Below are 72089 nucleotides of genomic sequence, written 5' to 3' on the forward strand. Positions count from 1 at the left end.
TGGTAAATTTATTTATCATGGAAGAAACAATTTGGGAAACGTAATTAGCTAACGCCATAATCTCTCTGACCCAAAATGCAAGGAAGTGACATCAGAAGTGAGTTTTGAATGCTTTCAAGCTTTAAACCTCATTCTAGTTTAGGAATCATTGTGCAGAGTATCATTATGTTAAGTCTTTTCCAATAAAAACAGTCTTGTGAGCTCTTAAATAGCTTATTGTCACCTTTGTGAATCAGTCTACTTGATCATGGTAAGACTTCTGATATCTAATAGAGTGGACAGTGTTCCATAGAGGCTTATGCAATAATATGTTGGTTAATTTTACGTTGTTTTTACAGTAGAGGACACAGTCATTATCGAAATGAACAAGTTGAGGCCACATACATCTGCAGTCTCCACTATAAAATTTGGCCATATGTAAAACCTCCCCATGTCTTGCCACTCTGTGGAAGTTGTTTCATATCCCTTGCATGCTCTTCCTATCATTTTTTTCAGCATCAGTTGCTGAGTTATAAGAGTGATTCATCTTTGGAATTTCTCTGGATTGTCACCCTCCTCTTTCACCTTAATGAACTGGTTTAAAAAAATCTTTAGAGGTCAGGGTTCACAGACTGTCTGGCTGGTCACTACTGATACGATTAATCTCTGTAGCTCTTGGGATGCCAGCAGAGTGTTCTGCACAGCTCCCTCAAATACTCTGAATTATTCATAAAGTAATAAATGTTTTTGCAGCTTTGCTGTCATAGTATTGCATGGAGTATAAAAAATAAGTACACGAGTTTAATTTGGATAGTGCCTTTATGTTGTTATCCTCCAAACTGTCTCTCATTTTCACATCATGGATGACATATACATTTTACAGCCTTGCACTATGCTTGCATTCTTATACCCCATACATATGACCGACGATGGACTTTGCTAAATCTTCCATATTTCTGATCTCTTTCTTTACCTATTAATTCTCTTGCAAAACGCAAAACAATGTACATTATTTATAATTAGAAGGACACTCCCCTGTAATGTGTGCTAAATATTTCAGGTTAGATGGGCCTCAGAATAACATGATGAATACTAATACTGCTATAGCTTGTTGAAAAGGCTAGAGTTAACTTAGCTTACATTATATATGAGATTGAGCCACAAATCACAATCCAAACTTTATGAATTAGAATAACTAAAGTTGAGCAAATCTGTCAATTTTAGTTTCTCTCAGTTTCTCATTTTTATAAATTGTCAAGTGACTATTCAAACTTCAGTTTAGTGCATAAAATACACACTGCACACACACATTCACAGCTGTCAATGTACATTTTTGCAAACATATTCTATGCGTGTTTGCAATTTTTTTCAATGTGCAAATAATTTCACTAATACAATGATTTTGTATATTATTTTCATAAATATGTGTATATTTATAGGGGTTTTTTCCTAACATGCTTCTTTATTGCCAGCAAACTTGCAGTGTTGAATTTAATGTATTGTGAATGATACATTTTTGATTGTGTATTGGATGAAACATGTAGAATGTTCACATTCAAATGCAAAGTAAATAATTTTTCCCTCTTCCTCTTTAATTTCTAGTTCTCACAAGACAGTAAACTAAATCAAAATCACACCATGCATCTATAATTTAGGGCAGGGGTAGGCAACCTCGGCTCTTTTATGATTCATGGACTTCAACTCCCAGAATTCCTGAGTCAGCATAGCTGACTCAGGAATTCTGGGAGTTGAAGTCCATGAGTCATAAAAGAGCCGAGATTGCCTACCCCTGATTTAGGGGTTTCTTTTTTTAATTATTAAATTTATATGGATGCCCAACTCAGATATAGGTGATTCTGGGCAGCTTACAACATTAAATCCATGACATAAAATTTATAATCTCCACCCCTGTGGCAGGAGCAACACAATCAAACCAACCACTGATACCTCCATCTCCCTTAGGGGCCTCCAAGCCAGCTGACAAAACCATGTCTTCAGGGGGGGTCTTTCAGAAAAGCAAAAAGATGGAGACCAATTGCACTTCCAGGGGAATAACATTCCAAGAAGGGTCTTTTTTTACAGTTGAGGCTAATGTGTTATCTATACAATAGTAGACTGGCTAAATTTCTGCATTTGAAAAAGAGAGAGAAATGACTATACATTTTCATATTTCATTGGAAATTGAACTAAGAAAAATGGAGGATATATTAAAATAATATTCAATAAATAATATTTAGTCCTCTCTCTCTCTCTCTCTCTCTCTCTCTCTCTCTCTCTCTCTCTCTCTCTCTCTCTCTCTCTCTCTCTCTCTCTCGTTCAAAATAGGCACCATACATCTCAACAATGCTTGGATTTGGGAAAAGTTGCTTTTCGTTTTAGGGAGCATGAGGTCTCTTTGCTTTTTAAACTATGGTAAGCTTATTTTTATGGATTATATCAAAGTCAAAGTTTTCTTATTGTAGGAAATCAAATGATAGGTCTTCTGCAGTGGCCCTAAGGGCCACAAAATTTTTTATTTAAGTTCACGTATCATCCAGGGGCCATTGGCTATCCAACCCTATTACAGTAGAGTAAGCATAGGATGGCTCAGATTAAGAACACTATATGAAAGGTAGGAAATTTAATTCTCCCTTCCAGATGCAGAAGGAAATTAATTATCTGAACGTGCTTGGATTTATTCTTTAAGACCTCAGGGGCACTAATGGATTAAAATGTAGAGGGGAGAAAAAGGTAGAGATAAATTTTCTGAAAAAGAAAATAAAGAGACCTAAAAAGGATTAAACTAAAGGATTTCTCCAAGTGCACTAGTCCTGACAAGAACCAGAACTTTGTACATTTATTCTAATAATAAAGGACATGCAAGTATGATGTACCTTTAGTATCACTTCTGCTGTCAAAATGTGTCTTAAAACCCAACAGTTGCAATACAGCTTAACTGAGTTATTGTAAGTTAAATACATAGTTAGCATAGCAATCATACTTATGTGTTACTAGACAAAGTATATATGAATATGGGTGGAAAATAAGGATAAATCCATTCTTTTCAAAATTATGGTTTGTGAGTTTTGCCTATTCTCGGTTCCCCTCCCCCCATAAAAACTGGGTTTTCTTGACCAGACCAGAAAGCTAACATTTAAATTTCCCACAATGTCCTAGTTTAATGCGTTGGTGGCACATACTGGAACATTATGGGAGGTTTAAATGCTACATTCCTTAGCCATGAAAAGTTCAAACCAGGCTGAATAAATCTGATCACTTATCCTGCAGAATATATAGCTTTTTAATTGTTGAATTATTCTATGACACTTATTATTTTCAGTTTTGATACTAAAATATTCTCCACCTTGATACTCTTTCAATGGACTCTGAAGACATGGTTTGCCAGTGGGCCTGGGGCCCCAGGATGATACAGAGCCCATCAAGTGGGTTTGTTAGATTGTTGTTGCCTGAAGGGTGGGGTTTTATTGGGTTTTGTTTTATTTCTTTAAACCTCCTGATTAAAAAAAGGACTCCCTGTGGATTTTACTAAGCTAGTTGTTGCTGTCTAGCGGTGCTCATCTCCATTTTGAGGCCATTGAGCCAGCAGTGTCCAAAGACATTTCCACAGTCAGGTGGCCAGCATGACATTAGAGTACTGTTATTTTCCCACCAAAATGGTACCTATTTATCTACTTGCACATGCATGCTTTCGAATTGCTGGTTGGCAGGAGCTGGGGCATGGACAGCAGCTCACCTCATCATGTGGCACTTGGTTCTCGAACCTGGGCTGCCAGTTTTCCAGCAAACAAGCCCAGCATTTTAACCGTTGAGCCACTGCACTGCCCCAGGTCTCCTAAGCAGCCATATAAATTTGCTTAATAAACCAAGCTATATGAATTGGCAATAACTGGTGAAAGGCAGGCAAATGTAAGTTTCCATTTTCTACTAAGAAAATGGAAGACTTTTAGGCTTTAGGCTTTGTTACTCCACCTCCATTAGATTTTCAATGAGAGATTGGGGTGGGGGGGAGAGAGATGAAAAAAATGTGTTCTTGTGATTTCATCTCTCTCCTGAAGAATGTGTTCAAGCAGTCTCACTGTAGCCAGTTTGGCTAAATATGCTGAGCCTCCTATGTTGGATGTTGTAAATCAGTGAAGACAATAATTCATCCACACACGAGAGTTATTTACAGTGCATATGGGTCTTTTGTACAGGTGAAAGTAAACATTCTTGATGGACGGGAATTCTTCCTGGATCAAAAGTGCAGAGCTCACCCAGTTTAGAAGACATAATTTCTATCCTAACCTCCCAAATGATTTCACATTAAGGCTTCCTGACATGTTCTAATGAAACTTTGCCAAGATTATCTGTGCTTCCAAACTGTGCTTTGCAAATCTCAAAGCATGCTTTTGGTTCATAACTATCAACATGACAATATATCCACATATATTCATCTGAATGCTGTTGCCAACTCTGATGACAGAAGACTGAGAAATAGAATCAAGGAAGGGAAAAGATAGAACTAATCAGCTTGGGGAATATCCCTGTACTTCCAAACGTAATTTATGGAGTTGGATTTCTGCCATGAAGTCGAACTAATCATGCTAGGAAAGAAGCTTCTCTTAAGTGTTGTGCCTGACTCCTTGTACACCACTTATGCTGAACTGGAGTAACATTGTATCAAAAAAAGGTAAACAAAACAAGTTCAAACCCTAAATTTGTCTGTGCTTCTTTACAGATATTTTCTTCTCCGAATCACAACAGTTTAATTAGTCACTGTTCAAAGTTACAACAGCACTGAAAAAAGTGACTTATGATAGTTTTTCACACTTATGACCAATTGCAGCATCCCAAGGGTACATGATCAAAACTCAGACGTTTGGCAACTGACTTATATTTATGACGGTTGCGACCAACTGACAAACGATTGCAGTTGTGGTAAATATATATAAATATATATAGTTTGAAAAGGCAATAGAATGACAAGTCCTCTGCCCAAGTCATTTTTAGAACCTAAACATAACGAACTTATATTAATAAGCTCACTTTGGGCCACAGGCTTTTAATAAGCACTATTTTATGAAAGAAGAAGGAAGAACAATACAGAATATTTTATGTTTTTAAAGGTAATTGTTTATTAGCTATAAGAATTGAAAACTAAGAAAAAGTTGCGCTGACAAGCAGCATCAGTTCCACTCTCTTCAAATGCCCATTTCAACTCAAGAATTGACTTTGCCTGTCCCATCATCTGCAACTCTTAAATTGTTATTTGGACAACCCTAAGCAGTCATCTGCCCTCACTTCCAGACCAACTGTAATTGCATCACTTTGCCCCACTAAAGAAATCAGCAATGTAAATGTGGTTTATCAAGGCAAAAAATTCTTTCCTTGGATTTAACATAGAATAAAAAAAGTTGGAAGGCACCTTGGAGATCATCTAGTAGTCCAATCCCTTGCTCAAGAAGGAGACCCTATACCAGACATGTCAAACACAAGGCCCGGGGGCCAGATCCGGCCCGCGAAGTGGTTTCCCGTGGCCCGCGAAGCCATCCTGGAAACAGTGAGGGAACGGCCCCCACTGCCTTGGCCCTGGCCCAGAGACCCTCCTGCCAGCGACCCTCAGATCTGTCCCACTCCTGCCCAGGCCCCCATAGGCACCCTTGATGCGAACGATGTAGAGTGGGCCATGCCCACCCAGTAGGCCATACACACTCTAGCCACACCCACCCAGTAGGCCACACCCACCCAGGCCACACCCACCCGGCCCCCTGAGGGCAACCGCAATGCTTATGCAGCCCTCAATGAAATTGAGTTTTACACCCCTGCCCTATACCATTTCAGATAAGTGGGTGTCCAGTTTTCCTCAGTTCTAGGTTGCTTCTCTGCTTGATTAGTTTCTATCCATTGTTTCTTGTCTTGCCTTCTGATGCTTTGGGAAATAAGTTGACCACCTCTTCTTTATGGCATCCCCTTAAATATTGGAACACTCCTATCGTGTCTCCCCCTAATCCTTCTTTCACTAGATTAGATATACCCAATTCCTGCAACCATTCTTCATAAATTTATTTATGAACTTAATTTATAATATATAATTTATAAATATGTACATTTGTAAATATAAATTTATTCCTGATTGAAATCATTTATCATTTATCCATTTCCTTCCCAGGAAATCCTTTACCTATGCTTCCTCTCCACTTGTTTCCTGGGATTATTCTAGTTCTTAATTTTATCATCACTCTCTGCCTTGTGCACTGTAGCTTGTATCCCTGATATTATCTGGCAGAAAGTTCTCAGGACTGCTCAGCTCTTGTTCCATGAGATAAATTTAAAACCACACTGTTTAGTTTAAAGTGGTTAAGGATCTTGGAATTTTGGAACAAGCATTTCCCCACTGATGTCACAAAAAGACTAATTAATCTGCTAACTTAAAAAGGAACACGGACCCTTTTGACGTCACAGAAAAATAGGCCAATCTTACTAAAAAAAGGATGGGAAAACTAGGAGAACATAAGACAATTCTGAAACAAAGTGAAGGGGATTGGAAAGCTAGCAAGGGAGATGTGACATTCACCAAATAACTAATTTAAGATATTTTTCTTAATTTTCACTGATATTTCAATGAAAAAGTATCAATTACTTGTTTACTGAAGGAGTTAAGTGGTGAAGGCACAGTTTTGAATCTTACTGGTCTTATTCTGCACCACCTACTTGGATTCCTTAAGAATCATGTGTTCTGGTCACTAAAAATAATGTTATGTAAATCAAAACATTTTTGCATAATATTGTTTTGTTCAAGAAGAGCAAAACATTGTGCAATTCAAGGAAAAGTTTCATAGATCCATAAATTTTCTCCTAACTGAATTCGTTTTATTTGCCAGTTTTTAAAGACAGAATGAGCTGGATTTTCTTTTGGCTTTCATTGGTACAAGCCCCATAATTCTAATGATAGTGTTTTTATATGTTGTCCCTTGCAGCATAGTAATGTGCTGAGATAATGTTTCCATCACTTCGGTAACATCGTGAGATGGCTCCCAACAGAGCAATTTTTGCAGGTCTTCGTCTTCGGAAACACAAGAGTATTATTAAAGGGTATATAGTCAACATTCTAAAAAAGGATAAGCTGCTTTATCTATTTTCTACATAATCCCATCTTTTAATTATTTGATTATAAATGTATATGTAGTAATTACTACCAATAATGAAAAAAGAGCATTGTGGATTAACAATCCTTTATCTATAAAGGCATCTACTGTATTCAAATACCCTTTTAAGCCAGTGACATCTCTTTTAGTAATCATATTGCGTAGAATTGTAGGTGTTTGTAAAGAAGGTGAATCTGTCACTGGCTGCTGTCATTTTTTGTATCATTCCTTTTTCTGAATTACAGTAATCTGGGAATTACAGTAATCTAAGGTTATTCTCAAATACACATTTAAACAACAAACAAAGTCAATGGGGGAAGCTGGATCCATTTTACAGCCATTTGAGTCACTTAACAACCGTAGCAGAAAAAGATAGTAAAACTGACAGTGACTCACTTAACAATTGATTTAGATTTAGATAACCTTTATTGTCATTTTTTTCCCTGTGGGCACAATGGCACACATTAAAAATGAAATTTAGTTGCTTGTTCTCAAGTGTACATATACATAACACACATTTAATACATATTATATACAACATATGTATAGACCTACACCCTTACATATAAGTAACATATTACGTAAGTAAGTAAATAAATGAATGAATGAATGAAATTGCCTTGATTCAGAGCAGAAATTGTGGTCCCAATTGTGGTTTAAGTTGAGGACTACCTGTAGTCATATTAATTAACTATCTGGGTGGCCAAATGTAGCCGTATGGGCAATCCAGTGACAGAGAAGCCAGAAGACCACAAACTCACTGTTATCTCTTCCTCCTGGCCTATCCAACAACGTAAGGCAGTGCCTGATGATTTCCCCTGGCTGAACTTGGAATGTTAAGCAACTATAGGCAAGCTGCCATCAATCACTACAAAAAAGATGAGCCAAGGTTCTGCTTGGAGTTTTCTTTTTTCTTAATCCACCCTCCCTCCCCCTCCCACACACACATACACACAAAACACATGTTCCCTACCCGCCACCCCAGATTGAGTTATTGACCCGATGATCACTAGAGGGCAGAAGAGATTGTCTCTTTTGATAATAATAGTATCAAGCATTTATTTTGTTCTTAGGACTTGATGTATGAGAAAGATATGTTACATTTTGGGGTACTCCAATAAATCCACATATCTTTTCCAGAATAAACCTGTCTAGAGTGCAACCTGTCAATCAATCTACTGCCATTTTTTGGTATCTACAGGGTTGCCATGTAGTAATTGCCAGATTCATGTAGCCCCAATTCATGGCTAGATATATATTGTGGAAGAGCTGGAGTTTGAAAAAGGGGTTGTACTGTGCATACGTAGAAGGACAGCATGATATAGTCTTAGTACATTTTATCTTTAACAATCCCCCCTCCCCCCACCCCTACCTATCCCTCCCTACTCCTACCCCCCATTTCCCCCTTCCCCCCCCCGACTTCCCAGAGCTAAGTACAAGGTATAAAAACAAAAAACAATCATAAACATCCATATGCTAACAACAATAAACTCTTAAATCTATCGCTCTCTAGCTCATATATGATAACTACAAGCAATATTAATATTACATATGAAAAGAAAAAAAAGAAAGAAAAAAAGAAAGGAAGACTTATTCAAATGCTAAATGAAACTTTTTAGTCCCGTACTTGTTCTGGATATAATCAATCCATTTTTTCCACTCCATAATATAACGTTCTTGTGAATGATCTTTCAAGTAAGCCGAGATCTTTGCCATTTTCGCCAGGTCAGAAACCTTTAGAGTCCATTCTTCTATAGTCGGCAGTTCCTCCTTCTTCCAATATTGACCTATTAAAAGTCTTGCTGCTGTAATTAAATTCAACATTAACTTAGTGTCCACAACAGTAGCATCTGTAATTATGCCCAACAAAAACAATTGCGGACAAAACTTTATCCTTTGCTTGAAGATCTTCTGCATATTCCACCAAATTTTTATCCAAAAAGCCTTAACCTTTTTGCAGGTCCACCATATGTGGAAATATGTTGCATCTTCACCACCACACCTCCAACATTTTGGCTGATAGTTCGGATACATACTCGCAAGCTTTTTGGGATCTAAATGCCACCTATAAAACATTTTATAAAAGTTCTCTCTTAAGTTTTGAGCTTGTGTAAATTTAACGTTCCTCACCCAGATCTTTTCCCACGTGTCCATTGTAATAACTTCTTGGATATTCTGGGCCCATTTTATCATACAATCTTTAACAAGTTCTGTTTCTGAGTCAATTTCTATCAATGCAAGATATATCCGTTTGATATGTGCTGGACCCTGATTTCTAATTTGCTTTATCAAATTTTCGTCAGTCATTGCAAAACCAATTTTCTGATCTTCTTTCCACCTGGCCCGTAACTGAGTATATTGAAACCAAGTTTGAACAATCTTCTCATCTCGCAAGAGGTTGTACGGCTTTAAACACCAGACATTTCTTTCCAAGCTTAAAATCTCCTTATACGTAGTCACATCATGTTTGAAACCAACATTTATGTTTTCTATTGCGTGTTTTGGAATTGCCCACAACGGCATCTTGTAATCTAACTTATGTCTATACTTCTTCCATGATATAGTCTTTAATTGCAATGAATTAACATCACTGCAGGAGCGGTGCCTCCATCGTGGAAAACTGCTTTTATTTCGTTGATCCCGAAGGAAGATCAGGATGCCACCCAAGCTAAAAACTACAGACCAATATCGCTTTTAAATACTGATTATAAGATATTTGCAAAAATCTTAGCTAACAGATTAATGAAGGTAATGCAACAAGTGATTCATAGTGATCAAACTGGATTTATAAGTGGTAGACAAATGAAGAATAATGTGAGACACATTGTAGATCTATTGGAATTTTTGGAAAGAAATAATCAGATCCCTGCAGCACTGATCTTTTTGGATGCTGAAAAAGCCTTTGATCAATTGGATTGGCAATTTTTGATGAAAGTATTAGAGAAAATGGAATTTGGGGAAAAAATTTTACAACCTATTAGGGCAATATATCAAAAGCAAACAGCCCGTACAATAGTAAATAACAGTTTGACAGAACCATGTAATATTGAAAAGGGTACAAGGCAGGGGTGTCCGCTGTCACCTTTATTATTTGTTTTAACATTGGAAATATTACTGATTAAAATACGAGATTTGAATAAAATCAAGGGAATCCAAATAAGAGATCAGGATTATAGACTGAGGGCCTTTGCGGACGACCTGGTTATTACAGTAACTCAGCCGGATTATTCAGTTGTAGAATTGATGGAGATAATAATGTTATATGGGAAAGTTTCTGGATTTAAGATAAACATACAAAAAACCAAAATATTGTCTAAGAATATGACTGTATCACAAAAGGCTGTTTTAGAAGAGCTAACAGGATTTGAAATAGTTAAAAAGGTTAAATATTTGGGGATATATCTGTCAGCCTCAAATGTGAAGTTATATAAAAATAATTATGAAATGTTATGGGGAAAAATACAAAAAGAATTAGATAGTTGGAAAAAATTAGAATTACGGTATCTTTATTGGGAAGAATTGCAGCAGTGAAAATGAATGTTTTGCCAAAATTTTTATTTTTATTTCAAATGATACCTATACTTAAAAAGGATTTAAATTTGGAGGAATGGCAAAAAGGAATTAATAAATTTGTTTGGGCAGGGAAAAAGCCACGAGTTAAATTTAAGATAATGCAAGATATGCGTGAAAGAGGTGGTCTTAAAATGCCTAATTTTAAATTATATTATGAGGCTGCTGCTTTGTCATCGATAAGTGACTGGTTTAATTTAACACAAGGGAGATTATTATATCTTGAGGGTCATGATTTGTTATTTGGTTGGCATGCATATTTATTGTATAATAAGAAGGTGGATAATGTGTTTAAGATACATATTTTAAGGTATGCTCTGTTGCGAGTTTGGAAAAAGTATAGACATAAGTTAAATTACAAGATACCAATTTGGGCAATACCTAAACATGCAATAGAAAATATAAATGTGGGATTTAAACATGATGAGACTACATATAAGGAAATCTTAAGTTTAGAAAGGAATGTATGGCAATTAAAGCCATATAATATTTTAAAAGAAGAAAAGATTGTACAAACTTGGTTCCAGTATGGGCAATTACAGGCAAGATGGAAAGAGGACCAGAAAGTTGGTTTCTCGATGATTGATGAAAATTTGGTAAAACAAATTAGAGATCAAGGTCAAGCACATATAAAAAGGATATATTACATTGATAGAAATTGATTCAGAAATGGAACTTGTTAAAGATTGTATGATAAAGTGGGCCCAGAATTTTCAAGAAGTTATAACAATGGACACGTGGGAAAAGATTTGGGTTAGAAATGTAAAATTTACACAGGCCCAAAATTTAAGAGAGAATTTTTATAAAATGTTTTATAGGTGGCACTTAGATCCTAAAAAATTAGCAAGTATGTATCCGAACTGCCAGCCCAAATGTTGGAGGTGTGGCTTTGAGGATGCAATGTATTTTCATATATGGTGGACTCAGGGCTTTTTTTCTCATAGAATGCTCAGAATGGAGTTCCGGCACCTTTTTTGGATGGAACCCTGTAGGGTAGGCAAGGTGGGTTGTATGACATGTGTGAGTTCCGGCACCTTTTTCTTTTACAAAAAAAGCACTGGGTGGACTTGTAAAAAGGTTAAAGCTTTTTGGATTAAAATTTGGTGGAATATGCAAAAGATATTTAAGAAAAGGATAAAGTTTTCTCCGCAATTGTTTTTATTGGGTATTATTACAGATACTACTGTTATAGATACAAAGTTGATGTTGAATTTAATTACGGCAGCGAGACTTTTAGTAGCACAATATTGGAAGAAGGAAGAACTGCCGACTATAGAAGAGTGGACTTTGAAAGTTTCTAACTTGGCGGAAATGGCAAAGATTTCAGCATATTTGAAAGATCAATCGCAACAGAGATACATTGTGGAATGGAGAAGATGGATTGAATATATTCAGAATAAATATGGGACTAAAAAGTATCATTTAGCATTTTAATAAGTAGCGGATTTTTATGACGTATAATTAGTTAGTAGTTATTTTATTAATATTTTGACTATGGAGAGTTAAAGTGTGATAGAATTTGATGTTTTATTATTGTTGTTAGCATATTTTAGATTATGCTTGTTTGTATTATTATACCCTGTATTCAGCTCTGGGAAGTTGGGGAGGGGGGGAGGGGAGGGGAGGGGGGGTTGGGGAGAGGGGAGGGGGAGGAGGTTTTTTTCCTTTTTTTTTGTATTCAAAATGTATTGCAAAACTTTTCAATAAAAAAAAATCACTCCTGAAGCCAGGGTTCTCATCTGCCTCACCATCAGCACAATGGTAACTTTAGAGAAAAATTGTCCAGATACTATCTATCTCCCTTAAATCCTCCTGAACTGCTGATGTCATAGCACGGTACAATGGAGCTAGTATTCAAAGAAAGGAACCAGTTCAGCACTATGCTGTGATTCAATGTTAGCACTCCAGTTATGGGAAGCCTACCTGGAGTGTTAAACTAACTGTACCAGTTGCAATGAACAGCAAACAAGAAAAATTGTTTCCTGTACTAGTGCTCGTGTGATCCTTCTGCTGTTCCTCATATTGCTTATCTGATGCTGATGTTGTCATGGGAACTGGGACGTTCTCCTAATGGGTGGGCTGGGCAGATGCTCAGCATGTCCATTAAAAATAAGAATTCCTTGAATATTCCATATAGATGTCCTGGAGTTGAACAGAAATCCCCTAGCACTATTTTCTGGAGACAGTGATCCAGGTCTAAATGGAACTGATTAAATCACCTTAACTTAGAAAACTTCAAAAGAAGGAATGGTAGTGAGAGATCCAAGAGAATCAAAGCACTGCACTCCCATTGTCTCTTTCCCAGCTGGGTGAGCAAGGCATAGCCAAAATCAGATCAGAACCCTGAAATAAATGGATGTAGAATACAACTTTCATCCTTGAGTTTCTAGATCACAAACGCAAGCACCTTGTCCTGGAAAAGGATATCAACCTCCAGGATCCATTAAGGATCCACCTGCTTTTTTCCACCTTCATCATCGCTATAAAGCAAATTGATTAATAAATGCTTATTAAAATTCTATCAGATTCAATATGAGTTTTCCTCATCTGCATTCTAGCTGTTGTCCGTGGCTTCCACTCACTGCAAATTTTGTAGGCACTGTACAGATATAGATGCAAGTCGACCACTAGCCAATGAGGCGATTTCTTTACACGACAGGTTTTGATTACCATTAAATGCTAGCAACTTAGCAATTATTTAGTATTTTAACCATTTATTTTTATTGCCACAATGTGAAAAGAACTTGTAGATTTTCTGCTTCATGTATCAAATATGGGACTAAATGTCTGGCTGGATTTGAATGCCCTGTACAAAAAGTGCTAATAAATTAAGGAATTAAATCAGGTGCCAATGGACTGGTGCTGGCCTTGATATTTTCATTTTTACTTATCACAAGGATGAAAACATAGAAGGAATGTTTGTCAAATCTACAGTTTGCACAACACTGAGAGGAATAGTTAATATCTCAGAATAAAATCATCAAACTTTAGTGAAATCAACTAAAAATAAAACTGACAATTAACAGGAACAATGCAACTTCTTCATTTAGGAAAACAAATGCACAGCAAGAGGAGGAAGTTTTCTGCGTACTTTCTATTTCTATTCTATTCTATTCTATTTCCATTCTATGACATCTTAAATCATTTGCATACATTACAGCCTTTAACATGAATTCTTGGCCTTGCTAAACCATGTCCTTGTGAGCTATGTATTGCAGTACTTGACAACCTTGATTTAAATATTTATGCCATATAATTACTAGCAGTGAGAATAAAACTATGTGTAAACATCCTGCTTCTACTGTTCTACTTAGTAACAAAAGAATGTTTCTTAAACACTAACTTAAGATAGGATCAGGATAGCATGATGGATAGTCTGGGTCCAGCAGCAGAGTTGCTCATAAACCAATTGTGGGAAATTAGCCAGTGACCATAGTAGCATGTGCTGTAGTTTACTCGTATCATGTATCCAAAAATAATACATCAGAGATGAACAAACTAATCTGGACTCTCCCCAAATAAGGTTACCAGATATCTGAACAGGCAAAGGAGGACATGGACAGTTGGAATGGGAGACAAATAAGGTGAAAGGAGCACACATTAACTGCTTAACTTTCTTCGCATCTGCAACCTATATTACAGCAAAAAACAAAAAAAATGCCAGAAAACATACTTAGTAAATTACGGTAGGTCAATTTTGATGGGCAAGTGCTACACTTAACATTCTCAGGGAGAAGGCAAAGACGGAGGAATAATCCAAGATACTCAAGTTGGAAGACCAGGTTAAGAATAGATTATGGAGAAAATCTATCTAAGAGTTAACAACAACTTGGTGGCACGTAATCAATTTTTTTTAAAAAGATACATGTTTACAATCAAGATTCTCTCTTTTTAAAAAAATATTTAATTATTTTTTTAAAAAAGAAGCATGGCCACACAGAATAACTAAGTTGGAAGAGACCTTCAAGAATCACATAGAATAGGGATTGGTAATATGACGCTTCTCATTCCCATGTAGCCTTAAGCTTGATTTAGACTTGTCTACACCTGCACATAGGCACTAAAGCATACCTATGCTGTGAAGGAGTTAATAAGTATGTGTAGGTTGCAGATGGCTGCGGACAGGCCAATGTGCACACCTCCCAAATCTGAATTATGTGCTGCGTTGAGATGTGCATCCTGCATACTGATCAGTTGATCCAATTCTGTGTTTTGTTCGAGTGCCCCCTAGCCAGAAGGTTAACATTCACAGATGTACAAATGCAACAGCTATGCAACCATCTCCAATGCATATGCTCCACCACGTGCAATGATAAAAGTGTAATCTTAGCTTTAGACTGTCCTTCCCTACTGTACAGGATTCTTGAAAATGTTTCTATACTTTGAGCCGCCATTTAAAGAAACCTGAAAGTCAATTCTCATATCAGGCTCAGACAGATTTGCCTGTCATCACAATCCAAATCTATTATGTTGAGTAGGAAGCAAGCCCAAATGTGTCTAATGAAACTTTACTGATGTTTGTTGTTGTTGTTAGTTGTGAAGTCGTGTCCGACCCATCGCGACCCTATGGAAAACGTTCCTCCAGGCCTTCCTGTCCTCTACCATCTTCTGGAGTCCATTTAAACTCACGCCTACTGCTTCAGTGACTCCATCCAGCCACCTCATTCTCTGTCGTCCCCTTCTTCTATTGCCCTCAACCTTTCCCAGCATTAGGCTCTTCTCCAGTGAGTCCTTCCTTCTCATTAGGTGGCCAAAGTATTTTACTGATAGGAAACTACAAATTAAATTGCAGGTATGCTGGTCAGTTCTATCAAATCCATATATTATATAATACTTGTATATAGGATGAAGCTTTTAAATGATACATGTTTTATACATCATAATTATCGTTTACTCAGAAGTGTCTAAATCATTTGCAGTATTTTTATGGGTTCAGAAGACCTTACTGATCTCTCTTATGATGGAATGCTGACACCTTCTGGATGCAAAAGAAAATGCTGAAAGGCTTCTATTTCATTTAAGAGTGGGAAAATTGGATATTTTTTCGCCATAGCAATCATTACATTTAAGTAGCAAAACTAAAAAGGATAGCGCTTTTAAAAACACCAGGACCAATTAAATGATTAGAAAAAGCTATTAATTAAAGATTAAATTATTAGATTTAGCTGAAAATGCTTGATGCAACCTTAGGAAAAAAGAAAAATACAAATATTTATTAATTATTCATTATTTATCAATTCAATTTGTATACCGCCCTATTCCCAAAGGACTCAGGGCGGTTTACAGGGCAAAATTTCAAAACAATACAAATATGGAAGAATGAATATATAAAATCATATATACTTTGGTGATACCAAAACTGGATTACAGTCCCTATTATTTTTCTGTTTCACAAGCATAAAACAAAGATTCTATGGCTACTTCACGGTCAATCCAAGGAAAATTTTAAAGTCTTCATTTTATTCAAGAATGCTAGGATTATTTTTCTGGAGGAGCCAGAAATCCAATGGCACTAAGAATACTCACAAACTCCTAATTATAGTTCCTCCTGTACATAGGTTCAGCTTAAAAATTGTGTAAGTAAACTTACAACAAAGGATGTGATTCTATATTAGTACTAGCCTGACTATTCTCACCTATTCAGAAACATGACATGAGCATTGTCTACATAAAAAATACAGACTGTTTCATACAATATTTCATATGTATTGCACGTCTTTTTCCTGTTTAAACATTTGCAATCTGGAGCCCTATCATTGTATCTGATGTCTCCTATAATCTCTGGGGAATTATGGGAGCTGAAAATATATCTGGAGCAAACTAAATTATAGAAGTATGTTGACCAAAATCCCTGGCATAAATGGAAAGGAACGTTTTATCTATTGTCAGACCCTGCAAAGACAGAGTACAGGAGATTAGAGAAAATGTTTGTTTCCAGCTGAAATGACCTCTGGCAACTTTGGAAAATTAAAGACATAATTGCACATAATAAGAACATAATAGAACAGAATAGAACAGAATAGAATAGAATAGAATAGAATAGAATAGAATAGAATAGAATAGAATAGAATAGAATAGAATAGAATAGAATAGAATAACAGAGATGGCATGGGCCCGGATTATCTAAGGGAGCACCTGCTGCCAGCGTCAATTTCCCATCGTCCTGTGCGCTCCCATAGGGAGGGCCTCCTCAGGGTACCACCGGTCAAGGATTGCCAACGAGCGATCCTCAGGGGGAGGGCGTTCTCTGTGGGTGCACCTGCCCTATGGAATCAACTGCCAATGAACTCCAGACTGCCCCCGACCTCCGTTCATTTCGCCGGGACCTAAAAACCTGGCTCTTTGAGCTATCTGGTCTGGACTGAGGGGTTTAATGTTTCTAAATTGTGATTTTAATTTTTATGCGGCTAGACTTAATTTAATTTAATTTTAATTTTATATTGTATTGTTTTTAAATTTTGCCTTGTAAACCGCCCTGAGTCCTTTGGGAGTAGGGCGGTATATAAACCGAATAAATAAATAAATAAATAAATAAATAAATAAATAAATAAATAAATAAATAAATAAATAAATAAATAAAATCTGTCTTTTTATTGTTCAGGGTCCTTCTTTTTCCTCAGTGTTGTGCTCCTTTCTTTAGCAAAAATCTTGTGACATTCTGTTCTCATATCTTCTAGGGAGGGAGGGAGGGAGGGAGGGAGGGGAGAGAGAAAGGGAAAGAGAGAAAGAAAGAGAGAAAGAGAGAGAGAGAAACTATTATATGGAAAAATGATTTTTTATACTATCTAATTTTGGTTCTACTGCAGACATGTTTTTTTTCTTAAAAGAAATTTGATTATCCAAAATTGTGATTCATTTATAAACTGTAAGCCAACCAGAGTCACCTTATAGAGAAGATGGATAAGCATATCAATTTGATAAATAAAAAATCAAATCAAATAAGAATTATTCTGTTCCAATTCAGGTTCTACATCTCAACAGGAAATTCCAGTTTCTATAAGGGAGGTAAAGGTGTGCCTGTCAAGTGTCCTTGTGTAAACCCGACCTGCCCTTTCCATAAGAAAACATTCCTTCATACTTTTAGCTGAGTACAGTTCTACAACTGGGAACCCAGAAGGATGCCTCTATCTGAAAACAGCCAGAAGACAGGGAAGTTTGCTCAATTTTATTTATTTATTAAATTTGTATGGCCACCCATCTCAAATGCAGATGCTGGGTGGCTAATAATTAAAAACAAAATAAATTATTTTGAAAGCAAAATAAAACTGTAAGCAAAACTGTAACAACATAAAATAGCACAAAAGCAACAACACAAAACAGTGATCTCCAATGATTACAGCAAGAAACATTACTAGAGTTAATCCACAGGTGTCTATTCAAAGTTTTTCACCTTAATTATCTTATGGAAGCCACATATGAAGATGCCACAACAGAAAAGGTTGTCTTCCTGAGTCCTGCCAGATGGAACTCTCTTGTGGATGGGACCTGGGGCGTGCTTCTCTCTCAGATTTAACAGAATGGGTAAACACCAGTGGAGAGAAACAGTTCCATAAGTTACCTGACCCCAAGCCACTAGTACTTGATTTGTGCCTAAGAGCATACTGATAGCCAATGCAGCTTGCAAAACGTTAAGTGTCACGTCTGCTGTAACATTTGAGGGTGCTTCTCCTAGATAAAACTAGAGAGAGATGTTTAGTGGTGTCTCTGTAAAGTTTTATATATTGTAATTAATTTAAATGAGCTTTTCTAGGATATATGCTTTCCCAAGGTGTCTTTCAAGTAACACCAACAATCAGGAATAAAATCGTAATACAAAACACACACAAAAAAGATAATGACTTGCCAGGATCCTTCTTATGGAGCAGATGGTGACAGATGGTTATTTACAAGGAAGGGGAGCTCTCTGGCTGAAGCAGGTTCTGAAGTGATGTTCACCCCCTGACACACACACCCTCCTCCCCCCATCTCCTTTCCTTTTCTGAGATGCTTCCCACAGGGCAGATGGAAAAGAGAAAGCGATACTCTCAAGTGGGACAGAAAACTTTTATCGACGTCTCAAAAGACTGAATCACATTTCTTTGTCTGGTCAAAGTCACCTCTTTAACTGAGAGAGCCTGTCTCTGATGTTTCTTTTAAGTACAATATTCCGTCTGTATACGGGATTCTATAACACTGATTACTGTTTTTAAAAAGGTGTTGTATAGAAAAGGCAAGTATGCCAATATATGAGGGGCACACCACCACCCCTATTTAGTTCAAGTTCTCCAAGCCTCTTCATGTGATAATAAAAAGCAAGGGACAGGGAAGAAGGAATAAAAGTTTAAAAACTAAGCCAAATGTTACAGTTGTGAAATCAGCTGCCTAAAGGCAATCTTAGATGGCAGCTGGAGACTGCGCAAAGTTGTTGGAAGCATCTGCAATTGATGGCAATCGGGCATTCAAGGACACATCAAACAGTCTCCACCTCTGTCTTTAAAAAACAGAAAGGCTATTAGTCCCTAGTCCGTTTCTTACCACAGATTCTTGTGGGATGTACAAGAATGGGAACAATGAAGCATGATTGTATTAATATTCTGGGAAACCAGAAAGCACTAGATAAACAGGCTAAATTGTGCTCTGTTACCTAATAGGTCGGTCAACCAGTATTTATTTTATTTATTTATTTTATTTTATTGGATTTGTATACCGCCCTATTCCCGTAGGACTCAGGGCGGTTTACAGGGCAGTTAAAACCATGAATACAAAAAATTAAAAACAATTAAAACAATTAAATTAAATTCAAGCCCCAAGAGTAAATCTAAAACCCAGTTAAATTAACAACCCCACAGTCTGGACCAAACAGATCGAAGAGCCAAATTTTCAGGTCCCGGTGAAATGAGCGAAGGTCGGGGGCAGTCCTAAGTTCTGTGGGTAGTTGGTTCCACAGGGCAGGAGAACCCACAGAGAACGCCCTTCCCCTGGGAATAACCCGCCGGCATTCATTAACCGGCGGTACCCTGAGAAGGCCCTCCCTGTGGGGGCACACAGGACGATGGGAACTTGATGCCGGCAGCAGGTGTTCCCTCAGATAGTCCGGACCCAAGCCATTTAGGGCTTTATAGGTCATTACCAGCACCTTGAATCTCACCCGGAGGGCAACCGGAAGCCAATGTAGCTCACAGAGAAGAGGTGTTACACGGGAGTATCGGGAAGCTCCCATCAAAACTCACGTGGCTGAATTCTGCACCAGTTGAAGCCTTCGGATGGTCCTCAAGGGCAGCCCCATGTAGAGGGCATTGCAGTAGTCTAACCGGGAGGTCACGAGCGCATGAGTGACTGTACGTAGAGCATCTCGGTCCATATAGGGACACAACTGGCGCACCAGGCGAATCTGGGCAAAAGCCCCCCTGGTCACGGCTCCTATATGATCTTCCAAACTGAGCCGTGAATCCAGGAGGATGCCCAAGTTGCAAGCCCTATCAACGGGGGGTAATACCTCATCCCCTATTGTTAATGATGGAGAAGGCTGGTCAGCCCGAGATGCCGGTATGAACAGCCACTCAGTCTTGTCAGGATTGAGACAAAGCCTGTTTCTCCCCATCCAAACCCGGACCGCCTCCAGGCAACGGGACATCACGGTGAGGGCATCACTGGGTTGGGTCGGGGTGGAAAGAAAAAGTTGGGTATCATCAGCGTACTGGTGATACCCCACCCCAAAACCACGAATGAGCTCACCCAGCGGCTTCATGTAGATGTTGAACAGGAGGGGAGAGAGGACCGACCACTGAGGGACTCCACAAACGAGAGATCTCGGGATGGACCTCTGTCCTCCCGTCAACACCGACTGTGAGCGGCCCAGGAGGTAGGAGGAGAACCACTGTAAAACAGTGCCTCCCACTCCCAGCCCCCTGAGACGCCGCAGTAGGATACCATGGTCGATGGTATCAAAAGCTGCTGAAAAGTCTAATAGGACTAGGACAGAGGAACAACCCCTGTCCCGAGCCCGCCAGAGATCATTCACCAGTGCGACCAATGCCGTCTCTGTGCTATGCCCAGGTCTGAAACCCGATTGGTACGGGTCGAGATAATCCAGGAACAGAGGGAGCTGATGCGCTACCACACTCTCAACTACCTTCGCCATGTTTTAGTATGTTTTAGGGATTATGGTGTAGGATTGTCAAAGACAAGTCCACCCTCAAGCCAAGAAAACTCACTTGGTGCCTTTGAGCCAGTTTTTCTCAGCTAAAGCCACAGGGTTTGGAAACAGGGTTACTGTTTCCAAGATAAAATGAAGAGAAAATTCCATGAAATGTGGGAGGTAAATTTAGCTAGTAATGAATAATAACAAGGATCTATAAATCCTTTGAAAGTGGTCACTTGTAATATACATGGGTGTATGTACAGCATACTATTTTTTCAAGTCAAACAGTCATGGCTTTTTTTTAGACTCGCATATCAGTTTTGGAAGCTACTTCCATGAATGTGCACACAGAACTATTTTATTGGGAAATATATCACCCATGTGAGCTTCACTGGGATATAAAAATCAGCTTTTCCCCACATGTAGAATCTGCCTACTTGACGTCTAAACACAGTGTCTGGGTAATTCTGCTACATCTAAACTAGTTTAAATGCTGCTTAAAATGTGCAGTTCTTAAAATCCATTTATGGGTGTACTTTCAGTAGTCTGAATGGCTACAGATTCTAAATACATTAAAATGGGATCAAGCTTTCTTTAGAGCCATGTTATCTGCCTAAGACTGAAAAGAAGGCAGAGATGCTCACGAGCACCTTGACATATGATAACGACTCACTTATCATTCATCATCCTGCTTTTTGCATTGTATTAGTATTTACGTCACCTAGAATAACTTTACAGTGAGATGGGCAGCCATATAAACATGATAAATAAATTCCGATGCAGGCCTCCAAGTAGGTGTTAACTTCAAAAATGAATAAATTCTGTAGTTCAGTATTGAATTGTGGAAATCTTGGGACTCTCTGAGCTTAGTTGTTGGCTTGCAGATGTTTTGTTACCTACTTGATAACATCAGCTGGGTAGCAAAATATCTGCAAGCCAAGAACAAAACTCAGAGAGAGCATCAATTACTTTACAAATAAAACTCTGACACAAGCTTTTCACAAGTCTGCATGTAACTAAACACATACTTGTGAAATTCCCTCTGTTCTAGGCAGTTCTCAGAAACTTCAGCAGCAGCTTGTATCCAAGTAGGCACAGTCCAGGCACAGCAGGATTTCTGTCCATACTGACTTAAGAAAGTAATTGGTAAAAATGAGACATAGCTCCAGATCCTGTTTGGCAGTGCACCCCGCTTTCAAACTGCTACAACCAGGTTAACGGTGATCTAACTAAACCATGTGAAACACAGAAGGGGACAAGACAAGGATGTCCTTTGTCACCTTTGCTTTTTATTTTACTTTTAAAAGTGTTGAACAGAGATATTAGACAGGATGAGGAAATAACAGGTTTGAAAATCCAAAAAAAGACCTATAAACTGAGGGTTGTTGCTGATTATTTAGTTTTGATTTCACAAAAACCTCAGAATGGCATTGAATACTTCGCAAACAAATTGAAGGACTAGAATAGAATAGAATAGAATAGAATAGAATAGAATAGAATAGAATAGAATAACTTTATTGTCACTTTGAATGTACACTAATCGGCATACATTAAAAAAATGATAGTTACACAAACTTAGATAACTTATGCTGATTTACTGACATTTTTCTGAAGGAGAGTTTAAATTAAAAACCAGACAACTGGAAGAGACAGGTGATATTTGTCAGTGATTTATTTATGCTCAGCTGACAAACTTTTGAGATAAAGATAGTGAAATAATTTATCATGTTAGAAACTAGAACACATTTCTAGTGTTTCTAGTGCAACCAGTCCTTGAAAGCAGAAAACAAGTGCAGCAAGTATAGTAGTCCGCAACCTACAACAAAGTTACAATGGCATTGAAAAGTGACTTATGACCATTCTTCACGCTTATGACCATTATACCATTCCCATGGTCACGTGATTTACATTCAGATGCTTGAAAACTGTTTCATATTTAGGATGATTGCACTGTCCCAGGGTCATATTGTTGCAGAATCAAGAGACTCAGACCCCGGAATCAAAATTAGTTTGGTTTATTTTGCGCAAAAGGTTCAGAACAAAAAGCAATGTCAATGTCTGAACACCTTGTCATGAAAAAGCAAGTACATATATAGTCTCCAAAAGTAGTAACTTATGATCTCTGATTGGTTACATGAATTCTAAGCCCCCTTCTAGCTCATCTCTAGCCCCCTTTTGCGTTGCTAAATTATAGCTAAATATCTTGCAACCCTGTCTCAAGCAAAAGTCACAGGTGTCTTGCGAAGCATCTAAGTTTCCGGCACCATTTGTGGTTTAGCTTCAAGCAAGATATATGTGGTAAGTGGTAACTGAGGTGTGACCTACAGTTGAATTTGTGGTTTGGCATTCTCCATTTTCTTGTTCCTCTTCTAATACACGCATTTTCTTCATGCCTCACTTTTATGTCCTACCTCACTTTTATGACACGCAGCATTTTTATGTATTCTTTGCATCTTTCTTTATGGCCTGCCTCAATATGACCATCTTTTGCGATCTGACAAGCAAAATCGATGGGGAAGTCAGATTTACTTAACAAACGTGTTACTAATTTAACAACTGCAGTGATTCACTTAACAAATGCGGCAAGAAAAGTTGCAAAATGGGACAAAACTAACTTAAATAATTTCTCATTTAACAACATAAATTCTGGGCTGAATTGTGTTCCAAAATCGAGGACTACCTGCAGCGGGAACTGATTATTTAATTGATTTTTGTAACTAGCCATCTCACTTTTATGTGACTATAAACTTTTGTCCAACATTGAAACTCCTTGCAGGCTATATACAAAAGCGAGGAACCCCGGAGGCCCCAGACCAGGGGTCGGCAACCTCGGCTCTTTTATGACTCGTGGACTTCAACTCCCAGAATTCCTGAGCCAGCATAGCTGGCTCAGGAATTCTGGGAGTTGAAGTCCACGAGTCATAAAAGAGCCGAGATTGCCGACCCCTGCCCCAGACCTTTCCCCTCACGAATAGACTGAGGGGAAGGTAGAGGAGAATGGGCCTAAAGGGAATGAACGGAAGTCCCACCGACATCTTTAGGGTTTCAACGCTGTTTCTCTAGCTTGGTGATTCACTTTATGTGTGAACTTCAATTCCCATAATTCCCCAGTCAGAATGGGGGAGGGGGGGTGAGCTTCTGGGAAATGATAAGTTCTGCCGCGAGATTTGTGACTTTCGCATCGAGGTTCACCCTAAAACCGCCGCTTAGAACTGAGCTATTAATAGCACGGAGACGCCTCCTTCTCGCTAACCGTCAATGACGTCAAGGGAGGGGAGGGCGGCGCTCGCTTTTCAAGACACGGTCGCGCAGAGAGGGTTCTTTTCCCAGCGTGCACCGCTTTGCGCTGCGTCATCGACGCCGGGCGCAAACGGGCTAGTCGCTGCGTGGCCGGCTCCGGGTGCGGTCGACGTACGTTCAGTTCCGCGACTATTCGTCATGGCCTCTGCTGGGACTCACGTTTCTCCTGCCGTCGCGGGCGCCCCGCTCCCCTCAGCGCCGCCGCCGCCGCCGCCGTTGCCGCTCCTCCCCGCCGGGATTCTGATCGGGGACCGGTTGTACTCGGAGGTGTCGCTGACTATCGACCACTCGCTCATCCCCGAGGAGCGGCTCTCGCCGACTCCTTCCATGCAGGACGGGCTGGACTTGCAGAGCGAAACCGACCTCCGGATCCTGGGCTGCGAGCTCATCCAGGCCGCGGGCATACTCCTTCGTCTGCCACAGGTCAGCGCAACCGGGGCCGAACCAATGGGGAAAGGAGGGAAGGCGGTGCGTTTGGGGAGGGGAGGGAGAAGGAGCGGCTAACGGACGGGAGGGCCCGGTCTCGGCTTAACCGAAGTCCCGGCCGTTCCATTTTCCGACGGGAGAACGGAGAGTTAAGAAAAGTTCGGGCGTTCGTTGGCGCCAGAAGGCCCACCGTGGCGGAGACGCAGGAGAAGGAAAAGGAGGGAGGGGGGGGGAACGGCGCTTGACGCAAAATGGCGGCGGCTTCGCGACCTCGGCCTGCTTGACAGGCCCAAGCTCTGTCGCCGCTTCCGGGAAGAAGCGGGGCGGGGGGGGGAGGTTAGCGCTGCCGCTCTTGCGCATGCGCCTTTCGCCGGCGGCTGACATGGCTGATCTTTCTCTCCTCCCCGTCTGGGGATTGTCTTCACAGGTGGCGATGGCAACCGGGCAGGTGCTGTTCCATCGTTTCTTCTATTCCAAGTCCTTTGTCAAGCACAGTTTCGAGGTGAGTTCTAGGGGCATCGAGGAAAGGGAAGCTTGATAGACTTGGGGGGGAAAAAAGGCGTTTTGGAAAGTTTTTGTGCTTTATAATAATATATAATGGTCAGATTCAAAGGCCGTTTTCACAGAAAAATGGGCTTTTTTCCCCCCACAGATTGTGGCTATGGCCTGCATTAATCTTGCTTCCAAAATAGAAGAAGCTCCTCGTCGGATAAGAGATGTGATCAATGTTTTCCATCACCTACGCCAACTAAGAATAAAAAGGTAAGGCCAGCTCCACTTTTATTACCTGAAGCATACCTATGTATTTTGTTTAATTGTGCATTCTCATGCAGCGTAGTCTAAAACTTGTGGAGGTTTCAGTTGCATAGGGTTACTTTAGTAGGTTCAGGGGTCTTTGAATTGTTTCTGTACAGGTCTGTTAATATACGTTTTTTAAAAGGGTGTGCAGACTGTGGTCATTTATTTAGCTACTTCTCTGTAAGTATTAGAGGCCTAACACGTTTGATAACTAATTGCTCAGAAATTGATGTAAGTCTTAAGACATTAGGTTGGTACATTTTGTTGTTGTTTATTTTATGTTGTATCAGTCTTTGTTGTAGTGACTTATTAAATCTGAACTCCAGTAAAAGTATTGATAGTCATTGGTGTAGAAGCAAGTAGGTTTTATCTAAGATAGTGCTTTGGAATATCTACATTCAATTGTTTTCTAGTTGATGGTAGTATTATTGGTTTGGACAGTTGACAGCAATTTGATTTGCAGGAGATACCTGTTTTGATAGTATCCTTAGTGGTGTGAGCAAATGAAGCCTGAAAGCCATCTAAACCTAGGAACATAAACCAGACTTGTTGTTCATCATGCTTTGGTGTGCTTTAGTGATTGATTTAGAACTGTTTTGTTGTGGAACTGCTCAGCTTTTAATATTAAAAAAGCTCTGAACTAGCGGGCTTTTAAAAAATAAATTGAAAGCTTAGGAAATCTTTAAATAAATACTTTAGTTTCTAGACTGATTCTTGTTTTAATCCGTAAATTTAGTAGTGATAAAGATGATTTCCTGAACTTGGGGAAGTTTTCCAAGAAGTTGTTGTGTGTTACAGGATAGTGGGCCATTCTAACAGATAAATGTTTTGGATATATTTACGTATTTATGATAAATAAAAATATTCATTGCTTGTATTGGCAAAATACATGATTAATTTTGCTTATTTACTTTCCAATTTTTTAAAAAAATAAGCAATAAAAATTTCATTTTGAATGCAAATGCAGCAAGGGCATTTTCAGTTACATTTTGATTTCAAGGGAAGCAAATATATTATGGCCAGCGAGTCTAAGACTTAATTATCTAGCTGCTGATTTAACAACTTGTATATATTTTTATTAATTTTTTAAAAACCTTATAAACTAACATTCGAAACATTGGCATGCTGCTTTAGGTGGCAGTGTTGTATCGAGAAACTATGTTTGATTACATTTCTAATTAATTGATCTAATTTAAATATTCTCTGAAATTCTGCAACAAATCTGGTTATGGAAGCTTAAAATTTGGCATGCAGGTTCATTTTTTTTAACAGGATGTAAGTATATTTCTGTGCGTGTTACAATTTTACAAACAAATCAGTTGTACATGTTATTAACTTTAGCTCTTTTTTCCCTTGCAACCGACTATACAGCGACCAGCTACATTTACCAAAGCCTGGGTGATGTGGAGTGGTTCATAGAGATGAAGCTGTCGTCATGGCAACAGTGAGTGACGTATGGAAAATCCCCAAGGAGAAGCCAGTGCTCTCAGAATAGGTCACTGGAACCGGGGACTGACAGGTTGGCCATTGGTGGACAATTTGGAAGAACTCCTGTACCTTGGGTTAAGCTTTTATCTTTGCTGTCCAAGTTTTTGGAAACTAGTAAAATGTGTGTGTACATGTGAATTTTAATTACCAATATCTGTGCTGTGCTTAATAACTATTTCATAATTTATTCTGTATTTGAGGTCCAAGGTGAACATTTCACCTTTACAACAGTGTTCCTATATGCGGTTGACTACTCTCAATATATAGCTTTTTATTGAATTTTTTTTACAGATTGGTTTAAAACTCAACTATTTTCCTTTATGAAACACAAATAATTGACTGCAAATTAATCTTTAAGAATATAATTAGCATAAGTTTTCAGTGATACTAGGAAATGTGTAATTTATTTCATCTGGAATAAGTTTCTTGTTGATTTTGAAAGAATAAAAGCAGGTGGATTTGTAAAGTAAAAGTAAATATGCATGCTTAGCAATTGAAAAAATACATGTTTTGCTTGTGAAGGTCCAGTCTCATCACCTTGAGTATTAAAGTATTCCATAAGCACCTTGAAAGGTGCTGTTGTAATAGATAATAGAAATGTTTTAGTTCAGGGGTATCAAACTGCTGGCCCGCGGGTCAGACGCATCACCAGGAAACCGCGTCCACCCCATTGCCGGCAACGGGGAAAAAGCTCCATTACGTTCCGCGATGTCACGTGGCATCGTAACTTTTTTTAAAAATTCCATTTATATCCTACCCTTCTCCGAAGACTCAGGGCGGCTTACAAGCTTAGCAGTAGCCTTCATTCTATGTATATGCCTGCTTATTAGGGCTTTCACACACACCCCAGCGGCATTATTACAAAGTCAGCTTATTGCCCCCAACAATCTGGGTCCTCATTTACCTTCCTCGGAAGGATGGAAGGCTGAGTCAATCTTGAGCCTGGTGGAATGCGAACCTGCACTAATTGCAGGCAGCTGGTGTTACTTAAGGAGGCATTAGCCCACTGCTCCACCAAGGCTCTTGACATGTCTGGTTTAGTTTATACAATAAAATATCACTGGTCGGGTCTTATTCTAACAAATTGAGTGAGGAATTCACTGAAAACGCTGAAAATGCATGTATTGGAAGTTACATGTTTTTTAATCAAAGCAGTACTATTCCAAAGAAGACATTTCTGATTTAAGAATGACTTTCCTGAAATTTATAGCATATGGATTATTCCATTTTCTTTTCTCTGCTTTATCAACAATACACAATATGGGACTTAAAGTTAAGATGTGAGAAACCTGTGTGTATGTATGTATATGTACTCTAAATTACCTTTTCTGATTTATATCAGGAATGGGAGACAATACAACTTGATATCAGACAACTAGATGACAAACCTAAGTATCTGTCTTTATATATTTTGGCCCAAAATGCACCTCACTGACCTTAGGGTTTATTTCTATAAATATAAATAAAACCCTGGTAGCACAGTGGTTAAGTGCAATGTTGCAGGCAAACTGCCCACAGCCTGGAGTTCAATCCCTGTGGGGCTCAAGGTTTACTCACCCTTCCGAAGTCGATAAAATGGAGACCCAGATTGTTGGGGGTAGTGTGCTAATAATGCTTCTACATTGTAAACTGCCCAGAGAGAGCTGTAAAGCACTCTGGGTGGTATATAAGCCTGAATGCTATTGCTATATATCCTGTTGCAATTGTAAGCAGTCATACAGTTCTCATCGGAGCACTCAGACACTGAGTTAAAATTGCAGCACAGTCTCCTTATAGGGGAGATGGTATAAAAATTTGATTCTTAAGGGTCAGTTATGGAACAAATGAGGGACGCGGTGGCTCAGTAGGTTAGGATGCTGAGCTTGTCGATCAGAAGGTCGGCAGTTTGGCGGGTCGAATCCCGAGTGCCGCGTAGCAGAGTGAGCGCCTGTTATGCGTCCCAGCTTCTGCCAACCTAGCAGCTCGAAAGCACGTAAAAATGCAAGTAGAAAAATAGGGACCACTCCGGTGGGAAGGTAACCGCGTTCCGTGCGCCTTTGGTGTCTAGTCATGCCGGCCACGTGACCACGGAGACGTCCTCAGACAAGCGCTGGCTCTTCGGCTTTGAAACGGAGATGAGCACTGGCCCCTAGAGTCGGAAACGACTAGCACGCGTGTGCGGGGGAACCTTTACCTTTACTATGGAACAAATGCAGGCATGCACCAAAATGTGCCTTTCGGAATGTACATATGTATATGTATACATGCACACACGTGCAAATTTAAAATACAGAACATCAATTTAGATTGTGAATGAGAGATACTGACTTGATCTCTGTTTATGTGTTCAGGACAGTATTTCAAATTGTAATCCTTTACAGTTTTACAAAAATAATTAGATACTAAACAGACTTGCAGACTCATTTGTATTTACTTACAAGATAATCCAGCTTTAAAATTTGCTTCCAATGAAATGTATTTAATTTAAACTCTGATTTGACTAAATGTATTACAGTTGGGTACATCACTTTTATTCTAATGCCGGACCTATTGGAAGCAGTTGAACAATTGTTTCATATCATATATCCCTCTAAAATGAGTGTGCTTTAGCTGTTCTCAGTATTCAACGAACATATTTCTCAAATATAAATATGTAAAATTATCTTGTGCTTTATACTCTGGTTAATTAATCTATTCCAGAAAAAGGAAATATAAAATATTTCTATTCAAATTTCTAGGTAGTACAGTATTAAATATTGAGCCTTTTAATCTTGAAAAACATTTCACATCCAAGTAGCTAATATCTTCTTATGTACAAATTTGTCCAAAAACTTCCAGAATATTCTATTTCCCTCTGTGCCATGCTAGGGCTATTCAGTTTGGCATGTTTCAAAGGATGAATGGAACGTTCTGGAGTTGTTCGGTTGTTGTACACTAATCTTTTACTCCTTATCAATACTTTCTCATAACAATTACAAACTGCTTTTATAAATTCACTTACAATTTTTTTAATGAATATGGTCAATTGCCAAGTGCTATACTAATAGAGGTTTTAAATCTGATTACAGATAGTTTGATATTTCTTAGGTTTTTGGAAAGTTTTATTGTTTGCCTTAAAAAACAAACTGCATAATTTTATGCACTTTCAAAAAAAAGTTTGAAATTTAATTTAGGTTATTAAAATGAATGAAGCAGAAGCAGTTTAATAAAATTGGAAAGATACATGCATTTTCAGGAATTAAATAACATTAAGTATAAAATTTAAGGTGATATTTGCTTGTTTATACCACAAAAAATGATAATGTGAATTTGGGGAAAGACTTTGGTAAAAATAACTACAGGAAAAATAACTACAGGCGCCAGAATAAGTAACATTTGCCTGTTTAGGTTACACACCAGCAAGATAATTGAAACATCATAAAGACATATACTTCTTCATATTTTTTATTTCTCAGATGTCCTGTGGCTCTGAACTATCTTGGATAAGCAATCAAATATGGCATTTGAATCAAACACTACTTATAGAAATGTAATTTGTTAGATATGTCATTTGGCTCTTTATAAGTAACTAAAGCAGGAATATGATTTGCTTTTCTCTCTGTCCAATTAAAAATGGTAACATTCAGAATATTATGCTATTAACAGGTTACATGCCTATAACAAAGGAAAGAGGTTGATGCATTTTCTGAGTCTGTGGTGCTTATTTTTTGCAGTCTGGTGGAGAAAATATATTTTCCCCAATTTTTTTGTTGAATATGAAATATTCTAGAATTCAGAGTAAAGTAGAATGTCTAATGTTCTAAGACATGAAAGTACATATCTTTATCCAACGAAGCTGACCATCTAAATGTCAGATAGGGATATAGTGGGAGTTGTAGTAATATGCAAGGCTGCATAATAAGGTAAACATTTTTATTTGTTTTATTATATACAATATATATATGCTTGAATAACCTTATCAAGGAAAATGTATTTTAAATGGACAACTTTTAAGTATTTCTCTATTACTTTATCTTTTAGTTTGTTAAAAAGTGAGAATTGTACCCAAAATCATAGTCTGTCCTCAAAATGTAGATACAGAAATTTATATTATTTTTTACTTGTCATTGCTTTTTAAACTTAAGAAATATATCTTGAAATTCAAATCGGACATAATGGAAGAAATCGTGTGCATGTCTCTGTATCTGTGTATACATACGTGTAGATACATGCACATATGTCCTCACTTTGGATATGCATGGAAAAAAATATTACAGGGTTTCATTTACTTATCTGTGCATAACAGATTTATTTTACAGAATTGAAAGTGGCGGCGGAAATTTAAATATATATATACCAGTAAGTTCCTTTTCAGTTAATGGAAACTTTCCCTGAGAAACTGTTGGGACTCTTGTCTTGTAGGTCAAATGTCTTTTTAATGAAGTATCTTTCAAATGTCTCATTTCAAATATTGACAGTAAATGAAATTTTAGGTAATGACTTTTAGTTAACTTGGACAGCACAAGATTAAAGCTTAAACTTGTTTGCAGGAGTTCAAAATCTGGTTTCTGTTGCCATTAGTTGGTTGGAAAGGGAAAACAGAGAAGCTGCTGTCTTCGATATAGAAAAGCGTTTTGACTCTATCTCTTACAAACTGTAGGACTCCAAGCCCATTGATACTTGATCAGAACTACATAAACACCAAAAATCAAGTAATCAAAGCAGAAAGGAGGGTGCTGAAGGAATTGGGATTTTGTGTTCATGTCAAGCATCCACATAAGGTGAGTCTTCTAAAGTTTTTGCTTTCCAGTATTAAACTGCATATAACTTCATAATGATGGAGAAGGTAAAGATTTTTTTTAAATGCACTACTGTATCACAAGTATAAATACCTTCTTCAAAAAAAGATAACACTTGTAACCAGTAGAAATGATGGTTTTGATTTTTTCACAAGCTGCTAGAAAACTTAAAATTTGATTACGATTGACTTATGCTCAAAATGTGATTGGAATAAAAAGTGTTAACTATTTAAATAACTCTTTGTTTTTCCTCCCTCAGATCATTGTTATGTACTTGCAAGTCTTAGAATGTGAACGTAATCAAACTCTCGTCCAGACAGCCTGGTAAGTTATTCCCTTCTTGTTTTATCTTTCTTAGCCAGAAAAATAGTAGCAGAAAAAAAAACAAGCTCGATGTCGCAAATACCAAGTAATGAACTGTAAGTTTAAAAATAAAAACAAAGCTAAATCTTGTGGAATGTGCTGCTGCTTGTTTTCTGCATACTATTTTCATGGCTTTCATAATGCATTTCCTTGGAGAACTCAATTTAACTTTTTTCTTTTTTCTACTCTTTAATTAAAGGGTAGTCCCTGATGGTAAGTCATAGAACTCTGCCCTCTGCACCACAGCTCATGATCTGAGGATGGCCTGATTGGCTGCCTCTCTCTCCAGTCAATCCAGTGCAAGCTCAGCCGAGATTTACTGAAGTGGTCCATATCCAGCGGGCAGCATCTTCTAGTTCTGTCGGGGTGTCAAAAGGATTTGTATATTTGATTCTAGAACTACCTATTCAATATACATAATCATGAAATGTGTACTTGTTGTCCTAGTTAATGTGCTTATGACATTACCTATTAAGGTAAATCATATAAGCTTTGATTCTATCCTCCAAGTATCTTTTTATTTTGGGGGAGGAGGTTGCCTAATTGGGGGATTATTTTCCTCTGTGCATGCCAAAAGCTAGCACATGTCTCATTTATAGACATATTGATGAGTCAAGCTTTCCACACAGAAAATTCACAATAGAGCTGTACGCATGTTTGGAGGTTACTTGCTAGATTTAGAAAAATACTTCATACTAAGTTCTAGATTAGCAGTGACTATATTTCATTGTAAGAAATGTTTAACTTGTTAACCTGCAATTCTATATTGTACTTATGGAAATATGTGTACAGCTGTCATTCACATCTATTTCTGGCCTCCCGGGTGGTCTAGAAGTAATTGTAAATACTTTAATATTTTTTAAAAAATACAGAATCTGGTTGATAGTCATAGGAGACTAGATCATATGCTTATATCCCTTTCAAGATAATGGGATGTAAATTGTTTTTATAGTGTAATGTGAAATGCTTAATTTTTGATGGCTACAAATTTGCTGTAGATCATGTTAATTTGTATGAAGTTAACAGATTAGTAACAGTACAATGACTTTAAAAGAAATGGGTCATAAGAATTATTAATTTTTGAGCTAACGTTTAGTTGATGGACACTTCCAAGAATTCTAAAAAAATTGCATAAACTTTTTAAAAGCCTTTTGTGTTGAGGTGCACGGCATTATAATAGTAAAGACTGAACTCAAAACTCAGCTTGTACTTTCATAGGGTTCTAGAGAGATAAAAAGAGCCTGTGTGTTACAGTGGTCCAGGGGCATTTGAGGCATTATGTCTTTATGGCAGATTCTTTGACAAATGGGAACCTAAATTACTGAAACAAAAGAAAAAATAATAAAGTAGATTGAGTCTCCAACTTTCTTTACTTGATTTCATAGTATCTCTTAAATAGGAAACATTTAACATTTATATTTTTCAGGAATTACATGAATGACAGTCTTCGAACCAATGTATTTGTTCGATTTCAACCAGAAACAATAGCATGTGCTTGTATCTATCTTGCTGCTAGAGCTCTTCAAGTAAGTAATTGTCTTTTTCCTCTGCTCATAGCTTTAGGTTATTAAAATGAATGAAGCAGAAGCAGTTTAATAAAATTGGAAAGATACATGCATTTTCAGGAATTAAATAACATTAAGTATAAAATTGAAGGTGATATTTGCTTGTTTATACCACAAAAAATGATAATGTGAATTTGGGGAAAGACTTTGGTAAAGATTTCCTAGGACAAACAACTACAGGCACCAGAATAAGTAACATTTGCCTGTTTAGGTTACACACCAGCAAGATAATTGAAACATCATAAAGACATATACTTCTTCATATTTTTTATTTCTCAGATGTCCTGTGGCTCTGAACTATCTTGGATAAGCAATCAAATATGGCATTTGAATCAAACACTACTTATAGAAATGTAATTTGTTAGATATGTCATTTGGCTCTTTATAACTAACTAAAGCAGGAATATGATTTGCTTTTCTCTCTGTCCAGTTAAAAATGGTAACATTCAGAATATTATGCTATTAACAGGTTACATGCCTATAACAAAGGAAAGAGGTTGATACATTTTCTGAGTCTGTGGTGCTTTTTTTTTTTGCTGTCTGGTGGAGAAAATATATTTGCTATCTGCTCTCTGCTCATAGCTTTTGTATATTTTCAGTTTTAATATTGATTATATAAATTATAATGGGGATTAACAGATTGGAATCCAATACCAAAGGAGTTGGAATCCCATACAAATGAGTGTGCCCTTGAAATGTACCTAGAAGCTTCAGTTGGTTGAAATTAGTGTCTGCATGATTTTGTGTAAGTCTAGATTTACATATGTGTCACTTCTCTTGCGGGAGCTGAATTGGTTGCTGATTTGCTCCAAAGTTCAGTTCAAGGCACTAGTTACCACCTTTAAAGCCCTACATGGCTTGGGACCAGGTTATTTGAAGGACTGCTTTTTTCCCAGTTACATCACCCGACCCATCAGATAAGCAAGAGAGGGTATTTTATGGATCCCCTCCATCAAGGAAATCCACCTAGTCAAACCAGGAAGAAAGGCATTTTCCATGGCAGCTCCCTCCCTATGAAACATAACCCCAGCAGAGACGAGATTCCATCTTGGTAGTCCTCCAAAAGGCTTTGAAGACATAGTTTTGCCAGTAGGCCTGGGGATCCTAGGTTGATAAGGAGCCCATCAAGTGGCTTGTTTAAATGTCATTTAATATATGGGTGTGTTGGATTTTGCATTTGGGGTTTTATTCCTATAAGCCAATCAGTCTCACTATGACAAGTTTAATTTATTAAATTTATTTAATAAATTAAAAATAAATAATGATTACATGAACAGATTTTCAGTATGAACTTGCCTGGAAGTTAACAGGAGATACCTTTCTAAAAGGGCCTACATTTTGAAAACTACATCAGGTCTTTTCAGATCTATGGAATGTACTGTCTTGGTTGGAAAAAAACTGATTTGCAAGCTTTTTGGTAACATTTTGTCTTCTAGATTCCTTTACCTAACCGTCCTCATTGGTTTTTGCTTTTTGGAATTACTGAAGAAGACATTCAGGAGATATGTTTAACAACGCTTAAGCTTTACACTAGGAAGAAGGTAATTTCTATATACACGAATGACATTACAACTATTACAGTGCAGCCATTTCCCTTAATGTATGCATTCCAGTCAACTGTTTGTTTATTATATGTACACCCTGTCACAATCCCACAGGACTTTTGGTAGCTCCGGTTAGCGTGCATGGAGACTTGGGGACAGTTTGAAGAAAAGTAAAGTAGTAATAGTGAATCTACTATTATGAAAAGACTTTGAAGTTTAAAAAAGAAACCTAATTTATTATGTTGAAAATACGTTTATACTGAAACAAAGTAAAAATATTTTACTAAATCACCTGGAGAAGAAGAAAAACTAAAAAGAAAGGAATAATTCTTTAAGAAACAGGAACAAAATTAACACATGGATTATACCTAATCCATATGGAATCATGTTGCTCAGTCTCATCTCTCCTTCCGTACAGATCTGATTCAAAGGCTGAGAGTTGACAGAATCTGGAACACAAACATTCTTCATCGGTATATGGTCATTTTTTTCTCAAGCTAGAGATATCCAAAGATCTTTATAGATTAAAATATTTTAGATTTGAGGAATATAATTTAATAAAATCTTAACAATCTGAACTCTTAGCTACCATCAAAGATCTAAGGTCACTGTAAAAATAATATCTAATTAATTATAAGTTATAAGTGGACATCCCTGTGACATCTGTCAAAGAACCTTTATTCCATCGCCAACACAGAAAGAGTGACCGTCAATATTTTAATTTTAGGGGCCTCGTGTAGACAGTTTCTTTTCTTTCTCTTGTCACCTACTTTAAGCTAAGTTAATACTCTCAGTGATAATTTTATATAGTTTGCTGAGGTAAGGATCATTTTAATCCACAAATTTGTTTCTGCACATATGTACCTGAGTCGTCATCTGAATATGTAGAAGCCATTTATTTTTAAAAGTTCAACCACCTAAGTTTCACTATTAGAAGGGAATGTTAGAACACAACAAGCTGATCTATATATCCATTTTGGAAGGAACTGACTTTTGGACTCATTATATTTTTACAGCCAAATTATGAATTGCTTGATAAGGAAGTAGAAAAAAGAAAAATGACTCTACAGGAAGCTAAATTAAAAGCCAAAGGATTAAATCCAGATGGAACTCCAGCTCTTTCAACATTGGGAGGCTTTTCACCTGCTTCTAAGCCCTGTAAGTTTTATTTACTAGTGGTTGCCATTTTGACTATGTGCAGCCACAATCAGCTCCAGATTTTATGCTTTTTAATTATATATTACTTCTAAAGCTATTTACACAATCGAGCAAAATAATGTACCGTATTTTCCGGCGTATAAGACGACTGGGCGTATAAGACGACCCCCTACATTTCCTGTTAAATTATAGGGTTTGGGCTATACTCGCCGTATAAGACTACCCCTCTTCCAACGCACACCAAATAAAAATTAAAAAACATCAGATTTGATTTTAATATGGTAATTTTAATTCAAATGCTTATGACATGCAGGTGCTTAGTAGGAAAACTGTCACTTATAAACATAAGGCTGTCATCAAATATGTAAACATAAAACAGTGCAAGTGGATTAAATAATAATAATAAGTTGGAGGGGAACTTGGAGGTCATCTAGTCCAACCCCCTGCTAAGGCAGGAAACCCTATACCATTTCAGACAAATGGATGTCCAGTCTCTTCTTAAAAACTTCCAGTGTTAGAGCATTCACCGCTGGAAGTTTCTCCTTAGTTCTAGGTTGCTTCTCTCCTTTACTAGTTTCCATCCATTGCTTCTTGTCCTGCTTTCAGGTGCTTTGGAGAATAGCTTGGCTCCCTCTGCTTTGTGGCAGCCCCTGAGATATTGGATCACTGCTATCATGTCACCCCTCACCCTTCTCTTAGTTAAACTACACATACCCAATTCCAGCAACCGTTCCCTATTTTCCTAATTCACTTTTCCACTTTTCCTAATTCACTCTAAAGCTTTCCCTGCGCAGAGCCTTAAGTAACACCAGCTGCCTGCAATTAGTGCAGGTTCGCATCCCACCAGGTTCAAGGTTGACTCAGCTTTCCATCCTTCCAAGGTAGGTAAAATGAGGACCCAGATTGTTGGGGGCAATAAGCTGACTTTGTAATAATGCTGCTGGGGGGGTGAAAGACCTAATAAACAGGCATATACACAGAATGAAGGCTATTGCTAAGCACATTGATTTATGCTTTAAATTGTAAGCCACCCTGAGTCTTCGGAGAAGGGCAGGATATAAATGGAATAAAAATAAAAATAAATAAATAAATGGGATTTTTTTAAAAAAAGACCAAATGGGAGATCCGCTTCAGGTTTTCCAGCCAGCCCGCCCAGTTCCTGAGTCAAATGTGTCCTTAGAGCTAAGCCGCTCCTCTGGCTGCTGCCTTCCCCACCTGCCTTTCAAGTTGGGATATACTACAGCTGCTCTTCAACTTTAGAAGGAAAGACGCCCAGACCACAGCCTATAAAAAATCACAGACTGCAGCTTCTTCTCCAATTGGTCCCGCTTTCCCTGCGCAGACTAAATGGGAGATCCACTCCAGGTTTTCCAGCCAGCCCTGTCCCTAAATTTTCAGCACCCGGCGTATAAGACGACCCCTGACTTTTGAGAAGATTTTCATGGGTTAAAAAGTAGTCTTATACGCCAGAAAATACGATAATCAGCTTTTGTCACAGTATCTAATTTGGTAGTATATGTTCTGAAACCTATTGGATATAGTAATAGGACTCACTAAGTCGCTGAATCCTTGCTCTCCAAATGTTGCAGCCATTATATACTTAACAAAGGTATGCAACTGTTTTGCTTCAAACTCAACAGGTGCATTGTGTTTTGGAAGCTCTACCATCCATTCTAGAATATCATCCTATCCCTCTTTTTTTTTTTTTTATTGAAAAGTTTTAAAATACAGTTTTCCTTTAAAAAACCCCCCTTCCCCTGCCCTCCTCCCCCCCTACCTCCCCCCTCCCCCTCCCCCCCTAACTCCCCCCTTTCCCACCCTCCTTCCCCCCTCCTTCCCCCCCTCCCCCCTACCCCCCCCTGACTTCCCAGAGCTAAATACAAGGTATATATCTAAAAAAAACAATCATAAACAATCATATACTAACAACTATAAACTCTAAAATCCATCACTCTCTAGCTTATATAAAATAAACCAATCCTTAATAATATTAAATATATATAGAAAACTAAGATAAAAAAAAACTAGCGTCATTCATGTTAAAAAAGAAAAAAAAAACAGAAAACCTTCCTCCACTGTCTACATTCTTCCACAATTGTCTATTTACTAAACAAATTCTCATTTACACACCACAAACACCTATCCCTATTATCCTAATCACTCTCTAACCAAAATAGTCTATAATAGATAATTCTTACACAAATTAACCCACATTAGCCCATAAAGCTTTCTTCCATTTCCTCTGTAGTAAATTTAATCCATTAGTTCCACTGCTTAACTGTAAGTATTTAGTAAATTTAGTCCATTGTCCACTGCTTAGCTGTAAGTACATTATAGAAGTTCCATAGATTTCTGCAAGTCTTATTTTTTAATCTTCTTTGAACGTTTTAAAGCAGCACGCGTCACTCTCTGTTCTCTAGGGTCATCCAAAAGATTTATGGCTTGATCTCCTCCTACACCCTTCTCATCTGTTTGTCCATTTTCATGGGTTAAAAAGTAGTCTTATACGCCGGAAAATACGATAATCAGCTTTTGTCACAGTATCTAATTTGGTAGTATATGTTCTGAAACCTATTGGATATAGTAATAGGACTCACTAAGTCGCTGAATCCTTGCTCTCCAAATGTTGCAGCCATTATATACTTAACAAAGGTATGCAACTGTTTTGCTTCAAACTCAACAGGTGCATTGTGTTTTGGAAGCTCTACCATCCATTCTAGAATATCATCCTATCCCTCTTCAACAGCTCTAAGCATAGCCTACTAGGCCCTCCAATTTTCTTGTTCAATTTTGCAGCATAACATAATTCACCATCTTCTCCAGTCTACTCAGTTGTCCTTCCCTGCTTCTTCTTAGCTGCTTCATTATATTCTTGACTCCTTTTTTCCTATTTTGTCTTATTCTGTATCTGGATCAAGCATGCATGTTTTGAAATGGTTCGTGCATGAATTATTTGTCATATTCTTACTGTTTAGCAACTCCTTTATGAATGGCTAGCTTGGGCAATGTGTGTCCCAAGTTATCTAATACTTAAGCATTTTGGAAAGCATGGATGTGAAAAATATCTACCAAACGGTCCTTAGAATAATTAAGTTAATATATAAAAAGGTAAAGGTTCCCCCGCACATGTGTGCTAGTCATTTCCAACTCTAGGGGCCAGTGCTCATCTCAATTTCAAAGCCGAAGAGCCAGCATTTGTCCTAGGACATCTCCGTGGTCATGTGGCCGGCATGACTAGACGCCAAAGGCGCATGGAACGCTGTTACCTTCCCACCGGAGTGGTCCCCATTTTTCTACTTGCATTTTTACGTGCTTTCGAACTGCTAGGTTGGCAGAAGCTGGGACGAGTAACAGGCGCTCGCACTCTTGTTACGCGGCACTCGGGATTCAACCCGCCAAATTGCTGATCTTCTGATCGACAAGCTCAGCGTCCTAACCCACTGAGCCACCACGTCCCAAGTTAATATATGGTAGTGCTTAAAAGTTTGTGAATCCTTTTCAACTTTCAATATTTTCATGTAAATATGATCTAAAATAGACTGCTCTGCACAAGTGCTAAAAACAAGATGAGGATAACTCAGTTAAATAAATGAGCCAGAAACATACCTGAAAATGACCTAAGCGATCCATATTTGTTTGTGGCAAAAGTATGTGAATCTTTGCTATCAGTAATGGCTGTGTTCCCTCGCCCTTGGAACAGCGATAACTGCAACTAAATGTTTTTTATTACTGTTGCTCAGTCCTGAAAATTGGCTTGCAGGAATTTTATCTCAATCCTTTTTAGAGAACAGCTTTAACTCAGGGACGTAGGTGGGCTTCCTCGCATGAGCTGTCCATTTCTAATCCTTCACACATTTATATAGGGTTAAACTCAGGACTTTGATTTGGCCATTCTAAAACATTAACTTTCTTCTGCTTTAACCATTCCTTAGTCGTACAACTTGTGTGCTTTGACCATGTTTACCAAATGGGATAAGATTTTTATGCTGGAATGCAGTTTTTGTCTTTCACCAAACAATACTTTTCATTCAAGAACAAAAAGTTCTGTTTGGGCTCATCCTCCCACAGCAGTATTTATTTTGAGAAATTTCTTATTACCTCCCTACCATGCACATCATTGTTATTCAGAGTTCCCCTAATGGTTGTCTTATGAACATTGACATTTGCTAATTCAAGAGAACCCTTTAGCTCTTTAGATGTTAGTTTGGAATTCTTTGAGATCTCCTGGACCCTTGTTTTTTATTGTATCTTGGTTAGTCAACCACTCCTGGGAAAATTAACAATGGTTTTGAATTTGAAGACAATCTGCCTCACAGCGGATTAATGGAGTTTGAACTCTTTAGAAATAGTTTGATTACCTGTTCAAGACATTATATACCTCTCGGGCCGTTCGCAGACAGCGTTGGCAGGGGGGCAGAGGTCAGCCCCTAGGCCCCTTAGTTGTGGGGTGCCTCAGGGGTCTGTACTCTCGCCCCTCCTGTTCAACATCTATATGAAGCCACTGGGTGAGATCATCCGTGGTTTCGGGGTGAGGTATCATCAATATGCTGATGATACCCAGCTTTTCATCTCCACCCCGAACCAACCCAGTGATACTCTTGATGTGATGTCCCGTTGCCTGGAAGCAGTACAGATTTGGATGGGGAAGAACAGGCTCCGGCTCAACCTGGCCAAGACTGAGTGGCTTTACGTACCGGCATCTCATTTAGTCCAAGAGGTTCCATCTTTGGTTATGGGAGGAGAGGTGTTACCTTCCATTGATATGGCACGCAATTTAGGCATCCTCCTGGATTCACGACTCAGTTTTGAAGATCATATTGGAGTCGTGGCCAGGGGGGCATTTGCCCAGGTTCGCCTGGTGCACCAGTTGCAACCCTGTGTGGACCGAGATGCCCTACGTACAGTCACTCACGCACTCGTTACCTCCCATATAGATGACTGCAATGCTCTCTACATGGGGCTGCCCTTGAAGACCACCCGGAGGCTTCAACTGGTGCAGAATGTGGCCGCGCGGGTAGTGATGGGAACATCCCGATACTCCCATATTACACCCCTCCTGCGTGAGCTACATTGGTTACCGGTTGTCTTCCGGGTGAGATTTAAGGTGCTGGTACTTACCTTTAAAGCCCTACATGGCTTAGGCCTGGGATACTTGCAGGACCATCTGCTGCCTGGAACGACTTCCCATCGCCCAGTGCGCTCACACAGAGAGGGCCTCCTTAGGGTGCCATCGGCTAGACAATGTCAGCTGGCGACCCCCAGGGGGAGGGCCTTCTTTGTGGGAGCGCCAGCCCTATGGAACCAACTCCCCCTTGAGCTTTGGATGGCCCCGGATCTCCGGTCCTTTCGCCGCGCCCTCAAAACACTCCTTTTCCATCAGGCTGGCCTGGACTGACAGGGATTTTAATTATGTTTTTAATTTTTAACTTAATTTTAATTTTAATTTATTCTACTGGGGCTATTAATTTAATTTCTTTTTAACTTTTGTATTATTGTATTTTATTGTTGTTAGCCGCACTGAGTCCTTCGGGAGATAGGGCGGCATATAGGTCCCAATAATAAATAAATATATACACTTCCATGTACCTGTGTTGTTGTGATAATCATACTTCAGTATTGAATACCAAGAATTCTGTTCTTTAAATAGGGTAGGACCTCAAATATAGCTAGCTAGCTAGCTTTGGACAGTTTTCTTAAATAAATGAAAGGGAATACTGTTTTTGACTCATGTTTAATTGGCTTTGTTTTATCGTTTCAGGGTTTGTGTGGAGAATAGATCACATTTTAGATCATATTTATGTAAAAATACTGAAAATTCAAAAGATTCACAAACCTTTAGACACCACTGAATGTAAATCCAATAATAGTGGATATTTCTGTTACCTTAAAAACACTGACATTTATTTCAAATAATAGGAATCCAAATTGTTTGGGAGAGGCTTCTTTGGAAGCCACCGATTTTAAATTTTCAGAAAGGGGAAGCTAGTCATATTGTTTAAGGGGTAAGATAAAAGAGGCCAGTGTTTTAAACCAAGAAAAATTAAACTTAATGGTAACTGATGATCAGAATCTAGTTACTAGTTACAGAAAAAGGATATTTACCTCAGATTATTTTATTTCTTAGCATCTCCAAGAGAAATAAAAACAGAAGAAAAATCTCCTGTATCTATTAATGCAAAAACTATCAAAAAAGAGCCAGAAGACAGGCAGATGGTTTCCAAGAGTCCTTATAATGGGTAAGTAATGCAGTTCGCACAAAACAGAAATACGTTTTTTTTTCAAAGCTGGAACGAATCATTTCATTTCACAACTGCTCAATTATAATAAAATAGAAACTATTATTGATTTTTTGTTATTAAGCATCATGCACAAAATAGGACCCCAGAATTTTATTTTAGATAAGTAGGCTGGTTGTCTCTGTTTTCTTCCTCCAGCAGATTCTAGCATGGCATATCCCTACGTTGTGCCCTTCAGCTAATCATTTCAGTTTCTCCCCCCCCCCCCTTTCTGTTCTGCCTCCAATATCCTTATCCCGTCAAAATAAGCCCTACCTCAAAAATAAGCTCTAGTTTGGGGCAAGGCGTACACCTAAAAATCAAGCTGGGAGGGCAGGGCTGCTCCATGCGCCCCAAACCTTACCATTGCAGCCAGGCCTCCATGCCCCGACACCTGCCTCACTGGCCCACCGCTCACACACATCACCTCTGGCCTCCATTTTGTCATCAGAATCCCTGGCTTCCAGGGGGCACCACATGCGTTAATCCAGAGTTCGGTTCTCGGCTGCAGAGGCCTTTCCTGAAGGCCTCTGACAGTGAAATGGAGGCTGGGGGCACCTCACGCATCAATCCAGAGCTCTGTTCTCAGCTACAGATGTCTTTCCTGAAGGCCTATGGTGACAAAATGGAGCCGGGGACAATGTGCACGAGCTGAAGCGAGCAGCTGCAGAAGTGGGCCAGCTGGGCAGAGTTGTCAGTATCACCGCTGCGAGGTGAGACAGGAAAAGACATCCCCTGAAAATAAGACTTATTTTCAGGGAAACTGGATTTCCCCCATTTAGAACAACCAAGTTTGTGGCTGTATCAGAAACAACAATCTTTTTTTCACCTCGTACATGGACAGAACCAGCTGAAAAATGGGTTTAGGTCAAAGCATGAACCTCAAAACCAGCTGTTCTGTGCTGATTTCAAGCACAAATTGTTTTCCTCATATCAACACTTGTAATAAAGCTTTCGTCACATGCTATTCATTTAAAGCAGCTTAATTGTTGCAGCCTATCTAGTAATGAATTCCTTTTTTCCCCCTTACCAGTATGAGAAAAGAGAGCAAGCGAAGCAGAAGCAGCAGAAGTGGTAGCCGATCAAAGTCGAGAACAAAATCACGATCCAGGTCTCACTCTCCAAGGAGACAGTGAGTATTTTTTACAATTTTAATTTAAAGTGCAATGCGTTCATATTGTGAATGCTTTGAGAACAATTTGGGAGTCTTACTCTGACTTTGGGCTTGCTGTGGAAGTCAATAGATCAGTGTTCTGTAAATTCATCTGAAGCAGTCCATGATGGTTGCAGCTGAGATCTAAAACCCAGCAGAGTTTGGGTTTCAGATAAAAGAAACGTATTGTCTGAAGGTATCAATGCAAACAAATAGGGCAAGGCAGGTGTATCTCACACCTTTTCCCCACTCATCTGTGTGCCCTGTACCCTGGTACACCCACCAATCTTCCCAGTACTTTCCATTCCCTGCCACCTCCTTGGCAGTTCCAGTACCTTGGGCTGCAAGCACTAAATATTGGCCAGCACGCCCACCTCCAATTTCCCTGGTACCTTTCTTTCCTACTTAGATGCCCTTGTGGCGCAGTTGTTAAAACACAGTATTGCAGGCAAACACTGCCCATAGTCTAGTGTTCAATCCCTATGGGGCTCAAGGTTGACTCCATCCTTCCGAGGTCGGTAAAATGAGGACCCAGATTATTGGGGATAGTATACAAATAATGCTATTATATTGTAAACAGCCCAGAGAGAGCTGTAAAGCACTCTGGGCAGTATATAAGCGTAAATGCTATTGCTACATACCCTGCTTGTACATTGTAGACTACCCAGACTGCGCTATAAATCACTATGGGGCAGATACTTCAGCTGCTGCGGCCCGCTATGCCCTTCACCATTTCGTAGCTAACTAAAGTTGTTCAAATAAATTTTGCTGCAAATTAGCTTATTTTGGGGGCTCCTACACTATCATGAATTCTCACTGCAGAATTGAAAGCCGAATAGGTGAATTCCCTAAAAAGAAATATTGCATGAAATACACAATATTCTTCTAGGATCTTCTATAAGAGTGGGATTCTCCCATAAGTGATAACACAGTATTCAGTAGTTTTGCATATCAAACCATAACAGACTGGATTTCCTAATTTTCTATGTTGTTGTAATTGATTTGCAAACAAATATAGTATGAGTAGTCCGGCAGAAGTAATTTAAGTAACATAAGCAATAATGTTTAACAATATATGAGCAGTAGGCAATTCAGAGCTATCTTTTGCATAACAAGCTGAAAGGTATAATGTTGTGTTTTAAGTTACAACAATAGGCGGAGTCTCTCGGGAACCTACAGCTCAAGATCCAGAAGCAGATCACGTAGTCACAGTGGCAGCCCTCGAAGACACCATAATCATGGATCCCCCCATCTAAAGCCAAAGCACAGCAGAGAAGAATTGAAAGGAGTAAATAGACATGGTCACAAGCGAAAAAAGTCTCGCTCACGTTCTCAGAGCAAATCTAGGGACCATTCAGACCTCGTTAAGAAACATAGACATGAGCGAGGACACCACCGGGACAGGCGAGAAAGGTCTCGTTCGTTCGAGAGATCCCATAAAAGCAAGCACCACAGTGCTGGCCGTTCAGGACATAGCCGGCACAGGCGCTAAATGTGGGCGCATTGCTTATTATCTTTGTTTGGATGTTATACAAGGTATGGGACTGTTTGAAACTTGAAGTCAAATAGGATTTAATTTGAAGCCCAGTATGTCCAGAATGTAAGACACGTTTAAAAAAAAATGTTGGATTTTTGCACATAAAATACCTTAGCAGTATCATCTAATTTGAAACAATAATCAGGTTAAATTGTATGTGTTTAGGATTGTGGTATCAATATGAAAACTGGAGATCTGTTTCTGTACAAATGTATCTTATTTTTATACGAACATATTGCAGACATTTCTATTTAAGTATAGTTATTTGTTTAAGATAACGGTGGGTACTTTCTTACACTGGTTTTAGTCTGCATGTGTAAAAAATTTTTACAAAAAAAAATAAAATATACAACTTTTTACTGCCCTGCTGAATACCTCATTAAACAGTCTTTTGTCAAATTCTGATGTTTTCTTAACAAGTCATTATTTCCTCCTAGTTCCTCTTCAGATAGTGTGGAGAGGCATCTTCTGAAGTATCATTTAAACGTTAACAGCAACTTCCCAATAAGATAATGAATGTTGAAACTAGCAAAACTTGTTTTCTGTTCAGAATCAGATTAAATAGTGAATCTGAATTGGATGAAAGGTCATTATTAAAATTCAAGCCTTCAATTCAAACTTGACTCTTGAGTGGACATTTGGGCACATGTATTAGGTTTTCTTTGAAGCAATAGTTGGCTGTTTCTTGGTTTGAATTTTTCTTCCTGGACTAAGTTATAATCAACAGTTACAAATGCTGATATATATTGCCTTGCTGCAGCATAATGTCAGCATTTATAATTTACTTAACTCAGATTTCTAATTTGTTTACAATGTTTCTATTGTATTTTCTTAAAGACCTTCACTTTCATGAATACACTTTTATAGGCGGCCAGTTGGGTTTCTGAACTAAAACTGAACCTCAAAAACCTGGTTTTAATTCTTATTCTGGTGCCCAAAGCTTCGCAACTAAGATATCAGTCTTGATTTCTGCAAGGTTATAAAAGTTTAGAGATCCTTTCACTTGTCTTAAATTGTAAAGCTTTTCCTTCCATCCTTGAGTTGGCAGAGGATAATATTGCAGATGCTACCCTGCCTCTATTAAATCCAGTTCAGGGTGTGACACCAGGGCTTTGTCAGGAGTCTAAACATTGCCTTGTTTTTATTAAACCACATTGTGTTACAACAAGTCAAAGTGTGGAAAAACTTGGGAACAGCACTTTTGTTTAAAACTTCTCTTTTTTTTCTATAATTACCAATTGCTGAGCTGTGGATTCTTCTGTGCAAAGTGGGTGTGCAGAGCTGACCCCAGCATTTCATTATCAACACAACTTCAAATTATTCTCCAATTTAACTTTAAGTTATATATAACGTCTCTTTCCAATTCACATGGACCACCTCAAGCTTTTGTTTAAACAAATAGCAGCATGGTTGACCAGGGAACAAAGGGAATGTGATGGACTGGGAAAGAGAGTGAAAGGGTTTGTACGTTTATCTGAGAAGAAAAGTCCATCCAGATGTGAAAGATAAGAGAAACTCTTCAAAGAGACTGCCTTAACTCTATAAAGAAGTCTTTGTTTCTTCAAACAAAAGACACCATCCTGAAATTGTGCCATCCTTCCTTTTTCTTTTATCATCTCCATAAAAGAGATGGTTAGGGAGAGGTTGTGTCCATACTTCCGCCCTTGAGTTGGTGAGGTGTAACATGAATAAATCATGAGGCTGCTCCTGGATGTATCAGTAAGGGGGAATGAAATGATATAATTTGGATCTGGCTCATTTGTGGTTGTGATTAAATCAATATCACGAAATGGGGTAAACTTGTCACAGATGATTGTGCTGTGGTTAAGACAAGGACACACGAAGTAAGAATAAGGAAGGGCAACTTGAATTATGTGGTACTAAGTTTATGGAGATTCTCAGTCTTCCAGGTCATGGTTGTCCCAAAGGTGCTTTTTCATGAGGCAACTAGACTTTCTTTCTTTTTTCTCCTTGGAAGACGTTTCGCTTCTCATCCAAGAGGCTTTTTCAGCTCTTGTTTCTTTTTTCTTTTTGAAGAGGTTTTGCTTCTCATCCAAGAAGCTTCTGTGGTACTAAGTCTTTGATGCTTTAGGAACACACTGTTAATAGGAAACAGGTATATAATTTTTAATGCAAGTCAGTGGGAGTGGTTTTGTGTCAGTAAAAACCACAATCATTTTTTTCTTTCATGCATACAGGCTTTTTTCCTTCTAAGCAGAGCTAGCGGTATCTGTAGACATGAGCAGACTTCGTGCCTTTAGGATCTTTTTTCTCTTTTTCCAGTCATGGGGTTTGATGTAAAAAAAATACACACTGAATTAAATAACTACAACCAGGAATTTGTTTGCAGCCTTGAACTTGAATAGAAGCTACAGTCTTCCAGCTCCTGCATTCTCCTGCTGATTCATAACATCTCCAGGAAACAGAAATCATTTCGTTGTTGCTGACAACATCCTTGCTGATAATCTGCATACATACCACACGTATCTGCCCACACCTGTTCTAAGTTGCAATTTACATAGCTAGTTCTTAAAATACTAAATGAGTTTTTGGCTTACTGTTCAGGGAATCCATTTGCTCTCTGGATTTCCACCACCTCAGTTTCTATGGGTTATTTTTATTTTCCATTTATATTGTAACTTCTGTTGAAACAGCACGCACACAAACTCTGCCCCATTCCAAGCCTCTAATTTTCTAAGCTTTATTTTTATTTTTAATGGAGATAGGAAACATACAGCTGACAGCATACAATATGCTTGTGCCTGCAGGTCTAAAATAACTAAAACCAGAAAATAAAAGATCAAAAGAAAGCAGCAGCATACTTTTAAGTCAATTATATCTGAACCAGAATGTAAATTATAACCATCCCCCCTCAAGCAAACTCAGTTTTTACACTTATACTCCTATTTGTTACTGGAAATAGAGCCATTATGGTTCTCTGGCTCAACAGATTAATATGACATTTTTTTAAAAAGCTTGTGAGGAGAGGATAATAAAGACAGCATAAAATTTAAACACAAGAAGACCAGTAAGTTAATTGCGTTAAGATTTAATTATAAGGCATTTAGTGACCTGGTCTTAGTGTTTATCAAATGTTCTTTCCAGTCATTGGCCAAAATATTTAAATCTTTTTTCCTCTAATGACCATTTAGAACTCTTACTTGATCACTTTACCCCATAAGTAAGAAAATTACAGCAGAGATTATTTTTTCTAATAAAATTTGAGAAGTCAGGGAAGGGATTTTGGTATGAGGAAGATGCTATTGAATTACAGCTCCCAGCATTTCTTCCACAGTGAAGAAATCCACCTTTGGATGGTGGAATTTTATTTATATTTACACATCTATACATTTATTTGGAGAGTCAGAGACTTGCCAGACTGACATGCATGTTTTTATAAACAGTTGATTAGATTCTAGCCTACAACACTGAAATCACTACGTAGCAGCTAAAGCTATAATTGAGTGTGGGCTTGAATGAATTTACTAACTCTGTTTGCCACTAGATGACAGTCTATTAATAGGGTTTGCAAGATGTCTTTGCTATCACACTTTGGTATACACTTAAGAACACATCAAATATTGTACGTTTTTCTACAACAAAAATATCCAACTAGAAGAATACTAAAGCTATTACATTTAGGGAAATATGAGAAGCAGAAATGTAGAAGAGACAAGGTTTACTATTCTTCATAAAAATTAATTTCTTAATACACTTTTGTGTATATGAAGCCATGTTTTATTCATTATAAACAATTGTTTTCTACTGTTGTGTCCTCAATTGTCTAATCACAGTTTTTCCATATTCACTGATTCAGTACATTTTTATATTCTTGGTTTTGGGATAGCACCATATTTAAAAAACCATTTAATAGCTTAAAGGTCTATATATAATTGTGTAGGAAAACACAATGAAGGAGATAAAGGGGCGGTCAGATAATGACATGCATGGAATAATGTCATTTCTATTAGATGTCATATGACACCAATATGTAATCACAACATTTGCATGATGTCATCACCAGCTCACTATTATTTTGCATCAGATGCAAACAATGTTTGTCACAGATGCTACTGATTGCAATAAGAATCAGTTTGGAGCAAACAAACTTCTAGTATCCTTCCTACAGGGTAATCACCAAGGTCATGGGGAGCAAAAGAGTTGTGGGGTCACAGCCAAGGAAAATATCAGCCTTTAGAGATAATAAAACAGATGTCTTAAACCATTAGTGGTCTGGTTGTGCTGCGTTCATATGACTTATTTGCTCAACATCTCAGAATACATTAGTAACAGAGTTGAAAGGGACCTTGGAGGTCCCTTGCTTGAGCAAGAGACTCTATACTATTTTGGACAAAAGGCTGTCCAATCTCTTCTTAAAAACCTGCAGTGATGAAACACCCAAAACCTCTGGAGGCAAGCTGTTCCACTGATCAATTGTTCTTTCTGATAGGAAATTTCTCCTTAATTCTACCTCAAAGGATTAAAAAAATATTAAGCATGTTTACATTTTCTACCTTTAACAAACCAGTTCTTTTCAATATAAAATGTTCGATCATTTTTATCCTGGCAAAATAAAAGAGAAGAAAAAAAATCCACCTTAATATTGGGTTTTGCCCTGGTGTCATGCAGTACCTATGAGCCAGCCTCAGAATGAGTGCAGCTTCGAGCTGGCATTTGGAAGCAAATTCCCCAATCTAAAAATATCAGTTGAAATCATGCACTACAAGGATCTTGAGTGTAGTGGTGGAGTGATCTGTAATCGTGATGTTATCATTGTAAGAGTGGACAGTCAGGAGATTGTCCACCCTGATAATAAGGTAAGAACAAAAGAAAAGAAGAAAGGGCAATGTTTTCTGTCTGCTGTTCTCTTAAACAGAAACAGAGGAATGTTTATCAAATGCAGGGGATACCGTATGCCACATTCTTGCATAAACACAGTTTATTTTGAGTTTCCATTGGTCATAAAACATCATTAAGCAAAACAGCTGAAAATAGTGTTTGAATGTATAATGTAATAAGATTGGACAAGAAACTAAAGCATTAACGAAATTTCTCAAAAGAGATTTTGTCAGACTCTTTTAGTACAAAGACTAAAAAAAAAGAACATGACATGGCGGATTACACCTTGTTAAATTGTTTAGGTATGTGTATTGTGATATTTATTCTACGTAGTCCCAGCCAACACTCCTCTTTTTCTGTACATTAATGCCACAGTATTCACCTGTATGAAGCAGGCATCTGTCGCCTGGATCAAAACAAGGCCCAGTGGGAAAAGATTTAAGCCTCCTTCAGCTACAGAAGCCACATGTCTGAACCATGATCAGTTTCTCAACCTCAGCACCTTTCAGATGTGCAGGCTTCAACTCCCAGAATATCCATGCAGGCTGGGGAATTCTGGGAGTTGAAGACTACACATATCAAAGTTGCTGAGGTTGAAAAACACTGCTCTAGATGGAAAGAACTTGCAAATGATTAAGGTCTATACTTGCACATAACACTAATAATGGAGAGGAGACAGGAAAGGATTTGTAAAATTGTTCTAATGAAAACTGCCAGCGAAAAGTTGCTTTCTTAAAATTGGCACATTTTGCATGGAGATCAAATATTATAAGAAAAGTCTTCTATGGATCTTGCATACAAGCCATACATTTCAAGTAGTATATCATGGTGAAATATATATTTAATCTGTATATGGATCTACACTGAAGTGGATAGATTCTTATACACCTCAAGGCACTTTAAGAGGCAATTCTCTCTTCACTCCTTGCCCCAAGTCCCACTTTTCATTATGAATAACAGCATTAATTTTACCAATTCATTCACCGTCTAGCTAGCTTTATCTATGCTTTTCTCTTAACTAGACCTTAAAAGATCTGTATTTTAAAGACAAATCCTTTTTTTAACCTTTACTGCCCACGGAAAAGCTATCACTCCAATACATTAAATACAATAACCTTAGCTGATAAAATAATCATCCTAGAAGTCCAACTGATTTCTCAATTCTCTGGCATTGCAATCATGAACATGCAATAGAACAACTGGATAAGAAGGAGCTAATCTTTGTTGGAACAGACACAAGTATCCTGGTGTTCTGTGGAAAGAAGAATGCCAAGATGATTTCTGGAGGAATTGTTGGAAGAACCTCTGGACTGACACTATAAATTCCTGAGAGTATCTGCCTATTCCATGGGGTCGGATAGGGTGGCCATGCCCAAGTCTATTCCTTCAGATGTTGCCATCTACCCTTCCTCCTTTAACCCTTCCACTCTTTTAGCCTTCCAGAAGTTCATTAAATGCTGGTTCTTTACCAAGTGTTGGAATTGGGTGAGATCTGAATCTGGGAATTCTATTTACTGATTATTGAAAAGTCTTGGTGAAGTGCAAGGCTCTAATTTTACAATTCTTTGTTTTTATTACTGGTTTTAGCCACCTAGAGTGGTGGCACATCAAGTGGATAGCCACATAAGTCCTATAATAAATCAATAGACATTTTCTTCATAAGAACCCACTGAGTGTCACTTTTGAACTACTTGAAAGCTATTATAAAAATGTCATTTATGTGTGGCCTTTCAAATATTGCTAGCAACAATTTCCATGCTTCTTCAGTGTAGGCCAGGTGAATTAGGGCTTCTGAGAATTGTAGTTAATTTAAATCTGGAGGCTCACGGTTGCCCGTTTCTGCAGCTTTTAGCAAAATGCAATTATTTACAGTCTCCTGCCTGTCTATCTAGTTGCTTATTTCCTTAGCCTTGAGTTGTTCAGGTCAGAAATTGTGAACTTATGATAAAGGTAGACTAGACTCCAATGTGCACACATGCAGATTTCAACGTGCATAATAAAGATAATGACTCTTACACATTTATGTTCATAATGTGGATATGTTTAATTTAAAAAATATAATAAACAATTTTAACAAATAATTTTTCAATTAGAAAGCTGTATTTTAACCTTCTTGATTGGCATCTATTTGATTAAAATCTACACTGGTGCCTATGACAATATTTACAATTGTCCAGAATGTGGTAAACAAACATCTTATACACACCCTAAATCTTGCAAAAGGTGTACTTCAACTCCTGCCAGACCAACATAAACAATGCAGAGTGCTCTGGATTTCTGAGGTGGGAAGCACAGGGGAACTAGGATTCAAGATTCCTGCATTAGTCATTTCAAGCAACATTTCAAATTTGCAGAAACTAACTTCTTCATTGACCATTCAAACTGCCAGAGCAGGCAAGTTTTATTTCATAGTTTTAATAAGTCAGGATATGAAATTGCTTTACGTCAGGGATCTTTGCCACCAACAATACAATGCACTGTTTTGATAAATCTCAGAAGATTCCCATTGATGGATTCCATTTCCACAGTTCTGTGCGTGTAGTTATGAATTTGTGTGCTTGCACATATTTAGGACTTATACTTCAAGGAGGCATAATAAGCTTGCCATATCCAGAAAAGATCCAGTCAGTCTTTCTAGGAAAGACAGACAACAAGTGTAGCTCAGGCAGAAGTCTATAACCTAATAAACACTAGAAAAATAGAGAGGAAATAATCCATTTTCAAGATAATTGTTGTCCGTAGAGCTGGGGGTATTCTATTCAATGTTGATGGGGAGGGTGGAGAGAAATAAGCACCCTTTAATTTTCTCCTCTCCCATTTTTAAAAGTAGCTCTGGTTCAAGAAAAGAAAAAAATTCTTACCACACTGCAGGAAAGATGTAGCTTACGGCACAGTGATCACTCTTTCCAGTAGCAAAATATGATGCATTTAGCAATGGTTACAAAATGTACCTTCCAAAAAAGTACATGGCAGAGGATTGAGCTCAGCCACTACCATGACACCAGGACACAAACATTTTGAAGGGATGCTGCTTAGAACATAGGCTTCTTTTCAAATAGACATTTTCATCGTTTATTTAATTCTGTGACTTTGGGGCAAGGAGAATGTTCAGAAAGACCATCAGAACGTTCTTTTTAGTTATTGCTTTGGGTCATCCTCTTTTTCCTAAAGAAAAAAAAAGGGGGGGAGGGTTCAGACTGGAAAAATCCAGTTCTTACCAGTTCTTCCCTGGTGGAGGGGATGTTCCTGGAACTCATGGGTCTACCTCATGTGTCATCTGGTAGAGTTGCTATTGCTTCTTCGGATAAACAGTTCTTCAATTTTATGCTTTGTGATGATCCTTTTACTGTCCCTGTGGAGTGAGCCTGAAGTTTCAACAAGATGTTAGCACACTGAGAGAACTAATAAAACCAGCATCCCTGTTAACTAAAAGGCCTCTCTTAAACTGAAGAATTGCTTGTTTAAGGGCTGCATTTAAAGTGTTTGGGGAGATGGCCAAGGTCCTACTCAACTGAACAAGCAGGAAGCTTCCATACACGACAGGGCTACCTTGCCACATTTTGCAGAAATTATTCTTCCTTTCTGAGTCCCTCCCAAAGCTTCATCTCTTCCTAAATGAGTACTAAAAGTAAAAAGAGGTAATGGCATTCGAGTTTAAATGAACTCAGTAGAGATGGCTATTTTGCACATGTGAATTCATGTGTATCCTAAAGTCACTAAGTGTGGTGAGGTGAGTCACCAGGCATTAAGTGACTAGACCACTAAGCAAGGGATTAAATAAACCCCTTAGTTCTACCAGTTGAACTGCCCTGACTCAGGTCTAGCTCATTCCAGTGTATAATTCAGCCAAAAAGGTGGAGTCTAATGTTATGAAAGTTTAGCACTGCAGGGTTTACACTGACAGGAGGGAATAGGAGGCCAAAAGAAGATTTTATGCTGTGTGAAAATCAAATCATGCCTTACCAAAGAGTTACGGGCTGTGATGAAACAATTATGTAGGAATCTACAGCATAAACATTTGATTATAAGGTAGTTAGAGGAGGAAGTTCTTGCTTATACAACCACATTTAAAATTCTGTCTTGGAGAAATTTCCACTCCTCTTTTCTTTGGTTCTCATTCATTATTTGAGGAACATCTGTTTGTGTTCATTCTTGGATGTTGGTCTGAGTTTGGCAGGTTTCTTGTTTTTATTTTTATTTTTACAAGATCTGCCTTTGGACTTCAAATGACAGGCTTAGAATAAAGTTTCCGTGATTTTGCTGGTCTGATTTTGGCTACCAATACTCTAGCACTACAAACATGGCCTGATCAAAATGCAGGCTATTATTTAACCACCATAGTTTGTTAGAAGCTTTTCAATGTAGAAGGAATGATCTCTTTGCAGCCAGCATCTCTTTATAACAACCATTTGGTTTGTTGGTTTGTTTTGCCAACAAATATATGCATATAACATACCTTCATAATTTTTATTTGCTAAAGCGGGAATGTTGTTATACTTGTTGCTTAAGAATTTGAAGTAGCTCAGAGAACATTGAGTGTCTTTTGTGTGTCCACTAAAAAAATGGGCCTAATAGTTGCAGCATGATTTCAAATGGCTTTCTGAGGGATTGGGACAAGAAAAGGGGTGATGTGGGTGACCTGAAATAATCATGTCTATTCTCCAGGCACTATTGCAGCTTAGGAGGATTGAACTGAAACATTCCCAACATTTCTAATGTGATGCTCTTCAAATAACAGACTACAAATAGTCCTTGACTTACAAGCATTCATTTAGCAATCTTTCAAAGCTACAGTAACACTGAAAAAAGTGACTTATGACTGGTTTTCACACTTACAACTTTTGCTGCATCCCCATGGTCATGTGATCAAAATTAGGTGTTTGGCAACTGGCATGTATTTATGATAATTGCACTGTGCAGGTGTCATGTGATCACTATGAGCAACCTTCCTATATGGCTGTCAACAAGCAAAATCAATGGGGGAAGCCAGATTCACTTAATAATGGCATGATTCACTTAACAGCTGCTTCAAAAAGGTCATTAAAATGGGGACCAACTCACTTATCAATTGTCTTGCTTAGCAATGTAAATTTTGGGTTGAATTGTGGTTGTAAGTCAAGGATTTAGAATAGAATATCTAGAAGGGACCTTGGCTTGGAGGTCTTCTAGTCCAGCTCCCTGCTGAAGCTGGAGAACCTAAACCATCTCAGACAAGTGGCTGTCCAGTCTCTTCTTAAAAACCTCCAGTGTTGGAGTGCCACAATGTCTGAAGGCAAGCTGTTCCACTGGTTAATTGACCTCACTGTTAGGAAGTTTCTCCTTAATTTCAGGTTGCTTCTCTCTTTGATCAGTTTCCAACTATTGTTTCTTGTCCTGTCCTCTGGTGCTTTGGTGAATAATGTGACCCCCTCTTCTTTGTGGCAGCCCCTCAAATACTGGAATACTGCTATCGTGTCACCCCTATTTCTTCTTTTCTTTAGACTAGCCAAACCCAAGTCCTGCAGCCATTCTTCATATGTTTTAGTCTCCAGACCCCTGATCATCTTAGTTGCTCTTCTCTGCACTTTTTCCAAAGTCTCAATATCTTTTTTGTAATATGGTGACCAAAATTGATTGCAGTATTCCAGGTGTAGTCTCACTAGGGTTTTATAAAGTGGTACTAATACCACATGTGATCTTGATTCTATGCCTCTGTTTATACAACCCAGGATTGTATTAGCTCTTTTGGTTGCTGCTGCACACTGCTGGCTCATAGTCAAGTGATCGTCCACTAGGACTCCAAGGTCCCTCTCACAGTTACTGTTTTTAAGCCAGGTCTCGCCTAATCTGTACTTGTGCCTTTAATTTTTCCCGCCTAAATGTAAAACTTTTCTCTCCACATTAAAATTCATTTTATTTTATTTATTTATTTATTTTATTGAGATTTCTATACCGCCCTTCTCCCAAAGGGACTCAGGGCGGTTCACAGGGCATATATAAGTAACAGTACAAAAATTAAAAGAAAATTAAACCAATGCCCAATTAAAATACAAGAATGATAAAAAGATAAAAACCAATAAAAAACCCATATACCCCTATCAGGCCAGACCAGCTAATTCAAATAAATGGGTCTTCAACCCGTGACGGAAGGATCGAAGGTCTGATGCCATCCGGAGCTCAACCGGCAGTTGGTTCCATAATGCCGGAGCACCCACAGAGAAGGCCCTCCCCCTGGGGGCCACCAGTCGACATTCCCTGACCGGAGGCACCCTGAGGAGGCCCTCTCTGTGGGCACGCACAGGGCGGAGGGGAGTTGACGCCGGCAGCAGGTGGTCCTCGAGGTATCGCGGACCCATGCCATGTAAGGACTTAAAGATCATAACCAAGACCTTGAACCTTACCCGGAAGACAACTGGCAACCAATGCAGCTCGCGGAGCAAAGGTGTAACATGGGAGTACCGGGAAACTCCCAAGACAACTCTCGCGGCTGCATTCTGTACCAGTTGGAGCCTCCGAGTAGTCTTCAAGGGAAGTTCCATGTAGAGAGCATTACAATAGTCTAGGCGAGAGGTCACGAGCGCATGAGTGACCGTACACAAGGCATCCCGGTCCAGATAGGGCCGCAACTGGCGCACCAGGTGAACCTGGGCAAAAGCCCCCCTAGTCACGGCCACTATATGATCTTCCATTTTGTTGGATAGGGCCCATTGTTCAAGTTTGTAAAGATCTTTTTTGATCCTGAGCTTGTCTTCTGGGGTATTTGCTATTCCTGCCACTTTAGTGTCATCTGTAAATTTGATGAGTTCCCCTTCTATTCCCTCATCTAAGTCATTTATGAAGATATTGAAGAGTACTGGGCCTAAGACAGAGCCTTGTGGTCCCCCACTGCTTACTTGTCTCCATGTGGATGTAGTACCATTGAGGACTACTCATTGAGTACAATTTGTCAGCCAGCTACAAATCCATCTGGTAGTGATGTTGTCTATTTCACCTTTTTCTAGCTTACCAAGCAGTAGATTGTGGTCTACTTTGTCGAATGCCTTACTGAAATCTAAGTATACTATGTCCACAGCATTTCTTCATCGCCATATAAATGTGCTTTCCTCTTGCCCTTATGTTGAGAGGAAAATATAGTGACTCAAATTGTGCTGGGCAAGCAATCTCGACATTCAGCGATGAGCAATGAGGCCAGGTCATGTACTGCCCTGCTCACACTTTTTAATGTGGGGTAGGTTCAGGATAACAAAGGTTCACCCAGCTGAACACAAGGGAAACATTTGGGCAAGCCAGATATTTGACAATACTCTGGCTTTTGCAGTCCAGACAAACAACAAAAACATATGAGAGTCCCAGTGGATTAATATACAGACAGTGAATTTAATTTGGCTTGATGACCCACAAGCTGGGCAGGCCACACTAAAGACCTTGGCAGAGCGATAACATACGTGGCCAGCCCAGCTCAGAATCATTTTGTTTATTGCATTTGGCCTTATCAGCTTAGCTTTTCTTATGCACAGCTTACTGGGTTATAGTTCATTTGCCCTTCCTTTTCCTTGGCTGATTTTGCATAGAAAGCCGTTAACTTCAAGCTGTATTTATTTATTAAATTCAATTCCAGCATTACATATTTATTCACAGATACAGTGCCTAATTTCTCACTGTGTGTGCTGGCTGCTGGTATCAATTTCATTTCAACCTACCACTGGAACATGGCATCCAGAAACAGATACAAGCAGATGGTATGTGCAATTCAGTGTAACCTCATTCTAGACAGCAATGACATTGCAGTTATTTCATAGTAATATTGATTTTGGACTGATTAATTCTTGGCTTCTAGATATCAGGGGTAAATTATCTGACCACAGAAACATGCTTCATGTTTCAATGAACACTTTTTGTCAGCTTGCAGAATTATATGTGGTGCTAATTTTGGTACAAAAACAAGTTCCTAGTAAAAATCACCCACGTCTGTAAAAATACATAATTACAAGAACGAAAACTATGGTGCAATTCTGTATCTGTATTAAGAAATAGCAGTGCTGAACACAAATGAGGCAACTGTAAAACCGAATAAAAGATAGCATCAGAAACTGCTAACCACATCTTCAAAATAAGGTACCATAGAGTTGAAGTCCACACAACTTAAAGTTGCTGAGGTTGAGAAACACTCATCTAAAGTATGCCACTGTGCCCAGATAAAGATATATATTTTGGTATCATAGTTGTACTTAGGACTGTTTTTGTGATAAGATGAAATGCATGGACATTGTCAATGTTTTGATATTTTATCTATTCACCATGGAAGTTCTCTACTCATTGTACGATGGACATTTTAGTTCTGTCATTATCGTGGACATTTAATTAACTGTAGAAGTTTTCACTGTTATTTTTGCAGTTGTTTTACTGTGGCTTTTTGTAAGCCTCTGTGAGTCTATATAAGTCATCAGCATACTCATCCAATCAATTAGCACTGGGGAATACATTAAGGCTGACTAGTGCCCATATTCCAATTGCATTTATTTCGTTGCTGTGGTTAGAAACAACTATAATGACTCTCCAGTTCTGACTGGCATAATAATGAAAATGTACTTAGTTAATATTTGGTAGTATCCAATTGTTTGCATAAACAAAGAAACGCCTACCTTCCCCCCCCCCCACTTTCATGTTCTATCCTGTTGTTGAGTGCTTAAATAGACAGGGAAGGGGAGAAAGGTTTTCTGCTTAGGCAAAGCGACGATTGTCCTTATGCCTTGTTTCTGCATTGTGAAAACATTTGGAGTTTGCTGAACATTTGCTGAAAGAAACTATAAACTACACACACACACACACACACACAGAGAGAGAGAGAGAGAGAGAGAGAGAGAGAGAGAGAGAGAGAGAGTTGCAGCATATAAATGATCATTTTCCAGATCCCGTGCAAATGATTCTTCCATATTTTCAGTTGATATTTCCAAATCTTTTTTGGCCACACAGGATTCTGTTTACAGTAATTCATTCATATAATTTGGTCACTTTCCAGTTAGAATTTCTGATGCACTTAATATAATCAAGCATCCCCCCACTTTTTTTTCCCTTCCTGCTGGGGCTGGATGTATTTTTCATCTCCTTTCTATTTGATTGTTGTTTTGAACTTGCTGCCATTCTTAACAACAGCAGCTTTCCTTCAGCACAGCAGAGTATTCCAACTGTTAAATTAAACAAATACTCACGAGTCCACCTTTTCCTGTAATACAAGAGACTTTGAGTTGGTTGCTAAGGCCACCAGGTATATCACAGTCCCCATGCAGAAGGCTTACCAGACAGTGCAGTGTGTAGTTGGTCCATTGGGAGGATGACAAAGTGTGCTTGACGTGCGCTAGTCAGTAACATGTGACAGGGCAATTAGGATAGCATAACTCATCACTCATGGCAGAAGAGGAATTATCCTCTCCCATTGCAACAGCCAAATTGCAAGAGTAATTCCACAGCAAACTCATGGCATTTAACAAACAAGTGAACAGAACAGTCTCTAAGGCAGCCTCATTGTAGGTTGCAAAGAGTCAGAGAGGCTTAGAGAACAAGATGCAACAGGCTGATGGCTATATAGGCCATGAAGTTACTTGTGGGACCATTTCTGCATTGAAAGTAATCTAAGATGGAACTTCTGAAAACAAATGCCAGGTTGAATTACAGGAAAGACACTTCAATCTATTGTATGTATAAGTATTATGCATACCTATTGACTTCTTTCCAATCAAAAGATCAACAACTAAATAAAAATTGCAGTTGGATATGACAGCAGTCAGAATTTTGCATTATAAATATATATAAACATTAATCATAGGGGGGGGGGAAGTCAGGGAGCCTAAGAAATAAAGGGAAATAAAGGGAATTAATATAACTGACCTGAACATTTGTAAGAGTCATACAAGATTGTAAGTTCCATATCCTAGAGCAGCAGCCTTAATATTTGTCCCATTTCACCACTCATCAAATTTCTGACAGTAAAGTATCCTCTCAACTGTTGATTTCACGACCATATGTTTCTTCTTTTAAGTTGAAAAAAAAGCTACTAGTACCATATTTTGAATTAGAAGCTAGTAATACACTGTACTAATGGAAGAGCTTTGGGGCATAACCTTGCTGAAAATTCTGCAATTCTACCAGTAGAGCAGTTGAACATTATCTATCTATCTATCTATCTATCTATCTATCTATCTATCTATCTATCTATCTTATCTATCATCTATCTATCTATCTATCTATCTATCTATCTATCTATCTATCTATCTGTCATCTATGTATCATCTATCTATCTATCTGATATAGATAGCTAGACAGATAGACAGATAGATGATAGATAGACAGATAGACAGATAGATGATAGATAGATAGATAGATAGATAGATGATAAAATAGATGATAGATAGATAGATGATAGATAGACAGATGATAGATAGATAGATAGATAGATAGATAGATAGATAGATAGATAGATAGATAGATAGATAGATAGATAGACAGACAGACAGCTGCCCATTCACAAAAAGTGATTTCGTTCAAAATTTGGCCAAGGAAGGAACAGTCATATGCACATGAGACGTACTCTAAGTACTTGAAAAATGCATTATCTTCCATTCTTTTTCATATGAGAACAGTGAAAAATTATTTTACGTTAAGTGAGAAGGCAGCTCATCAAGCAACAACTGTTTTTTTTTAAATGTCACTTTGATGTGGAAGGAGTTGAATCATATTTCCTGCTTTTGGGGCAGCAGGTATTCAAAATAGGACACGCTGAGGTGTGCAGAAATCCTTGTTATAGAAATCTGAAAGCTTCGCTATCATTTTGGAAACAAACAGGAAGCAATCATTTGTACTGCTTCCTTGCTGCAGCAAGAAAATCAGACAAGTAGCAGCTGAGTAGTGTGGAGGTCTACTTGTTTTGCCATTTAATACATCTGATAGAAAGTTGAAAACAAAAAACATGTGTTTAGGATGATTCATCACAGCAGAGAAGCTGCAGTTTTTCATTTGTGCTTATAATATCCTCTTAAAGATTAAATCAATTGCTCCGGATTATAACTGAAGTTGCTTTTGCACCAAACTGATTGGCTGGTTGCTATGATGTCATAAAAGTACTGTTTGCTTGTTTTTTTAATTTTAAGTGCTTTGAATCAACATTTTTAATAAAGTTAATTTTAAAATACTTCATTTAAAATGTTTTTGGCAAGTAATCATGCATGCAGCAGAAAAGAAATTAATTGAACCTTAGGGGATGACCCTATCATTGGGTACAATATTATTATTACATTAGATGCCAAGTGCTGAAAGAATAGGAAGCAGTGGCGAGGGGTTAGGAATAAGGTTGTTTCTAGGGATTCTGTTGACCTTTGATGCTGTGGAAATTGCTGTTCAGTTTTCAGTGCATTGATTCAGCGGCAGTGTGGTCAGTTTCTATCAAGATCAAGTGAAGTACTAATACCACTTTACAATGCTTTGGTAAGGCCACACTTGGAATACTGCATCCAGTTTTGGTCACCACGATGTAAAGAAGATGTCGAGACTCTAGAAAGGGTACAGAGAAGAGCAACAAAGATGATTAGGGGGCTGGAGGCTAAAACATATAGGGAACGGTTGCTGGAATTGGGTATGTGTAGTTTAATGAAGAGAAGGGTGAGGGGTGACATGATAGCAGTGTTCCAATATCTCAGGGGCTACCACAAAGAAGAGGGAGTCAAGCTATTCTCCAAAGCACCTGAAAGCAGGACAAGAAGCAACGGATGGAAACTAGTCAAGGAGAGAAGCAACCTAGAACTAAGGAGAAACTTCCTGACAGTTAGAACAATTAACCAGTGGAACAACCTACCTCCAGAGGTGGTGAATGCTCCAACACTGGAGGTTTTTAAGAAGAGACTGGACAGCCATTTGCCTGAAATGGTATAAGGTTTCCTGCCTGAGCAGGGGGTTGGACTAGATGACCTCCAAGGTCCCTTCCAACTTTATTATTATTATTATTATTATTATTATTATTATTATTATTATTATTATTATTATTATTATTATTATTATTATTATTATTATTATTATACAGGGAATGGGAGAGGATCAGATCTTATCCTTTGCTACAGGTAGTATATATGTAATTCAGCAGTGACTCATGTATTTCTTGAATTACAGATAAATCAGATAAAGAATTCTCAGGGGACCTAGAGGTATTTATTGAAACAATTTTGTCAAAAAACTATGCATACCACCAGTGAAAATATGCTATACACTAACTGCTTAGTTTGGATTAGCTTATAGAAAAAGGCAGGAAAGGCTGGCATGGGAATGGCTACACAAACTGATCTATCAACAATCAAGGATTGTACCTATAATTACTGTACATCTTAGCTACCTCATTAGAGAACTTTACACCTCCTCCTCCTCTCCTTCCTTCTCCTCCTCCTCCTCCTCCCATCTTCCACTTCCTTCCTCTTTTCTCGTTCTTTCCTCCTCCTTTCCTCCTCCTTTCCAAACTCCAAGGATGTATTTCACACATACCCTGTCTTCATAGGGGAAAAGCAAAGTGACATGGTTAGACCAGATTCAGTGATATTCATCTGTAAAAAAGAGGAGCATTTAGTGATGTACAGCCAAAAAAGAATAGGAATTTTAATGCATATTGACCTGAAAAGAAAAATTGCATCCTGCTCCAAACCATTTCAAGTCCTGTAAATATCACAAATTACACCAATTTAAATGCCATGAGAAGAATTTCATTGCTCATTTTCTTCCACAATCGATATCCATCTAGAAGACAGCTACCAAACAGTTTGAGATCATTTGAGCACATATTAGAGCTTCTCATTAAAATAACATGTCAGAGTAAGAATGGTGCCTGGTCAGTCATCAACTAATTATCTTACAGAAGGTAAATAGATAATTTGTGCAGTATCATCTTCTGTAGCCTCCTGCTCTATATTATCTCCGATTACATCTGGCTAGTTTCAAGGCATGGAGGCACAGTTCTAGACAAAACACTTCTGCGACTCCCTATCTTTTTACTTTCAAAGACTGCCTTTGGGGTACTTATAGGTCCTGAAGATATTGTTGCTTGAGGCTGGAATTTTGTTTTGCAATGTTAACTTCTTATTTTTCCAAACAAATAGAATTTAAAAAATAAAGTTCTGAAACTTCAGAGAATTTTACAGATGCCATGTTTGGAACTTCCAATCTAAAATACGTTACCAGCTGGAAATCAATAAAAGCATAAGAATAGTTTGACCCTGCTGAGCAATAGAAAAATACCAGTCTGTCCTCTATTACAACCTTCTGCACATTGCTTTTGGATATGTGCCATGCACAATATAGTGAGTGTTTTTTTTAAAATAACGAACATTAAATTAGTCATGCATGTGTTACACACATGCCCAGGGTTTTTTTTAAGCCTTTTAGGGAGGGAGGGTTAATCCTTTTGTGGATATTTTCACAAGATTTACCACTAAAAACCAGGGAGTGTTCCCCGGGTCTGTCACACACTTTATAGTGATGGATTAGTGTTTATTTGACTGCATTAGCAATAACATTCTGTCTGTGTAGTCTGAAAAGAGATGGAACTATAAAGCCTCTGCTCTGCGAACTGCGGTATAAAATTAAAACAAATTTGCAAGAAGGGAGACTTAGACAGGCAGATGGAGAATAGAAATGTGTCACGATATGATGATGGGAACAAGGCAAAGAAGACCAAGGGGACAACCTGGCCACCAATGTTCCAGCAGCTGTTCATTGTCCAAGGAGCACCATGACTCAAGTCACAGAGCACCACCTCAACTCTGGAATGACCTGCAGTTCAAATCTGGCCATCTCTGAGTTACACTATCTCTACAGAGGCAAGAAGAATCCAAAACACAGGAAACAGATCCATCCAAACAATATTCACTTCCCCCCCCACCCACCCACCCCATTAGCTACACAACTTAAATAGATAAATATATGCAAGCATATAATATTACTGAGCGGTCACTGTGTCCCAGTGAAGCTTTGGAATTCATCTTGGGCTTGCAAGGGAGAAAGGGGAAAACGCTGGTCTGATTGGCAAAGAAAAACATAACAAGTATACCCCAAGCCTTCCCGTGTCCCTCTGAATGATGCATTCAGTAATAATACAGGGCTTGTCTATGCTGCCTCCCAAAGCAGAATGACAACTGACCACTGCTATGAATGATGAGGCACAGAAGGAAAGAAACTCTCGGTTGCTTGTTCTTTTTTCAGCACGCTAATTTTCTGAGCAACACTCTGTCTGCTGTGGGGGTGTCCTCAGCCTTTTGCGGCTTAGATGAAACAAAGCAGCAATTTACAAAACTGGGCAGTGTCCTTGTTAAGCCCATCCCAGTTCTTTCAACTGCTGTAAAGTTTGTAATGCAGGAACTGTAGTCCTTGACGTACAACCACAAGTCAGCCCAGAATTTATGTTTCTAAGTGAGAAATTTGCTAAGTGAGTTTTGCCCCATTTTACAACTTTTCTTGCCACATTTGCTAAGTGAATCACTGCAGTTGTTAATTTAGTTACACAGTTGTTTTTTTAAGTGAATCTGGCTCCCCCATTGACTTGGCTTGTCAGAAGACAGCAAAATACGATCACATGACCGTGGGACCCTGCAAGCGTCATAAACATGAGTCAGTTGCCAAGCATCTGAATGTAAACCATGTGGCCATGGTCGTAAGTTTGAAAAAAAAGGTCATAACTCGCTTTTTTCAGTGCCATTGTAACTTTGAATGGTCACTAAACAAACCATTGTAAGTCGAGAACTACCTGTACTACCTGGAGAAAATGCTCAGTCCTCACATGCTTTATTGATGAGGATGGTGACCACAGACATGTTAATATGCATTTTGCCAATGCTGCTGCAAAGATCAGCTGCAGAAATGATTGTCCAATGCCTGAGTCGTATTTTGCCTCACTAATAAAAGTGCATAGAGCTCTTTCCTTACAGTTAGAATTATAACTGCACAATAATTGGTGGGTTTCCCTTTTCCCACCCAGCCAGCACCACTTGCCTGTGTAAGAAACCACCATCCGTTACTGCCCTCATTAACGTGTAGAGAACGGTGCTTAGGATGAAGCCTCGTCTTTGTTTATTTGTTTGAACTTCTATGGCTGCCCCTTACCGCAGCAACTTACCGTAAATGAAAAACACAGTTTAAAACATACAGTGCTAAATACAGTATATATAATTCAAAACAAAACTGGCAGCTGATTGTAAAATAGCAACATACCACCAGAATAACTTTATGACCTCTGTGTCTTGGAAAACAAGAATTGTTAGGCATATGGTGCTAGCCTACAATGTTGGGTTGAAAATATATTAACCATAATGCTATGTCTTTAAGTTGTTAATTGGCCAATGGGTGTGTAAGTGTTCTCATGGCCATAAGAGGAAGCTAGGAACGTAGCTTCTCTGTCTCTCTGAATTCACTGATCTCTACTATTACTGTTTTTGCTCTGCTGTTAGTTTACTACTGTTGTAACCTGAACTGTGTATTGACCTCTGGACTGGTAAGAAGACTTTGTAGTTTGGATTACTCCTTGGACTGTTGCTATTGTTTATGACTTGGACTGTTTATTTTTTGACTGTGCATTTTTGTTCTTACACCACCTCAAAAGTAAACTACTTTTTGTTTTTATAACTCAGTGTATTCTTGTGTGACTTTTACTGCTCTCAGTGCCCTTCCTTGTCTGTGCAACTCTTTGGTAGCACAAGGAGACCTCTGCACAACAAATTCCTTAACAAGAATAATAGAGTTGGAAGGGACCTCAGAGATCTTCTAGTCCAAACCCCTGCTTGAACAGGAGACACTATACATACCATTTCAGATAAGTGGCTGCTCAGTCTCTTTTTGAAAGCCTCCAGTGATGGAACATCCACAATTTCTGAAGGCAAGCCGTTCCACTGGTTGGTCGCTCTCACCATTAGGAAATTTCTCTTTAGTTCTAGATTGCAAAGCATTGAAACAAGCAGGCTTCAAAGTTTTACAGAAAGCCAGCAGTGATGGGACTAATCTGATCTCAGGCGATGAATTTCTCCAGAGGCCAAGTACGTATTGTGACAGAAAAAGGTATGTTTTCTGCATTCTGTGAGATGACCTTCTTTAATTGCTGGGATCTGAGGCATACTCCTCCTGACACATCTAATCAAGTGGGTGGGGACCACTAGAGAGAGATGGTCCTTCATGCATTTTTAGTTATATGTCTACTTTTCTTTTGGTGGCGTGCTAAACCTGTGTCCAAAAATAATCTGGCTGACAAGGTCTGTGAAGTGGAGGAGGTGAATATCAGACACCTCCTTCCAGTCTCAGGATACACCACCACCCCGAGGTGCTTGTAACCTGTCATTCAGACTTTAAAAAAAAATTGGATAAAAGTCTTGTCATTCTTAACCCAGCTCCAATATATCCCAAACTCTTAAGTCCTCAAGAGATGGCAGTGCTGTCAGCAAGCAGCTATGGCTGGACTACCTGAAAGTAATAGAAACAGGAGAAAACATTGCTGTGCAGAATTCCTTCTTAACAGAAGCAGCCAAGAATCTGTTCTGCAGGCATGTAGGATAAAACCAGTAACACACAACTAGCAGAGTTCACATTCCTTTCCCAGTTTAATTTGTCCTTCTGGTCTTTAGGGAGTATTACTCCTATTTTTAAAATACAAGCTGAGTGGCCTCTCAAAATACTTTTTATTTATCAATTATTTGACAAACTATGAAAATAAATGTAACAAGAAGCAGATGGTAATCACAGTATATTTTCCAGAGCACAGACTTTAAAATCAGTAGGTTTACAATATTATCGCTTACCCCATTATATTTCTTCTATTTTTTTTCTTTTCTGGTAGTCACTGACACATTTTCATACATGCAGATCGACAGAAATAAATAAGTGGAATTGATTTAGGCTGATTGCCCCCCTCTCTTTGCCAGAGCTTGTCAATATCGTCGGAGAATAATAATTCCTCCAGAGCCACAAGATGATGCTGTCAAAGAGGCAAGAAAACATGAATATATTTTTTTTCTCTTTGTAGCACTTTTGTCTATTTTGCTTTTCAGAATCATGATTAGCATTTTGATTACAACTTGCTGGTGGTAAGGGCAGAGGCAGGGAACAAGAAGAGAGCCGACTCAGAAGGCCCCAGCCAGAAAAAAATGTCACGTTATGTTAATATTGTGGTAACATGATAAAAGTTGAAGGGATCCCTAACTAAGTGAAATATTTGCGCTCAATATTAAATATGACTGTAATGTATTGGGGTTTTCTTGTGTGCAAAGTTCACATGTCTGTGATTGCTGCTAACGGTTGCCTGTGTAACAGCTTGGGGGTTTTAGCCAGACTTAGAGTCTCCTGCTCAGCCATTGGCTGATTTATGCGAGAACTGTAATACTTTAAACCTATTGGCTGCCACCTAGTGGCCATCCTGATAAATAGCGGTGTGGACGCACACGCATCTCTCTTCTGTTCCAGCAGCTCAATAAAGTATGTTCCTGTTTTCACCTGCTCGTCTCGCCTCGTGCTTTGAACCAACGCAATACATAACAATGACATTAATAAAATTAAAGCTTTCTTCCAGAATTATCAGACTTGATTTGCTTTCATTGTTCCGAAGAAAATATGAGTTGTTTTTTTCAGATAATAAATCACATCCTTGTTCTATTTACTGACATTTCATGGAGTCCAAAAAGAGAATTTGAAAAAGTTAAAAGATGTTATGTTTTTATACTTTCATCAATATTTTTGTTGTTGGAGACATTATTTCCATGTATAATTTTAGTCTATGATATTTTATTTATGCGCTCTGTCCAGCTAGTCACCAGGAGCAGAACTCAGTTGGAGGGAGACTTGACTTGTTATGTAGGCATATATTTTGTTTTGTTTTAGTAAATGTGCTTTTTGTATCAGGAAACCCGAGATACAATTTATAATTTAAAATAAATAAATCCAGTCTGATAAAACGTTCAGTTCTTAAGTCATACTTCATATCATACTTTGAAAAACTGAAAACTATTCATAGAGTGCTAATTATTAAGAATGAGTAAGCCAGTACAGATAGTCCTCAATGTACGACCAAAATTGTGCCCAACATTTCCGTCACTAAGTGAGACATTTGCCATAGTTGTTAAGTGATTCACTGAAGTTGTTAAGTTAGTGACACACAGTTGTTAAGTGCAACTGGCTTCCCTATTGACTTTGCTTGTCAGGTCGCAAAAAGTGATCACATGACCCCGGACACTGAAATACTTTGCAAAGTTCCTTTCTGAAGTTCTTGCTTTTCTTGTCTTTACATTCTCTCTTTTTCTTGGCAATTTCCATCATTTGTTCTGACACTTTGTTTGCTTCTGCTTCTTGGTCTTTAGCAGAGCCTTTTCACGTGCATCATTATCAGCTTGTTAGATTCCATTCCCAGTCCTTCTGGTTCCCTATCAAGCAGGTAAAAGGTAAAGGTAAAGGTTCCCCCGCACATGCGTGCTAGTCGTTTCCGACTCTAGGGGCCGGTGCTCATCTCCGTTTCAAAGCCGAAGAGCCAGCGCTTGTCCGAGGACGTCTCCGTGGTCATGTGGCCGGCATGACTAGATGCCAAAGGCACACGGAACGCTGTTACCTTCCCACCATAGTGGTCCCTATTTATCTACTTGCATTTTCACGTGCTTTTGAACTGCTAGGTTGGCAGAAGGTGGGACGAGTAACAGGCGCTCACTCTGCTACGCGGCACTCAGGATTCGACCCGCCGAACTGCCGACCTTCTGATTGACAAGCAGGTAGAGAACTTCAATAATAAATAATAATAAATAATAAACCTTTATTGTCAAAGTACAACATGTGTACATTGAGATTAGCTGAGCCTCCCCCTGTGCTCTCTCCCCCCAACACACAGTGACAACAAACCCTCCATCCCACCACACTATGTGAACCAACTACACCACACACCGGCCTCCCAAGTCAACTCTGCATAAGATTACATCCCATTCAAAAGCCTAACAGCCCACGGATAAAAGCTGTTCTTCAGCCTGTTGGTACGGCTGGCTATATTCCTATATCTCCTACCGGATGGTAGGAGAGTAAAAAGATACCGTCCAGGGTGTGAGTTCCCTGAGAATCTTCCTCACTCTTCCAAGGCAACAAGCAGTTTCTAAGGTTTTCCTTCAAAATAATATTATATGTCATACATCATATCAGGAACCTGGTTAGCTTTCTTCTTTAGCTTTGCTTAACTTGGAACTTACTCATAAACACATATCACCCTGCCTTGTATTTGCATTTTTATATGAATGTCTCCTAATACCCAGAAGTTTACCTAAAATTTTTAAACATCATAAAATCTGGAGATGAGCAGCACCCCAAACGTAGTTTTGTGCATGACAGTCCCAGAGGTACAAATGAGCTGATTCACCTAACTATAAGGACAAAAAGAAATTCCTCAATATTGGCCTTGTTCACTCAGGATATCACTGTCCTAATGCTATAACCAGGGCTCCATGTTGTCTGGAATACTTGATATTATAACATCTTATGAATAATTGTTAAACTGATTACACTTAACTGAAAAATAAGAGGAAACAGGAAGACATCTGATGAATTCCCTTTCTGCAGATGGGTTTTGTAACTTCTTTCCAGTGCTTTCTAAACAGACAAAGCCATTTAAATCACTCTCCACGTGTTGTGTATTTACTTATTATTGTTATATATTCACACATTGTGTTATAATAGAGATTTAACAGGGCTGAGGTAAAAGCCGCGGCAGCTTTTGACAGCTGTCAAAAGTTGCCGGACAGAACTACGCAGGCGCCAACCGACTGACAGCTCGACACGTGCTACCGCTGACAGCTCCGAGCTGTCAAAACCTGCCGGCTCCGATTGGCGGAAACGAACGGCGCGGGAACTGGCTCACCCCTGATTGGCTAAACTGTTGACAGCTGCCAGTATAAATAGATGTCATGTTCTTCTGTTGTTTGCCTGGTTCGAAATAAAAAGTTAAGCTGTTTAACTCGCTGTCTCGCCTGCTTCTTAACTAAAGCACTGGCGACGAAGGTGGGATGCCTGCTTGCCTAAGCTGAAGTCACTACCTAAGGGGAGAAGAGATTTTTTTCCCTTAGCCCGAGCTAGTCACTCGCTGAAGTCACTCGGAAGCCGAACTTCCATTCAACGCAAGCAGCTGCACCCACAGTTACAGACAGCATGACGAACCATGGCCACATTCGAGAGTTCAATACCCACCACCCAGAAGGCTGGGAATCTCATCTGGGCCAGGTAGAAGGATACCTGGTGGTAAAGAAGATTACGGACGACCGGGCCAAGGCAGCCGCCCTCCTCTGGCTCAGCGGGCCCGCTGTATATGATGCCGCTGTGGGAATCTTCACTCCTGAACCGATCGCCACTATCTCCTACGCCGATCTTACCGAGGGGCTGAGCAAATACTTCATGCCCATCAAGTCAGAACTCTTCTGGACCTCTTCTGGAACTCTTCTTTCTTATTTCCTGTGATTCGGTTGATAATTCAGGCAGGTCCTTAAAAACACCTCTGTTTTCAAAATCACCTTATATGTGAGCTTTTTCTAGAGAAATATAACATACTAGATGGCAGAATAATAGTCTGCTATCAAACAAACACGGTCAAGCCATATTGTTCCTTAATGAAACTTATTGAAATGTGTTTGCCAATTTATCCTAGTTACCCAAGAAAGAATAAAATTTATAGCTCTGCTATCAGAGTAAACATATGCACCTCTCTGAATAAACACATGTACATACTCTCTCTGGTGACTTAGAAACATTGGGTTCATCCCAATCATTATCACCATAATACAACATTGTCTTGACAACTCTATTTTGTTATTGTTGATTAGAAACAGAAGCAGACTGAGGACCTCAAGATCTAGTGGTGCAAACTGAAGCACGGAGAATATTTTTGTGGAGCAAAAAGGGCAAGCAAATATGGAATCCTATAAAATATTACATGTTTCCCTCTCTCGTGCATTATAAATTGCACATTGTGATTCATCCAAACAAAAGAAAAACACAGTAATATCTTTGGAAATAGTCAAAGCCAAGATCCAAAACTGATTCCAGTGTAGACCACAAGAAAATCTCATCATACCTAAGTAGGAAAGAAAGCCATGGAACTGGGGTGGGAGGCAATGAACGAAGAGTGAAGGTAATGAAGGATTAGAATCCTGGATTTGGAGCAATGTCTTGAGTTTAAATTTCTGTTCAGTTCAGTGTAATTCCCATGATGATAAGTTCAGGACTCCCATGAAGATAAGGAGAGAATTCAATACAGTTTCAGGAGAAGAGCAGGTTTGTAAAGGGAAAGTCTGTCAGTTATGAGTAGCAGATGGGGCTTAAGGAAGAAATGGCTTTTAGCAAGAAGCCAAAACCATGTGAGGAGTCTGTCTTGCTGACTCTGTATTTCTTTTATTCTGACTTTCTTTTCTCCTTCTCTTCTATCCTCCCAAAGAGAGAAATGGCTTGATTTTGCTGCACAGAGTCCATAAACTTAATCCAAGGCACAGTGAAATTAATCTGAAAGCTCCATGTGGTTTACAACTGATCAGGATTCATTCGTTCATTCATTCATTCATTCATTCAGTTCTGGAATGTACTACCTAATGTACACGTAAGAGTGCAACTTGCCAATTTTTTCTTCCCAGAATGTGAACAAAGATTATACGTGTGCATTTTGTATTTGTATAGTCTGTGAATGGAAAACCATCAGAAAATCCTAGGATTGTAGGCTAGTTGGCAAAGTAAAACAAAACAAAACCAGAAGGAAATGGCAAACTAGGTCCATATTATTAATAAAACTACCTTAAAGTGTCTGTGTAGCTACCAGGAATTGAATTCAGATTGAAAGAGTTATCTTTATGCATAGCTTAACACAGTATTTTTAACCTTGCAGCTTGAAGATGCATAGTTGTCAACTCTCAGAATTCCACAAAATGAAATCCATACCATTTTAAAGTTGCCAAGCTTGAGAAACACTGGCTTAACTTATTTTATGTGGGTAAACTATGTTATTTTATCTGAGTAAAATATATATTAGAGGGATGCCATTGATTACAATCTCAATCCATTTCTTTAGTACTCTAGTACTAAATTCTAGTCATCCTTG

The 72089-nt window shown here is 38.5% G+C and overlaps 1 protein-coding gene across 1 annotated transcript; it reads left to right on the forward strand.

Moving 5' to 3' along the window:
- The first annotated feature begins 24152 nt into the window (after positions 1-24152).
- CCNL1 (cyclin L1) lies at positions 24153-45514 on the forward strand. Its single transcript, XM_083363697.1, has 11 exons — positions 24153-24516; positions 24947-25021; positions 25172-25281; positions 31424-31544; positions 31822-31886; positions 33352-33451; positions 34927-35031; positions 36051-36192; positions 42317-42428; positions 43501-43599; positions 44764-45514. Exons 1-11 carry the CDS (start codon positions 24232-24234, stop codon positions 45110-45112), a joined length of 1563 nt encoding a protein of 520 aa, XP_083219823.1. The 5' UTR covers positions 24153-24231; the 3' UTR covers positions 45113-45514.
- Positions 45515-72089: the final 26575 nt, after the last annotated feature.

The sequence above is a fragment of the Vipera ursinii genome, assembly GCF_947247035.1.
Source record: "Vipera ursinii genome assembly, chromosome: 5".
In the NCBI taxonomy this organism is placed as follows: Eukaryota; Metazoa; Chordata; class Lepidosauria; order Squamata; family Viperidae; genus Vipera; species Vipera ursinii.

What these genes read in the sequence shown, in the direction of transcription:
- CCNL1 (XM_083363697.1), top strand. Translation starts at nt 24,232, where the DNA reads ATGGCCTCTGCTGGGACTCACGTTTCTCCTGCCGTCGCGGGCGCCCCG. An exon ending in CGCCAACTAAGAATAAAAAG is followed by an intron (nt 25,282 to 31,423) that starts GTAAGGCCAGCT and finishes TACAAACTGTAG; the next exon opens with GACTCCAAGCCCATTGATAC. An exon ending in TCTCACTCTCCAAGGAGACA is followed by an intron (nt 43,600 to 44,763) that starts GTGAGTATTTTT and finishes TTGTGTTTTAAG; the next exon opens with TTACAACAATAGGCGGAGTC.